Here is a 60,948-nt window from a genome sequence, read left to right as displayed (position 1 = left end):
CCACCGCAGGGGACCGGCAGGCGCCGGACTCGCCGCGGACGGGAGCGGAGCAGCTCCCGCCCAGCCCAAGCGCCGCCTCTGCGCCCTTCGGTCACCCCTTTGGCCCGGCTGGCGGCGGCCGGGGCCGAGCGGCCGCGGGGTCCTGGGCGCGGGTTTGTGCCAGCCCCGGCTCAGCCCCGGCCGCCATCGCCCCCGCCGCGGCCGCTCCCCCTCGCCGCCAGGGGGCAGCGCCGCTCCCGCCAGCCCCCGGCGCAGGCGCTCTGGCCCCGCCATGTCGGACAAAATGGCGGCGGCCGCAGCCTCCCCTCAGCCGCAGACGGTCCCCGGGCAGCAGGCAGCGGAGGCCGAGGGCAGCTGCCCCCGCAGCGGCGGCATGGACGGGGAGAACGAAGCGGAGGAGTTCGGGTGCCCGGCGCACTGCTCCGACCTGGCCTGGAGGCAGAACGAGCAGCGCCGCCACGGCCTCTACTGCGACATCACCCTGGCCTTCGGCGGCGGGCGGCCCGGGGCTGCCCGCGAGTACCGAGCGCACCGCTCCGTCCTGGCCGGCGCCACCGAGTACTTCACTCCGCTCTTCTCGGGCGGCTTCGCCGAGTCGCGCTTGGACCGCGTGGAGCTGCAGAAGTGGAGCTCGGAGGGCGGCCCCGACCCCGACACGGTGGAAGCCGTTATCGGCTTCATGTACACCGGCACCATCCGCGTCAGCCCCGGCAACGTGCACGAAGTGCTGGAGATGGCCGACAGGTGAGGGGGGTCCGGGGCGGGGGGCGGCTTCATGTACACCGGCACCATCCGCGTCAGCCCCGGCAACGTGCACGAAGTGCTGGAGATGGCCACAGGTGAGGGGGGTCCGGGGCGGGGGGCGGCTTCATGTACACCGGCACCATCCGCCTCGGCCCCGGCGGCGTGCGCGAAGTGCTGGAGATGGCCGACAGGGGAGGGGGGCGCGGGGGGGAGCCCGGGGGCTGGCGGCAGAGGGGAGGGGGCCGCAGCATCACCGCTGTGCCTCGGCCCCGCAGGTTCCTGCTGAGCCGCCTGAAGGAGTTCTGCGGAGAGTTCCTGAAGAAGAAGCTGAACCTCTCCAACTGCGTGGCCGTGCACAGCCTGGCGCACATGTACTCGCTCAGCCAGCTGGCGCTGCGGGCGCAGGACATGATCCGCAGGAACTTCCACAGAGTCATCCAGGATGAGGAGTTCTACACTCTGCCTTTCCACCTGGTCAGGGACTGGCTCTCGGACTCGGAGATCACGGTGGACTCGGAGGAGATCCTCTTCGAGACTGTTCTGAAGTGGGTCCAGAAGAACCCCGAGGAGAGGGAGAGGTACTTTGAGGATCTCTTTAAGCTGCTGAGGCTGTCCCAGATGAAGCCTACCTACCTCACCCGCCACGTCAAACCCGAGAGGCTGGTGGCCAGCAGCGAGGGCTGTGCCCAGCTGGTGTCGGAGGCCGTGGAGAGCCATGCCCTGCGCTCCGAGAACCTGCGGGCCGGCAACCTGCAGCCCTCCAGCTGCCCCCTGGCCCTGCTGCCGCGCTTCGGGCAGAACATGGATGTCATCATGGTGATCGGGGGCGTGTCGGAGGGGGGGGACTACCTGAGCGAGTGCGTGGGGTACTTCATCGAGGAGGATCGCTGGGTCAACCTGCCCCACATCCACAACCACCTGGATGGCCACGCCGTGGCTGTCACTGACTCCTACGTCTACGTGGCTGGCTCCATGGAGCCAGGCTTCGCCAAGACTGTGGAGAGATACAACCCCAGCAGGAACATCTGGGAGCAGGTCTCTAACCTGATCACCAGGAAGCACTCCTTCGGCCTCACCGAGGTCAGGGGCAACCTGTACAGCATCGGCGGGCACGGCAACTTCAGCCCCGGCTTCAAGGACGTGGCCATCTACAGCCCGGAGAAGGACAAGTGGCTGAGCCTGGAGTCGGCACCCAAGATCCTGCGCGACGTCAAGGCCGCCGCGGTCGAGGATCGCTTCGTCTACATCGCCGCCCGCACGCCCGTGGACAGCGACAGCGAGGACGGCCTCAGGGCAGTCTTCATCAGGTTCGATGCCGAGACTCGGCAGTGGCAGGACGTGGAGTCCCTGCCCCTCATCGACAACTACTGCTCCTTCCAGATGTCCGTGGCCAACACCAACTTCTACCACACTGCGTCCTGCTGCCCCAAGAGCTACCCCATAGACAATGAGGAGGCCAAGGCCAAGATCAGCGGCAGGGCCTCCGATGAGATCCTGGAGAGCTTGCCCCCGGAGGTGCTCAGCATCGAGGGGGCAGCCATCTGCTACTACAAGGACGATGTCTTCATCATCGGGGGGTGGAAGAACAGCGACGACATCGACAAGCAGTACCGGAAGGAGGCCTACCGCTACTGCGCCGAGAGGAAGCGCTGGATGCTGCTGCCCCCCATGCCGCAGCCCCGCTGCAGGGCCACCGCCTGCCACGTCAGGATCCCCTTCAGGTGCTTGCAGGGGACGCAGAGGTACCCCATGCCTCAGAACCTGATGTGGCAGAAGGACAGGATAAGGCAGATGCAGGAGAGGCAGATGCAGGAGATCCATCGGCACTCCGTGAGCCTGCGCCGCCTGCCGCGCTCCCAGATTGAGTGCTAGCGGCTGCCACCCTCCTGCTCGGGCTGAGGCACAAAGTGCTGAGCCCTTCTCTTGGGCTTCTCCTGCCTTTGTAAGAGCTGAGGGTGAGGATTGCATTGGATGCATCAAACCAGCATCTCTAGGGTGTTGGAAGTGAAGAAGCTCAGGAACTGAGTTCAGATGGGAACTGAGTGACGCCGTAGGTCCGACAGTGTTAGCGGTGCCCAGGGGCAGAGTGCAGCCTGGCAGGGACTGTGGAGCACCTCTGGGCATGTGAAGTCTGTTACTGCTCTCTTCAGGTCTTTGTTTTCAAGGGTTTGTGTGGAGCCAGTCTCTGGAGGTGCTGTGTGGAACATCAGAGGTCTGTGTCTCAGCCCCCAGAGGCTCCATTCCTGTGCTCGGGAGCACCTCTTTGATTTGCACTTCTCTTGACATTCCATGGAGCCTCCTGCTCAGTGGCAGCTCCACAGCTGCTTGGCGTGGGTGTGCTTGGCTTTCCCAGGCTGGGGGCAGGTGCAATAGTTGTGTATGGAAAGCAAAGCACAATCTTCCTTCACGGAGGTATTCTGGGATGTTTCTGTGTGTGTGAGACGTTTTGTGTGCTGGGGAGAGGCTGCAGAGTCTGGCTCTGGGTGGAGGCTTGGTTCAGCACCAGGCACTTGGCTCAAGCAGAGAACTTGAGGCAGTAGATTTGTTCCTTTTCAGGTGTATCTGAGGGTGCTTTGAGTTTGTCTTTGACCTGGGTCAGCTGGGTCAGTAGCAGCTGATAAAGGGAGTGAACATCTGAGAAGCTGCCCAGCAGCACTGCCTGGGCCCTCCTGGCTGTCAGCACTGTGAAGGAGGTCACAGCAGAAGACTGAAACCTGAGCTGCTTGCAGATCCCTCTCAGGTGCTGCGGACGTTTTATGCCAGTGAAGAAGTGCCCAGGAGAGCCCCTGGGAGCCTCTGCCAGCCTCCTTGACAATCAGCACCTCTGGCTGTGCTGCAGTGCTCCTCAGGCCAGCACTTGGTGTCCTCCTGCAGCTCTCAGGCTCTAACCACTGCACTCCCCCAGGTCCCGTGGCTGTGAGGCTGGAGCTCACTTAAACACTTTCAGGCCTTTTGAGGTGGGTTCTGCATGACCCTGGGCTCAGCTTTGCTGCTGTGCTCCTGAGGAGCAGAACGTGGGAGGTTTCCTGTGGAGTGTCACCACCTCAGGGAGTTGTCTTGCTGCAGGTTCAGTGAATCCTTCACCTCCCTCCCCCATGCCCTTCCCTGCCGTACAGACTGACCCAGGACCTTGGGGAGGGGAGGGAGAAGGACCCAGAGTGTCCCCCAGGCAGTTCAGGCAAGTGCTGGAGGACCTCTTCCTGCCTTTGGCCTTCTGGTGCTTTGCTGGTGGATTGCTCTGGGCAGCATCCCTGCAGAAGAGCTTTAACCAGCTTGGCTCTTTGTTTTGCAGAGGTTTCTCTGACACTTTCCCATCCTGCAGGCAGCCTAGGTCAGAGCTGAGAGCCTGGGTAAGTCCTCCAAGCACACGGTGTGAAGGCTTCCCTGCTGTGTCCATCCCTGGCAGATCACTTGGCACTCTGGATGTCAGGAGCTTGGCTTCTTGTAACAGTAACCCCACCTGGAAACTCCTAACAGCTTACTTTGCCCTTACTCACTCCTGGTAACCCTGCTGTGTTCTCTGCCTGCTGGAGTATTAGGGCAGATTGAGCTGTGCCAGGCTGGCCTGGAGCAAGAGAGGAACTGAGTCACAGGAGCTGCTCAGAGGAGCTGCCCCCCAGCAGCTGGTGCTGGCCTGCTGCAGAGTCTGGCCCAAGAGCAGAGGTGGCCTCACAAGCAGCTGAGGGGTGCTGGTACCAGGGCAGCAGAAAGGCCTCTGGCAGTTCAGGGAGAAGCTGCAGGGTTGCTGTGTCAGTGGGGGTGAGCCAGGGGTGCCTGGCAGCATGCAGCAGAGGTGCAGGAGCAGTTTGCTTTCTAAGCAGCTTTGATCTTGTACTCTGCATGAGAACCTTTGCCTGTGAGGTCTGCTGAGGACATTGCAGTGCAGGGCAGTGCCAGCCCAGCCTTGGTGCCTGCAGTGTGCAGCTCCTGAGCTCCAGCCACGATTCCACACTGAGGGATGGGCACTGACCAGTAGCTGCCTGCTCTGGCTCCTGCTCTGCCAGCTCCTGGAGCTTTGCATCGCTGGGATTTGGTTTGGCCTTGACTTCAGCTGCACTGGTCCTGGGCTGAAGGCTCCCTGTGTGCCATGGGGGTGCTGGGAGCAGGGGCACTCCTGCCTCTGGCTGGCATTTGTCCCACTAACCTGAATATTCCTTATGGCACTCAGCTGCTTGGCTCTGCTGCATGCCTGTGCCACAGGGCAGCAGCAGCAGCCTGGGAGGTGTGTGTGGCTGTGGCTGGTTCAGGGTCAGCCACTGCTGGGAGGCTGACTCCTGGCCTTCTTCATGGCACACCGGGTGTAGTTTTCCTCCTCTTCCTCGTGACACCCAACCCTGCACCAGGCATATGCCACACCATGCATGCTTCCCCTCCTGCCTTCCTGCTCCAGGTGCAAGTGGGGCAAAGCACCTCCTGCCTGGTCCTTGTGCACGATTCCAAGTGCCTGCTGTGCCCTCCCCAGCCTGCTGGCCCTGCATGTGTCTGATAAAACTCTTGCACCTAGCAGGAGCCCACTGCAGAGCTGAAGACAGCAGGGCAGCTTTCCAGCATGCCCCATGCCCAGCTGTGCCAGGCTCTGCTGCCCCACTGCAGCGTTTGCTTTTCTCCCTGCCAGTTCTGAAGGCCTGGCTCAGCTGGTGCCACAGAGTGCTCACTGGTGACAAAGCCAGTCACAAACTGCAGCTCTGGGTTGGTTTTATCACAGCCTTGTCATGGTTATCTGGTGCCATCCAACGGGCTGGCAAAAGTGGGTTTAAAGAGTTAATGGCTTGGGTTTACTGGCAGCTGTACCCATGCTCTGTGAGGGCACAAATCAGAGCTGCCCTGTGGCAATCTTGAGTGGGTCTGAGCAAAGAGCTGCTTTGGGAGCCCCAGTGTCATGTGAAGCTCTTTGGAGAGCACCCAAGGTCAGACACTCCTCAGGGGGCTGTGCCACTGTGCACCCTGCTGTTGGTGCTGGTGCAGCTGCGGGGGGCAGGGGAAGCAGCACTCCTGTGCCCACTGCAGCTGTGTGTGTGCTGGGGCTGGGGAGCAGCCCTGATGGGTGTCCTGTGATGCACTGTACTGAAGTCTCCTGTCAGAGGTGAACTAATGCAAATAAACCTTCTATTTCTGTACAGCCTGTGGAGCCTTTGCTGCCAGGGGTTGGGGCTGGCACACGCTGCCTGCTGCCTCCTCTCTGGGGTCGTTTCTTGGGTTCCTGTCAGTGCTCTTAGTGTAGCCCAGGGGGAGCAGAGCTGTGGACTCTGTTGGTGAGGCTCTGATGTGCGCAGAGATCTGTGATGGTTTCAGGTGTTTCAGATGGTGCTTTGGGGTTTGCCTTTGCCAACCTCAGGGGCAGGCTGGGGCAGCACTCAGCTGATAAAGCAGAGACAAACTGCCCGGGGGTTTGCCTCGCACCAGGGTTAGACCTGCGTGGCCTGAGGGCCAGCTGCAGTGCTGGCCAAAGGCTCGGCACTCTACTTGCCGAAGACTCAGTGCTCTGCTGGCCTCTCTTGATGGCTTCTAGTGCAAAGTGAGCGGAGGTATTCCCCTGCTGCCGGCAGCCTTCATTGAATGGAGCTGCAGTAAAAGCAGAGGGCTGTGGGGAAGGGAAAGTCCCAGCCCGGCCCCGCTCCCAGTCCTGCACTGCCTCTGGGTGCTCCCTGGACCCCACTGCGGAGCTGCTGCTGGGTACCAGGCTGCGGATGAGTTCTGGTGTCTAAGGAGGTGCCAGGACCGCGGGGAGCTGCACCTCTGGTGGTCTCGGAAGCAGGTTACGTGGCTAAAGCGTTTGGCACTGCCCCAAGCAAGATGCTTGCGGAGGGACGTGGGCTGGGTTGGACGGGCGGAGCGCTGGGTGGGGGAGGGACTGGCCGGGTGGGCAGGCACAGGCTGCCCATGGGGGCTGGGGTTCTCCGGAAGGAGCCTTCTGCTCTGCTCCTTCTTCCTGGCTCGGAGCAGGCTGCAGAGGAGACTCAAGAGGCCGCGGGAGCCTCCAGGCCCCCCAGGCAGCGCCGGGCACAGCCGAGAACCCTCCAGCACTGCTCGGGGAAGCTGCGGGCACCTCCGCTGCGGTCTGCAGCAGCTCCCAGCACGGCTTGGGACTCCTGCGGGCACCTCCGCTCCGGCCCCGGGCAGCTCCTGGCACCGCTTGGGGCTCCTGCGGGCACCTCCGCTCCGACCCCGGGCAGCTCCTGGCACCGCTTGGGGCTCCTGCGGGCACCTCCGCTCCGGCCCCGGGCAGCTCCTGGCACCGCCCCCGCGCAGGCTCCTCCCCGCGGCTGCGCGGCCTCGGCTCGGCCCTACCGGGAGCGGATCGAGATGGTGAGAGCGGGAGCGGGAGCGGGGCTTACGCCGAGCTTGTGCCGGGCTGGAGGGGGGAGGTTTGGGTAGGGCTGCTGCCGAGGGGGAAGGTTCTGGGGAGCAGGGTCCCGGAGAACAGAGCCAGGCCTGGGAGCAGCTCCTCGGCACAGGGATCCTTGGGAAGCGCTGCCAGGATGAGGGGCAGGGTCCTGGGCAGCACTGCGGGGGCTGGAGGGTGTTGGTCCCTCCGCGCCAGAAGCTCGGTGGGGTCCGGGGGGTGTCACCGAACCCCAGGGGGTGTCACCGAACCCCGGGGGGGCTGCCCGCAGGTGCCGGAGCTGCAGAACGCCACAGTCCGCATGCGGCGGCCGGAGCGGGTGCAGGCGATCCTGAGCGCCATGAAGGAGCAGGGCAGGGACAAGCTGCAGGTACCGGCGCGGTGTGCCCCGGGCTGGCAGCAGGTCCTGCGTCGCTGCCATGCTCAGCGCTCGCCTTCAGCTGTCCCTCACCTTCCTCATCCTCTCAGGGGCAGGGGCAGCGCTGCCCTGTCGCTGCCGCTCTCCCTGGCCGAGCCTTTCCCTTCTCAGTCATGCAAGCTACGAACGGGAGCCAATCCCCAGCACCCCCACTCCACCCGCGGCAGCAAGGCAGCAGGATGAAGCTGGGTGCTGATAAGAGTGGTGGGGTGGGAGGGGTGCTGGCCCTCAGATGGACTGGCAGCAGCCTTGCCTGAGAGGTGCCCATGCTGGCTCTGTTTCCTTGTGGGCAGCAGACCTGGGTATTGCTGGCAAGGGCAGAACCGAGTCACACAATCACAGCTGTGGGGATGGGAAGAGACTTCTGCAGGTCACTGGGTCCAAGCCTGGGCCCAGGCTTGCTTCTGTCTCTCCCTCCAGATCATTTCTGACTTCGACATGACTCTGAGCAGGTTCCTGTGCCACGGCCGCCGCTGCCCTACTTCACACAGTGAGTGCCAGCTGCTGGGGCTCTGCCTGCCACTTCCCTTTGCTTTCCTTGTTGGTGCTTTCAGCCCCTGGGGCTTCTCTCCTCTGTCCTTTGCCATGCCTGGACGCTCTCTCATGTTCTCTTCCATGCAATTCCAGGGCCCAGCTCCTTGCAACAGCAGCTGCTGGCCCCTGGACATCACCTGGCCTGCTGCTGGAGCTTCCCCCTTGGTGTGCAAGTTGCATCTAAGGGTCTGCAGTCGTTAGAGTTGTTAAAGTCGTTAGAGTTAGAGTCTGCAGGGGCTCCCTCCTGGTCTTGCTCTCTCCTTCAGCTCTCACATCCTGCAGCTTGCTGGCATTGCTGCTGCCCGCTGCCAGTGGGCAGTGCCCTGTTGCAGTGTGTGCTGTGCGTGGGTTTGCAGTGGGAGCTGCTGTGCTGTGACCTTGCAGTGAGCTGTGCCAGGGTCCGTGTGCCACACACAGCTTGTCCTGGGGCAGAGCTGCAGGACAGCTGCTGGGTGAAGGGCTGCCTGGGCTCTGGCACTGCTGCTCTGTTGTCTTTGCAGGCATCCTGGACAACAGCAGAGTCATCAGTGAGGATGGCAAGAAGAAGGTTGGTGCCGATCTGTGTAGCTCTGCTGCTTGACTGTGTTTGCCATCCCTGTCCCCCACAGTCAGGAGATTGTCCTGGCTCATGTGACAGCTCTCCCAGCTGACCAAGAGTGGGACAAGTGTCCAGGCTGCATCTCAGCCAGTGATGAGGGCAGGAGAAACTAAAAAGGGAATGGGATTTTGTGTGCTTCCCTGGGAGCTTCTCCATCCCTCAGGGCAGGGAGGGTAGAGCTGGCCCTGCAGCCTGGGGACAAGGTGAGGGTCAGCAGGCTGCTGGCTCCTGGGAGCTCCGGAGTGGCTCAGTGCTTGGTGTGCACTGGAGGTGTGAAGCTCTGCAGGGGTCAGAGGCTGGAGCTCGTTGGGTGCTCTCCTGGGATGCTTACTCCTGCTCTTCCTCCTGCCCCACGCTGCCACAGCTGCAGGAGCTGATGCACCATTACTACCCCATCGAGATCGATCCCAACCGCACCTTGGAGGAGAAACGACCTCTGATGGTGGAGTGGTGAGTGAGAGCTCCTCTGGTGGCCTTCAGTTTGTCCTGGCAGCTGCCTGCCCCCAGAGGCTGTAGGGCACAAGGCTTGAGCTGTCTCTCGACTTGGCAGTGGTGCCAGGAGGTTGTAGTTGCTGTTTTTCTGGCCACCCTGACCTTGCTGCCCAGGAAGATTTCACTCTGCTGCCTTCCCTAGGTGGACCAGGGCCCACGAGCTGCTGTCACAGCAGAAGATCCAGCAGGGTGACATTGCCCAGATCGTCAGGGAGTCGGGCGTGATGCTGAGGTAGGGCCCTGCCCTGCAGCCTCCACAGCCTGGCAGATGCCAGTCTCCTTCCTGGGGCTGGGCTCTAACCACGAGAGGGCTGAAAGTCAGCACCAGGAGCTGCACCCTCAGCTTGCTCCTGGCTGCTGCACTCAGCTGTCTCCTTCCTGCCCAGAAACCATTCCCACCTCCCCTGCTCTGGCAGGGAGCAACCACGAGGATGGGCAATGGGCAGAGGTCCCTGCATGCAGGGCAGGGTCGGGGGCAGCTCCTGCTTCAGGAGGGTTTCTCTCTGCAGGCACTGTAACTGCTGGGCCTTAGCCAGGTCCTTGGTTCAGCCCCAAACTGCACACATGGCATAGGAGTGTTGTGCTAAAACTTGCCCTTAAAGCTGCCCTTGGCAGAGATGGTCCTAAACCAGCTCAGGCAGCCTTGGTTTGAAGGTGCTGCCAGTCTCTGAGAGGAAATGGTGCCAACTCTCTGGGTCTTTGTGAGCCCAAGATCCCCTTCTGCACAGAAATGTAGTCCTGGCAGCCTGAGCCTGTTGTGTGGCATCCTCACCACCTCCTGCCCCACTGTCACCCCTCTAGCAGCCTGCAGCACCCACTGGCATGGGCACCGGTAGGCAGCACCCACTGGTGTGGGCAGGATGTACTTGGGAACTGCTGGGCAAGTCCCTGGTGTCCTGCATGTCCCTGTGCAGCTCCTGCTTGGTCCCTGCTGCCAGGAAGGCTCTGGGGTTATGCCCCATGCCCCTTGCATGCTTGGAACACCACAGAGGTGCTGGTGCCACCACGAGCTCATGCTTGTGTGGTCCTGCTTGGGAGGCAATGGGCAGGAACCCAAGCCTGGCAGCCTGTGTGACAGTGGGCACCTGGCTGCACCAGGAGCTGGTGGTGCCCAGCTCTCAGTGGAGTCTGCTGCCCTAGGGCTGGCTTCAGAGAGCTCTTTGAGCAGCTGCACCAGCACAGGGTCCCTCTCTGCATCTTCTCTGCGGGCGTCGGGGACGTGGTGGAGGAGGTCCTGTGCCAGGCTGGTGCCCTGCGCCCCAACGTCCGCGTGGTCTCCAACTACATGGACTTCGACGAGCAGGTGAGGGCTGCAGCTGGCTGCTGGGCATGGGAGGGGGTGACCCCACAGGCACTGCTGGGTCAGAAGCTGCCCCTGCCCAGCTTTCTGCTGCTCTGCTGGCTCAGAGGGAGGCTCCAGAGGCTGGTGGTGCCCTCCTGTGCCATCCTGCTCCATTTCCTCACCTTTCAAGTTTCCTTTTTGGTGCCATCCCTGTGTCCAGTGCTGTGTGCTGGTGCTGGGTGAGGATGGAGTTAAGAGTGGCTGCAGAGGTCTCCAGATGTCCTTTGAAGCAGCCTGAGGAAGTCCAGGGCATGCTGCAGAGCTGCTACAATGAGGCTCTGTTCCCATGGGGGTGTGGGCACAGGCAGTGCCCAGCAGCGTGGCACAGTCCTACCTCCTGCTCTGCTCTGCCTTGCCTGGGGTTCTGTGGCTGCAGCTTTTGGTGGCCCCTGACCAGCTCCAGGGCAGTGCAGAGCCCTGAGCAAGGTCTCCTTCAGCTCCATTCTTTGGGTCCTTAGCACCTGAGGAGGCCTTGCCCTGCAGAAGGGGACTTGGTGGGGGCAGTCCCCAGGCTGCTGTGTTCCCAGCTCCGTGGGGGTGTCTGAGATGGCAGCTGCTGCCCTGTGGGCATCGCCTTCCTTTGCCCCTTCCCAAAGGGGTGCTGAGGCCATGACTGCTGCAGGGTCACTTTGTGCTTGTTGCACAGGGAGTCCTGAGAGGCTTCAAGGGACCTCTCATCCACACCTACAACAAGAACAACAGCGTCCTGCAGGGCACAGCCTACTTCCAGCAGCTCAGCACCAGGACGAGCATCATCCTGCTGGGGGACTCCATGGGTGACCTGAGCATGGCAGATGGTGTGCCCACCGTGGAGCACATCCTCAAGATTGGCTTCCTCAATGACAAGGTGAGGTGAGGAGCAGTTGTCTTGCTCCCTGCCACCCTTCCTGAGGTGTGAGGCCTGGCAGGGGGCAGCTGCCCAAGCGAGTGAGGGGCTGCAGGAGATCCAGACCAGCTCCCGCGGGCTGCCTGCTGAGCTCCTGCTGCACCTGGGCAGTTGCCAGGGTGGTGCTGAGCCCTCTCTTTGGGTAGCATCAGGAGGTGCAGGGGCTGTGAGTGCAGCATCTTCACTCTCAGTGCCCTCCTCTCTCTCTCTGGCAATCTGTACCCGCTCCTGGTGGCCACGCACAGGTGGAGGAGCGCAGGGGGAGGTACTTGGAGGCCTTCGACATTGTGCTGGAGAGCGACGAGACCCTGGAGGTGGTCAATGGCATCCTGCAGTACCTCCTCTGCCAGACCTGAGCCCGAGGGCAGCCTCCAGCCCTGCCCTCTCAGCAGGACCTGCCCACTGAATGTCCTTCCCCTGGCAGAGCTGGAATGGACCCTGGGGTACCTGCTGGGCAGGTTTGCTGACCCCCTTTAGTCAGCCCTGGAGCAGGAGCTGAGGTGGAGGAAACTTCTTCCCTCCAGCACTGTTCTGGTTAACCAAGTTTCTGTCTTCAGCCTTTGGGGTTGGTCCTGGGCTCTCAGGGCAGCAGTAGGAGGAGACCTCTCCTGTTGTGTTGGGAGGGAAGCTCTGAGTGCCCAGAGCTGGCACAGGGCAGATTCAGGCCCTTCCAAGGAAACAGTTTTCACATCCCTGCTGCCAGCTCCCATGGCAGCAGGAGCTGGCACTGGTGCAGGGTGAGCTCCAGTGGGGCTCTTTGGGGGCTGCTGTGGTGTGGATCAGCACAGGGCTGCAGCCCCTGCCCTGCCACCCTTGGACAGGGTGGATGAGTCCAGGCTGGTGAGCTCTGGGCTGCTCTGGGCCTTTGCTTGGTGCCCTCCATGTTGTGGGAGCAATGAATGTGAATGGGGAGGGCTCAGGTCCTGTTAGGTTGGAATAAAACTGTTGGTTAGAGCTGGGCCAGGGCTGGTTTGTGCTGGCACTGAGGAGCTGAGGCTGGAGCTGTTTCTCTCCTGGGACTGGCACTGGCATCCAGCTCTGGGTCCCCCCAATCCCTGCTGGAGCCACCAGCCCACACCAGGCCTAGATGCTGGAGCTGAGCAGGACTCCTCTGTGCTGGAGGGTGCCAGGAGCAGAGTTTTGGTTTTGCCCTCTCCTGCCTGACCCAGCAGCTGCTGGAGCCTGGAATGCCCACGGGCACTGGGGCAGTCGAGGCTGAGGCTTGTCTGTGTGGCACTGCCTGGGCATGCAGGAGTGCTTGCTGGGAAAAGGAGCTGACAGGGAGGCAAAGCCTGGGAACCCATCAGGGATTCTTTATTTGGTGTGAAGTCAAAGTCGGGGGGGGGCTGCTCTGAGCCCTTGCCCTGCTCTTTGATCTGCACTACTGCAGTGCAGAAGCTCCCAGCACTGGTGGGAGGTGATGGAGCTGTGCTGGTCACAGCTGGCACATCTGAGGGCACAGCTGGTTCCTCACCTGCATTCAAGCAGCAAAACGGGGCTGGTGTCTGTGTCACTGGGTGCTGGTGCTGTGGGGGTGGGCAGGATTTTGCTCCCTGAGGGCCTGGGTGGGGAAGGTTTTCTGTTTTCCCTCTCCCAGCTGGCACGGAGGTTGGCCAGGTCTTGGATTTGCTGTCTCGAGGCTCCAGGCTGGCACAGTGGGGTGTTGGGGTTCTGCCCTGGGAACCTGAGCACCCCCCCAGCCTCCTGCCCCTGTAGAGGCTGTGCCAGCAGCAGGGATGGGCACAGAAGGCTTCCCTTTATCTCTCCTTGCTAAAGAATGTTCTGTGTGTACAAACCCCCCAACCTTGGTCTACAAAACCCTGGGCCGGGGGAGCTGCCCCCAGCCCTGGGAAGCAGCAGGAGGAGCCTGGAGAGGGCATGCAGTCACTGGCTGAGGATGAAGGGGCTGTGGGGGGGGATGCCATGGCCCCAGCCCTTCCATGGGGAGCTGAGAGCAGGGGGTCGAAGCAGGGTTTGGCAGCAGGGCAGGTGCCCAGGATCTGTCCCTGGCACCCTTGCTCTGGCTCGGTGGCAGGGGGGACAGGCAGCGTGGGGAAAGGGGGGTGCTGCTGTCCCCGCTGGGCATCAGGACTGCCAAGGACAGGGCTGTTCCCCACCTCCTTGCCTGGGTCTCTTAGCTGGGGGCTGCAGGAGGAACCAATCCAAGTGCCCTCAGTTAAATAACTGGGAGAGAAAAGCCAAATTGTGCCCCCAGCAGGGCCAGGGGCAGAGTCCAGGGGCAGGTGATGGGGCCAGGACATGGCCAGGTCGAGTCCTGTCTCTGGGGGACAGTTGGCTCTGCCCCTCAGAGCTCCTCATGGATCTTCTCCTGGTCCTCATCCGACTTCAGCTTCAGCTCCTCGGGGGTGATCTTCCCATCCTGGTTGCGGTCCTGGTTCCTGAACATGTCTGCGATGACTCTGCCCGGGTCGGAGCTGGGCATGAGGCGACCTTTGCCCTCTGCCACCTGGGCCTTGATGAAGGCGGAGAACTGCAGCAGGGAGAGGGGAGAAGCTGCTTTGCTCCCTGCAGCTGGTGCCAGGCACGGCCAGGAGCAGTACAGCCCCTGCTGAGGGCAGCAGAGGGGCATCGAGGGTGAGGAGGAGCTGGGGACCAGAGCAGAGGCTGCCCTTGGTGTCCTGCCCATGCCCAGCAGTGCACTGGGCTGGGCTTTTCCCTGCACAGCTCCACAGGCTTCTAAGTGCCAGCAGTGCCTACTGGGTGCTGCTCCCCGAGGTGAGGTCCCCTGCACCCCCATTTCCTCCACTCCACTCGGGGCCCTGCTCACCTCCTCAGCAGGGATCTCCCCATCCTTGTTGAGGTCCATCTGCTCGTAGAGGCTGGCAGGTGGGTCCCCGTGCCAGATGAAAAGGTAGCCCTCGGGCACCCCCTCCTCCATAGAGATCAGCTCCACTTCGAAGCGCAGCACAGCGCTGCCTGGCACCCCCCGGGCTGACAAAAGAAGCCAAAGCTGCTGCACTAGAGGGCACCCAGCACAGGGCTGCCACCCATGGGCAAACCCCTCCCAGCCCCAGCTGGGGAGAAGGGGTGAAGGGGCCTGGCACATGGGTAGTTTGTTGCCATGGTTTAGGGCTCAGCAAGGCAGAACTCCCGTGGCTGGCACTGCCACTGCTGCCCTACCTCCGCTCTCGCCGTGGCCCAGGTGAGGGGGGATGATGAGGACCCTCCTCTCCCCCACGCACATGTCCAGCAGGCCTCTGTTCAGGCCCTCGATCACTTTGTTGGTCCCCAGGGTCACCTCCTGCGGCTTCTCGTAGTCGTGGCTGCAGGAAGCACAGAGCAAACACCCGGTGGGCATCCCCGCGGGCATCCCCGCCGTGCCCTCTACTCCTGTGCCTTCCATCCCGCCGTGCCCCCAGCTCCCACACCCTCCCTCCCGCCATGCTCGGGAGTCCCACACCCTGCACGGGGGTGACAAACACCCCAAACCCCTGCACCTCCACCCTGCTCTGCCCCAGACGCTGCCCCCTCCGCCCTGCTGCCCCTCGGCCGTGCTGCTGCCCGTCCCGCTGCGAGAAGCGGCAGCTGCCGGTGCTGCTCCGGTGCCCGTCCCACAGCGCCTGTCCCTCGGAGCCTGCCAGGATGTGGCCCGGTGCGGGGAAGGTGTGCCCGGGGCACAGCCGAGGGCACGCACGAGGAGAAGAGCCTGGTGCCGTCCAGCAGCGAGCAGTTGTAGTGGTAGCGGACGAAGTCGCGGTGCCTGGAGGTGGCATTGCAGCCCTCGGGCCGGTACAGGGTCTCGATCTCCACCGGGTCCTCGGGGTTGTGGAAGTCGATGATGTGGACGTCAAAGACGAGCACGGCTGAGCCGGGAATGTTGTCCCCTGGAAGAGGAGGAGGAGGGGGAGAGCTGCTGGAGAGCTGCGGGGCCGGGGAAGCCTTTCTCTGCTTCTTCCCATGCTCTGTGAGGTGTCCACCCCTCGGGGGCCCTGGCTCTGCACAGGCTGGCATCGGCCATTCTCCTGCCCGCCGCATCCCTCTCGATGCCCTGAGCCCTGGGGGTGGCCCTGGTGGTGAGGAGCTGACCCTGCTTGGCCAGCGCTTAGCCAGTGCCAGCCCTGCCGTGTGCTGGTGCCAAGGCTGGAGGAAGGGATGCCCTGGGGCTATACCTTGTGGGCACGAAGGACCCCGCGGGCTGCTCTTTACCTGCTCCGTTCTCCCCGTAGGCCAGGTGAGGGGGGACGACCACCCGGAGCCTCTCTCCCATGCAGACCCCCTGCAGGCCCTGGTCCATGCCGGGGATGATGAAGCCCTTCCCGATGTAGGTGTTGTAGGTTTGGTTGCGAGAGTAGCTGCGGTGAGAGGAGCACCAGGGCCTGCTGCCTGGGAGGGTCCGGACCACCAGCCCACCCCTGCCTGCCAGCCTCTGCCCTGCCCCAGGCAGCCCTGTCTTTTCTAGCCCATTTCATGCCCATTGCCACCCTCTCTTCCACCCCTTCCCTGATTCTCCAGTTGGTCGCTGAGCATGGGGCAGGAGAGGACATCAGGGGAGCTCTCACTCCAACTTCAGCAACTTCCCTCCCCACACCTGGAGTCGAAGAGGGTGTGTCCCCCTCACCTGGAGTCGAAGAGGGTGTGTCCCCCTCACCTGGAGTCAAAGAGGGTCCTCCCCCACACTCACCTGGAGTCGAAAAGGGTCCCGTCCATCAGGCTGCCGTTGTAGTGGTACCGCAGGAAGTCCCCAGGCACAGCCCTGCGTCGGCAGGACGCTGGCACCTCCAGGTGCTCCAGGGAGATGCCATCCTTGGGGTTATGGAAGTCCACCAGCAGCACACTGAACACCAGTGATGCCTGGGGGGGGATCGCGGTCCCTGGATGGGGTGGAACATGAGGCAGCCTGGACATGGGTGCTGCCCAAAGCCAGGAGGGAAGGGGCTGGGCATGCTGAGGAGGTGCCTGACTCACCGTAGCCCTTCTCGCCATAGGCCAGGAACGGGGGGATGATGATGCTCCTCTTCTCCCCAGCACACATGCCCAGCAGCCCCTGGTCCATGCCCTTGATCAGCCACCCGGTGCCCACATAGGTGTCATAGGTACTGCCCTTGCTGTAGCTGGTGGGGGGCAATGATGGGGAGATGGCTCCAGGGCCACGCCAGCTGCCCTGGCCTGAAGGCTGCCATGGGAACTCTGGGCTGCAGCATGGGACCCCATATCCTGCCCCAGGCCAGTGTCCCCTGGTCCCTGCCAAGCCAGGTGCCCCAAGGCAGGGGGTGCATGCCAGTGCCCTGTACCTGGAGTCAAAGGGGGTGCCATCCAGCAGTGTGCCATTGTAGTGGTACCGCACAAAGTCTGAGCTCTGCACCGTGCGGTTGCAGGCTGCTGGCCGGGACAGGATGGTGACTTGCAGCTTGTCCTGCTTGTTCCAGATGTCCAGCATGACCACGTCGAAGTAGAGAGTGGCATCAGGGGGGATGAGCCCCGCTGGAGGTGGCAGCAAGCACAGAGCATCTCAGCTGCACCCAGCACAAACCTGCAGCTGCTCAGGGCTGCTGGCCCCACACAGCAGCAGAGCCCAGGTGGGGCAGGACACCTCATGCCCAGGCAGGTCCTGCTTAGGCACCTCTTGGCCTGGCAATGGAGCTGTCTTTTGCCAGTGCCTGCCAGCTGGACCCTGCAGCTCCATGCCTGCCGATGCCAGCCCTGAGGGCTTTGCCCCTTACCCACGCCGATGCTGCCGTAGCCCAGGTGAGGGGGCACGATGAGGTGGCGCCGCTCGTTCACGCACATGCCCTGCAGCCCCCGGTCCATGCCTGTGATCAGCCGCCCGACGCCCACCACGCCAGCCACTGTGGCCCCTCGGTCATAGCTGGGGGGAGGGACAGACCCATCAGCAGTGTGGCAAAGGGTGCTCAGTGCCAGCTGGTGCTCTGCTCGGGACCAAACCTATCAGCATCCCCAGACCTCACCCACTGAGCCAGGCTGGAGGATGGCAGCTCCTGGGCTTCCTGCTGCCCCCAAAGCATTTCACACACAGCCCCCTGGAGCTGTGCACGGCGAGGAGAGGACAGCTCTGCAGTTACCAGGACAGTCAATGTTCCCAGGCTGCCCTGAGCTGGGGACACACACATTCAACTGGAGCAGAACTGGGATAGGCTACCTGGAGAGGTTGTGGACACCTCATGCCTGGAGGTATTCAGGGCCAGGCTGGATGAGGCTTGGAGCACCCTGGGCTGATGGGAGGTATCCCAGCCCACGGCAGGGGGTTGGAATTGGCCGAGTGTGAAGGCCCCTTCCATCTCAGAACATTTCATGGCTCTGTGAAGAGTTCCTTTGCCTTCCAGGCCCCTGAAAAATCCCTTCTGGAAATTCTTTGTTCCTACATGGGGCTGGGGCTGAGTCCCAGCACAGCCCAGTTTGTTTCTGTCCTTTGTGCTGTGTCCCCAGTTCTCCCCCTGCTCTCTGTGCTGTAACTCGGGGGCTGCACCAGCACCCAGCCAGAGCAGGATCCGTGCACTGGCCGAGGGAAACCACAAGCTGCTGAGAGAAGCCTCCTCAGAGCTGAGCAGGCTCTGCTGCTGCCACGTTTCCAAGGGCTTTGTGCTCTCCTGCCTGTGCAGCTCAGGCCAACTCATCTTCCTGAGCCCCAGATGTCTCCCTTAGGGCAAATCCTGTCCCTGCCCGGGAAGAGGCTCCCTGCCACCCACAGCACCCCAGAGCCGAGGGCACGCAGGCATCTGCAGGCTCCCCAATGGTTTTGGGGGCAGCATGGGGTGCCCAGGCAGGGGCTGCAGCCTGGGGTGACAACGAGTACAGGGCCCCCCAACACCCACCAAAAGCTCTCCTCGGGGTCGAAGCTGCAGGGGCCAGGGGCTGGCCTGAGCAGGCAGCTGCCTGCTCCCCTCCGTGTTGCCTGCGGAGATGTCACGGTGGGGGGGGGGAGACACACACACACGCAGGCAGGGTGGGGAGGGAAGGAGGCATGCGGGGACCCCTCTGCAGCACAGGGCCGGCCGGGGCCGCATGCACTGGGGGCGAGCCGAGGGCTGTACCTGGAGTCAAACTTTTTGCCATCTTTAAAGGTCCCATTGTAGTGGTAGCGAATGAAATCCCCCATCTGGACTTCCCGCAGGCAGATTTTGGGGATGTAATATCTGTCTATCACCACATCTTCCAGGGGGCCGGGGTCACCCAGGCCAGCGGCCCCCAGGATGCTGAGGAGGAGGAGGACGATGCTGCCGGGGGCCATGGCGCTGGGAGCTGCAGCCGGCGGAAAGCTCGGAGAGGGAAGGCAGAGAGGTGGAGCCAGCTGAGAGCTCCAGCCCAGCCCGAGCAGGGATTTCTGTACACGTGTACTCGGCCCTGGGCCTCGCCAGCCATGCGCCCACCACCAGTCACCCCCTGGCATCACCAGGATGATTCCCCCGGGCCCGTGGGATGAGTTCGGCAGCAAAGTGCCACGTTGGGAAAGTTGCTGAGTTTTTTTTCCTCCCTCTTTCCCCCCCCGCCCTCCCCCTAATTTATTTATTTATTTTCCCTGGGCAGTTCCTTCTGCGAGGAGAAAGCTGCAGAGAGCTGTTGGGAAGCGAAGTCTGTGCAGCTGGAGGTCCTGTTCCGGCTCATCCCGGGTCCTAGCGCTGCCTGCACTCCTCCCAGCAGCCTCTGCCCTGCCAGGGCTGGGTTGTGGCTCCCCTGGCTCCGGATGCTGCTGCTCAGTCCCCAGCAGAGGAAACAGGAGGAATGGAGCTTTAATAATCTCTGCTGCTCCTCAGCCTGCTGCTGGCTGAGCTTTCACTGGACAGCCACCATTAGAAGTAGCCCTCTCACAGCCTTTCCCATGCAGGAGCAGCATCAGATGCTCACCTCTGTGTTGCCCACACATCCTTGCTCTCCCAAACCTGCTGGTGAGGGCCAGGCAAGAGCCCTTGGCACATCCAAGTGGGAATCCAAGAGCCATTCACCCAAATTGCCACCCAGGGCAGAGCCAGCGGTGAGGGCAAGAGCTTGAGCAAAGTGCTGCTGGCTCCCCTGAGCCCCCCAGTGGATCAGGGGTAGTCTGGGGGCACCCCATGGCATGGTGAGGTCAGAGCCTGACCCTGGGGTGTGTGAGCCCTTCCTCAGGGGCAATGCCATCCTCATGCATGTGCTACTGAGCTGCTCGTTGGCAGGGAGGTGCTGGGCACTAACAGCCTCTGCTCTGCAGGAAGAACCCTCAGCTGTATCCTGGCTCCTGTCCCATGCTGTGACATCCCAAAGCGCCACTGCCCAGCCAGCAGCAAAGCCCTGGGCTTGGGCCATGGCCACTGTGGCATGGCATAATGCATCCCTGGGATCTGGCACAGTGCAGGGGTGCAGGACATTTGGCCTCTGGCCTGGCACTGGCCTGCAGCAAAACCAGCTCTGGCCACAGTCAGGCTGAGGGGCCTGGCTGGCTGCCCAGGGCAGTGTGGGGTGGCACTGAGCACACCTCGCAGTGCCCAAGGGCTGCAGCACAGAGGTGCAGCCCAACGCCGGGCACATCCCTGCACGGGCCACATCCTGCTCTGAGACGTACAGCCCCGAGTGCGTCGCTGGCGCCCGTGGCACGGAGTCCGCTCTGAGTGGCTCCCCGCAGCGCAGGGCACCGAGCCCGCTGAGCGCAAGGCGCAGCACCGCGCACCTCCGGGATCGCGCCGGGGGCGCGCAGCACCGCACACGCCCCCGTCGGCAGATCCGCACTAAGACCCTGCTCTGCGGCCGCGCGCCGCCCCTTCCCCCTTCCCCGCCCCCTGCGCGGAGCCTTGCGCGGTTCGTTGCGCGGCGGCGGAGGCGGTGGCGGGGATGGGCGGCCGGGCGCTGCTGCTGCCGCTTCTGCTGTCGGGGCTGTGCGCGGCGCAGTACGAGGAGTACAGCGTGCGCGGGTTCCCCACGGCCGCGCTGGAACCGCTGCAGGCAGCTTACGCGCGGGCGCTGGCGCAATACGCGGACGCGCAGTGGGCAGAGAGCGCCCGGGAGCTTGAGGCCAGCCTGCGGCTGCACCGCCTGCTCCGCGACAGCGAGGCTCATTGCCACCGCCGCTGCTCCGCGCCCGCGGAAGGAGGAGGGAACCGCGAGGGAGAAGAAGGCGACCCCGCGGAAGCGGAGCCGGCGGTCTGGGAGTGGCAGAGGGAGATGCAGCTCTTCGGGCGGCTGCTGCGCAGAGCCGGCTGCCTGCGCGCCTGCAAGCGCGACCTGCCTGTCTTCCAGCTGCGCTACCCCCCGGCGCAGACCCTGCGCGACTTCCAGCGCCGCCTGCCCTACCAGTACCTGCACTACGCGCTCTTCAAGGTGAGGTGGCGGCGCAAATGCAGCGCAACGTGGCGGGGAGGGGAGTGGAGGGCACCACTCCGAGCCGAGCCCAGCCCCTTCCTCTACCCTCCGTCCTGTGCCCTTCCACTCTGCCCCCACCACCGGGCCCACCCCCATCCTGCACCCCTGTCCTGTGCCTTCATCTTGTGCCCCTTGTCCTATAGCTCCTGACACCAGCAGACTGCAACCCCGCAGCTTGCATCTCCATCCTGTGCCCCTACATCACCATCTGCACCTCTTGGTCTGCACCCCCTGAACCCCACTCCCCTTTATCCCGCACCCTGGTGCCATGTGGTGCCGTGTCCTGCACCCCTCCCATCCCCCACCACCCATCCTGTGCTCCCCTTCTCGCGTTGCCTCTCCATCGACTCCTCCATCCTGCCCCTGCCCCGTGGCACATCACCAGCATCTGGGATGTATCAGGCAGGACGTGAGGGGTGCACCTAGGAGTTGGAGGCCCTGTGGTGGTGTCTCTTTACCCTGCCTTGCCTTGTCCTGGTCCATGAAGGTCCCACTGTCTGGGCAGAGTACTGCCTAGGGTGGGCAATGCTGGAGGGGCCCATGCTGGCAGGTCTGGTGCCACCGTGGTGGCTGTGGGACACGTGTCTGGGTGCTCCTCATGGAGAGGAGCTTGCTCAGCTCATGGTGCAGACGTGGAAAGAAGTTTCATGAGGGATCACCCCGACGTGACCCTCCCTTGGCCAGAGTGGCTGTGGCAGGGAACATTGCTCTCTCCAGGCACTGGTGCTGTGCCACTGGCTGGCAGCGTGGATGCTGCTGTGGTGCTTAGCTTTGCTGCCCAGCTCACCTGGCAGCACTCAGGGAATGCCTGGCCCAGACCCTTAATGTCTTTTCCTCCTGCTTGCCCTGGCCAAAGCCCATCTCATGGATGGTTCCTTCAGCCTGGCTTCCCTGGAGCTGCAACTGGAGAGCTCACAAAGCAGCAGGGGCAGCTGGCAGCCGTGCCCAAGCACAGTGGCTCCTTGACTTAGATGCTGGCCGTGCAGATTGCTCCTGGCTGCACGCTGGTGTCTATGAAGTGCCACGCTCTGTGCCCACACCCACTGGGGGCATGGAGGGAGGAGCTTGCTGAGTCTGGATTTATGTGCCCTGTCTGTGGTTCCAGGTCACATCTACCTGTCGCTGCCAGTGGATGATAGGGCTTCAGGCTGGCACTGTGGGAGTTGGGCTGCTCCCCTTCAGGAACTAGCCTTGTGCCCTGTGGCCCCAGGGTCTTGCTGGGTGCTGAACACCCCCCCCAGCCCTGGCGGCCCCTGCAGCAGGCTGCTGCACCCATTCTTCCTCCCTCCCCAGTCAAATAAGCTGGAGAAAGCAGTGTCTGCTGCCCACACCTTCCTGCAGAAGAACCCCAAGCATGAGATGACCTTGAAGTACCTGAACTACTACAGGACAATGCTGGACGTGGATGAGTACTTGATTGACCTGGAGGCTCCTCCCTACGAGGTGAGGAGGGGAGGGACTGGGTTGCAGAGGGGCTCCCGGGGGCTCCGTGCATGCCTGGTCCTGCCAAAGCCCGAGGGGAGCAGCTCTGCCTTGCTCATCACCTGCCCCCACAAAGGCATCTCTGGGGCCCGTGCTGGGGATGGAGTCATCTCGGGGGCAGCAGGGCAGATTGATGCCGCTGGTGGGCAGAGCCGGGCCGTGGTGCCGGGCGGGGAGGTGAGCAGCTCCCGTGCGGTGCCTGGCAGCCGATCTTCGTGCGCTCGGTGAAGCTGTACAACAACGGCGACTTCCGAAGCAGTGCAGCTGGCATGGAGCAGGCACTGGCAGAGTACTTCCAGGCATACGAGGACTGCCTGGCAGGCTGCGAGGGCGCCTACGAGCTGCAGGACTTCAAGGACTTCTACCCTGCCATCGCAGGTGAGCAGGCAGGGCCCGGGGGCTGGCAGGCCCGCGGCAGGATGCGGGGACTGACAGGGTCTGACGCCTCTCCCCAGACCACTTTGTGAGTGTGCTGCAGTGCAAGGTGGACTGCGAGGCCGAGCTCACCCCCAACGTGGGCGGCTACCTCGTGGAGAAGTTCGTGGCCACCATGTACCACTACCTGCAGTTCGCCTACTACAAGCGTGAGTGCCAGGAGGGGAGGAGCTGTGCCACCAGGGCACCCCGGGGGTGCCGCGGGACCCTGGGTGAGGTGCCCGGCGCCGTCAGCGGGTGCCGCTGCCCGCAGTGAACGACGTGCGGGACGCGGTGCGTGCCGTGGCCAGCTACATGCTCTTCGACCCTGCCGACGCCGTCATGCAGCAGAACCTCGTCTATTACCGCTTCCACCGCCAGCGCTGGCGCCTGCAGGAGGAGGACTTCGAGCCCCGGCCGGTGAGGACCCCGACCCCCCTCACCCCGCGGCTCTGCCAGTGGCAGCAGGGCTGATGTGGGCTCTGCTCCCTGCCTGTGCCAGGAAGCTGTGAGCTACCACAGCCGGACGGCTGCCCAGAGGAAGATGCTGGACTTTGCCAGGCAGTACCTGCAGGCTGATGATGATGAGGTAATGATGGCCCCGGTGTGGGTGCCACTGGGTACTCTTTTGGGTGCCGGGGGGTGCGTTTGGGTGCTGTGGGTAGGGCCCTTCCTTCTCCAGCCATGGAGAAGAGGCTACAGATGAAGCCCCTGCTGCTGCCTCCTGCCCATCCTGTGCCACAGATGGAGGTGGGCGATGAGGGGCTGGAGGCACAGGACCTGCCCTCTGACAGCGAGTTCGAGGGTGAAGGTGACTACGAGGAGGACATCTTCGCAGAATGGTGGCAGGAGCCCAAGACCAAGGGAGACAAAGCTGACCAAGGTTCCTAATGCCATGGGCTTTGCTGTGGGGTGAGGGGTGGCTGCTGCCCACACCCCAGTGCCAACAAGCCCTCCTTGCTTGCAGAGACCCTGCAGTGAGCCAGGCAAAGGGACAGCCAGCCCCAGCAGAGCTGGGCAGTGATGTCTCTGGGATGCCATCCTGAGGACACCAGGCTTTGGGCTCCTGCCAGCTGCCGCACAGAAACTCGGACTCACAGCAAGGGCTGATCCTGTCCAGTCCCATGTGGCAGGGCTGCCTCTGCCTTCTGGACATCTGCTGCCCCAAGTACAGCCCCATTCCTGTTGGGGATCACTGGCACCAGCTGCCCAGGAGCCCCTCCTTGGGCCACCTCTGTCCCCAGTGTCTCCATGAGCTCTTGCCAGCAGGGGTGCCCCACAGCACTGGGGTTTACTCTGTCCCTCAGCTCCTGCCAGGAGCTGTTGATGGTGTGGCAGGACCAACCATATCTCTAGGGCATCAGGGAGGCTGCCCCTGCTCTGGGGGTAATGCTCAGTGCTGCTGGAGCCTGGCATGTGTGCCAGTCTTGCTCTTCCTTGAGGCTCCTACCCTGGTGCTCCTAGACCACCTGCCAGCCCCTGGTGCTCACAGGCCCTTCAGAGTCCAGGGCCTGGTGCTATAGTGGGGCTCCTGGTGTACCAGTGTCCCTGTGCCACTGCATGGCTGCAGCCGGGCAAGGTTGCATTGCCCATGCCCTGCATGTGCCTTGAATTTCCACCACCCCAGCCCTCTGTAGCCTTTAGGTCCATTAATTTAATACTTCCCAACTTACCCAGTTGCTGTTTTTTATTCTCTTTACTGGTGCTGGACTTCTAATAAAACCCAAACCAGTGTTTTGACAGCTGCCTCGGGGCTCCCTGGGGCTGGGGTGTGCTGCTGCTCCTGGGTGCTCCGGGTGGGAGAGGCTCTGCTGTGGAAGGGTGAGGAATGGGCTGGAGGTGGGAGGGGGAGTTGGATGATCCCACAGAGTTGGGGTGGGAGCCCAAAGAGAAGTTGGGAAACTCTGGGGGCCATGACAATAGCCAGGCTCTACTGGCCCCCTGTGACCATATGTGACATCCCCCTCCCACCTGCAGCAGGGTCTTTTGGAGCCCATTTTGGAGGCCACTGCCACTGCTGACAAGCTCCTGCCTGCCCTGGGCACGGGGTGTCGGGTGCCCTGCTCCTCCCTGCCACACCAGCGTGTGCCCTCTCCCTGCGAAGCTGGCGGCAGGGACTGAAACCAAGCGGCTGAATCACGGCGTTGGCCCCGGGGGAGGGAAGGGAATGAGGGAAGGAAGGGGGTGGCGAGGAGGCTGCCAGCGCCCCGCCCTGCCCTGCCCTGCAGCTCCCGTTTGCCAGGGCATTCCCAGCTCTGCCTTCCCTGCACGGGGCTGGGCACGGGGCTGAGGGACAAGGCTGAGCCCCCAGATACATAGACTGGGCTCAGGGCTCCCCAGGGCAGATCTCAAGGGAAGCAGCAGCGGAGGCAGAAGCAGCTCCCTGCACAGGGCAGTGCTGTCCTGTCCCCGGGGAGGAGGGGAGTTTGTCACCAGTGGGTCACTGCCACCATTGGGAGGGATGTGCCAGCCCAGTGGGGTGCAGCCAGTGGCACTCGTGCCTGGATCATCAGGAAGCACTCATCCCAGCACCTTGGCATCACTGCCGGGGGGAGCAAAGGCTTGTTTATCTTCCCAACAAGCTGGGTGAGGGTGGCACAGGGCCCATAGGGCCTCCACCCTGCTCTGACGCGTACCTGGGCATGGCATGCCCTTGCCAGCCCCAAACTCACGTTGATCACACAGCTGCTTGTTCCTGCTTCTCTGCCAGTGTCAGGCAAAGCCCCTTGTAGCCACGGGCCAGGGTCCTTGGATGCCCTTCCTGCTCCCACCGTTGCAACCAAGTTCAGAGGTATTGGCTGGATCTGGTACTCCTGGTAGTGCCAGGCACGAGCAGCAGCTCTGTGAACAGTGGTGTCACTCCAGGAGTGGCAGTGAGTGCGGCCACTGGCCCCTGAACTGGTAGAGCTGGGCACTGGGGAGGTGCCAGGGTGCAGAGGTGGGATGCAGGGGCACAAGTAGGGGTGCAGAGCTGGGATGTGGGGAGAACTCAGTGGGTTGGTAGCACAAAGCAGCACTGTGCTGGCCTGGCTGCTGTGACCTTGGCTAAAGAGGAACACAAAGGAGTTTTTTGGCAGCCATTCGATCTGTGCTGTGCCATGCCATGCCATGCCATGCCATGCTGTGCCATCTGCCCCTCTCCTCCTCGCTGTGGGAAAGCTCTCGCTGTGCTTTGAATCCCTCTGCTCCGCACCACGCTGGAACCTTCTGGCAGGGGTGGGGGAAGTTCTGTCCTTCACATCCCTCCAGAGCTGGGATTTCCCAGCTGAGCCAGCACCTGCAGCCAGGAGAGACTCAGGACTCTGCTAAGGGTGCTGGCAGGAGGTGTAGGATGCATCCCTTGCCCCCACACCTAAATCTGGGGAGCAGGAGGCCAGGGGATTCCCACCAGGGGCTGGGGTGTGCCCTGGCACTGGGAGATCATTGCTGACTTGAGTGCTGAGTGACAGAGATTTCGTCCAGGAACAGCGAGCTGGGCGAGCCGGGATGCGGCTGCAGCCCCTGGCTGGACCAGTCTGCCCAGGGCTGGGTGACACAGGCCTCTGTCAGCCGCCTGAGTCCCTCCCCAGCACCTCTTGCTGCCGGGGTCCTGCCTTGGCTTCCCCACTGTGGAGCCCCTTCTGGGGGCTGAGTGATGCCGCAGGGCCAGCCCCGGTCCTGCTGCTGCCACCGACCCCACAGTCCCGGGGGACCTGTCCCTGCACCCCGCCCCTCACAGGGTCCCACCGACCCCTTGCTCTCGGGGGTCTCCGCACCGCGGGCTGACCACGCCCTGCCCAGGTACCTCCTGCCCAGGCCAAGGCTTGCCTCCTGGCCCCGCCCCGGCCCCGCCCAGACCCCGCCCAGACCCCGCCCGCTTACGTCCCCAGGTGGTTCCCACTGCCGGCCGCGCCCTGCCCCGCCCTCCGACTTGCCCCGCCCACCCCTCTCGTCGACCAATCGCCTGCCGCCCAAGGGCGGGGTGACCGCGCCCCCGCCAATGGGCAGCGAATAAACACGTCCGGAGGGGGCGGTGCCCGCCGTTGACGGGCGCGTCGGCGGCCCAATAGCGTCCCGGCAGTGCGGGGGCGGGCCGTGCGTGGGGGCGCGGCGCGGCGCGGGGCGCTGCTCGCCTTTTGTTCGGCAGCAGCGGACGGGCGGCACCGAGCGCGGAACGAGCTCAGCGCAGGTGAGTGGGGCCGCGCCGAGGGGAGGCCGGAGTGGGGCTGTAGGGGAACCGAGCGGCCGGGGCTGGGCAGGGCAGGGGCTGCGAGAGGGGCTGGAAGGAAGAGTGTGTCCGCGCTGGGCAGCACCAGCTGTCCTGGGTCGGTCCCGCCGCCGCTTGGGGCAGAGCTTGCTGCCGGTGGCAGAGCCATGCGAGCGGGCTTGTGCCCTATAGAGCTGGGATGAGTGGAGCGGGTGTCGGTGGCCGAGCGCAGCCTGTGCGGATCCGGTCGGGCGGGTCCCTGGGGCGAGCCCCCTGGGTGGTTGCAACCGTCTCGGCTCCGCTCCCCGCCCCGTGCTTCGGGAGCTAGTTCGCAAGTTGTGGCCCCGCGCCCCGTTGCGAGGCGGAGGTAGCTCCGTCCTCCGGCACCACCCGGGTGTACTCCGAGTCGCTGTTCCACGGGCGAGGCCCTGGCATGCTCCTCGCCCAGGTGGCCTCGGGGCTCTTACGTAAAGCTGCTCGGTGCCACCGTGCCCTGAGTCACACCTGATGGCTGTGTGCTGCCGCCGCGCCCGCTCGAAGCTCCATCGGAGCCTCTGTGGTACCTCATGCCCACGGTGTCGCCAGGTGCCCCACACCCTCAGTGGGGACCACAGGCTATTTACCTAGGCTGAGGCTTGGAGGGAGCCGAGAAGGGGTCTGTGTGCCTTGATGACACCGCGGCAGCACTGCCATGGGATGGAGGAGCTCAGCAGCCCCGCTCTGCTTGGCCGAGGGCTGCCCGGCCGAGGGCTGCCCAGCCGAGCCCCCAAAGCGGCTGACAGCAGCTATCCGCAGGAGAAGAGCTGGGGGAGCGAAACTCGGCTGGCTTTTTGTCTGTGTTTGGAGAGGAGAGAGCACTCTAATTGCGCTAGCTGAGTGATTAGCTTAATTAATCAGGTTTGCAGTGCAGATGAAAGGATAATGCTGAAATGTTGCTGGGAGTTGCCCAGAGAAGGAAGCCGTAGGTTGTCATACGAACAACTTGGAGAGATGTTTGTGCTGCCAGAGGAGTGTGAATGGCAGCTGGGAGGGCACAGCTGCCTGCCAGGGGCTGTCCTGGGTAGTGACCCACGCTGCTGTTGTGCTCCTGCTCTTGCCAGGCTGCAGTGGCCCTACACCCCCTTGGCTTTCCTGTGATGCTGTTGGGGCGCCTGGGCGAGGACTGTGTCTGAGGTACTGCTCCGTGTCGTCTCCCTCGTGCTGGAAGGATGGTGGGGGCTGGGAACACCCTGTGACCCAGCTGGGTCTGGCCCCCACTGTCGCTGCACCTCCTGTTCCACCCACGCTGTGCTGGTTTTGGCGCTGGTGCCGCTTGCCAGCCTCGACACCCGGCGGTCTTGGGCCCATCTGCCATGGGGCTGGCAGGGAGCCGGGGGCGAAGCTTCTTCTTGCCAGCTGCCATGGGGATGGGGCTGGAACGGTGCCGGGGGGCTTTGCCCAGGGCTGTCATCCTCATCCCGGATGGGTGCAGTGCCTGCAGGGTCTCTTGGCCATGCTCTCAGGAGATGGGTGCCCAGCCTGGCTGGTAACGGGGCTGAGGAGGCTTTAAGGTCCCTTTCTGTGTCCTTGTCGAGGTCTTACCCGAGCCAGATGGGAGGGTGCTGGGCACTCGCCCCTGCCTGTAATCGCTTTGGAGCATTTCCACGAAGGGCCACGGCCCCCCTGTTTTACTGCTCCTTTGGCTGGAGGAAGTTGGCCATCAGGATGGGAACTGTGGAGCTCCTGGCATCGGCGGCCGAGGGGTGCTTTTTCCTCCAGGGCTGGCTCCCGGGCGGCTGTTGGTGCAGACGTGGGGCTCCAATCCTCGGGGGGCTCCTGGGGCACCGGGGGAAGGTGGGGCGGCTGCGGCGGGGCCCTGGCTGCCAGACAATGGCGTTTACAGTCTATTGTCTGGGCGATGTGGCGTGTCCTCGCAGGCTTCAGGAAGCGTGTCCGTCCCGGTGGGGCTGAGCTGGGCTCCTGCGGGGGGGTTGTCAGGACTGGGCACACGATCGGTGCACCGTGCCCCGATCCTTGCCCACCTCATCAATGTGGGCAGTTCGTGGCCTGGCTGCGGTAGGCACCTCGCAGAATTTGCCTGCTGTCCCACGCTGCCTCTCGGGGTAATGCTCAGCGCTGCCCTAATCCCATTAACTCTCCCCTTTGTTTCCCCCACCTGAAATCCTGAATCGGCTCCAGCAGCTGGGGCCGGGACTGCGGTGCAGCTGCAGGGCTTGGGCTGCCTTGCAGAGGCTGTTCCTGTGACACGATGGCTTCCCTTCAAGGCTGTGGTTTGGTGTGGGAACTCTTGATGGGATCTGCCTTTTTATCTCACTTCAGATCTTCAGGGTTTAAGACGAAGCTTCTGCCGGGCACAGATGGCAGAGCCTTGGGGAGCAGGGCTGCCCTTGGCCCCCTGCTCTGCATGCTGGGGAAGTGGTGAGGCTCTTTGCTGAGAACTTGGAAGACTTTAATTGCAGCATCTGCACTGAGGCTTGTGCTGGTCCTGAAGGTTTACATTAGGCTGGCTTCTAATTAACAGAAGTTAAAAAGAAATTGAATTTCCATTAAAACATTATGAGGTTACCTTGGACTTCAGCTTTTAGCTTGGTTTCAGCTGGTGCTTTTCCACCTAGACAGGGTGTGTGGGGCACAGAACTGGGGTATGGGTGGTGGCTCTCAGGCCTGTGGGACCATGGGCTGCTCCCAGTCATCTGGAAGCAGCTGGGACAGCAGGACAGCAGTGCTGCATCGGTGCTCACATCAGGAGGGTTGGGTTTGCCCCCACTTCCCCACGGGTACTGGAAGAGAGCAGAGGTGCGAAGGTCCAGGTGCTCCCTCTCCAGAGAAGTCTTAGAACTTGACCTAAGCTGCTCATCTTAAGCTGGTTGGCTTTGGAGCTGCAGGTGCCTCCTCACCCTCTCCACTTCCTGCCTCTGGCTCGGGAATGCCGCCTGGCTCGTCGATGGCTGCGGGGGAGACGAAGATGGTTTGAATTAGTCAAGAGGTTTGAAATACCCTTCTAAATATGCCTGCCCTGATGGGTTCTGCTGCAGCTGCTGGAGGCATTTCAGCACAGCTCAGTTGCTGTGCAGACAGGGCAGGAGCCTGGCACAGGCTGGTCGAGCACTCGTTTGAGCTGGGTTTGGGGGGGCTCCTGCTCAGTGTTTCCCCAGTGTCCCACGCCCGGGTGCTTAGACCTGGTGAGGATGGGCATGGTGCTGGAGGGTGGCGTAGACCCCAGGGTGTGGGACATACTGTGGTCCCACCTGGCTTTTGGGAGGGCCGGCTGGGTAAAGCTGGTGGGGGAGAGAGCTTTGGCTGTGTAAGGAGCGCTGCTGTAATCGCCGTGACGCGCGGGCAGAGCCCCGGTGACAAATCATTAACTTGCTCCGACAGGCCGGGTGCTGATGGGTGTTGGTGATAATTTCATGTGAAGCCTCTGAACTTTACAGCTGTGATGTGGTTGGATGGGGAAATTAAGCCGGGGTTCGGCAGCTCCCTGTCCCTCCCCTCTGCCGCGGCTCCTCTGGCAGCACACCGGGGCCGGGTGGCAACGTCCCCCTGTTTGTGGACACCCCGAGAGGAGCTGGGAACAGCCTGCGAACCTCCCAGCCTGAATGCAAAGCCTGCAATTGCGTGTTCCTGAGGGACAGTTTGTTCTTGGTGCTTCAGAAACAAAATAACAACTATTATGTGTTTTTTATCCAGATGGAGTCATTGTGATTAATTGCACCGTGCCAGTTCCCATGGACAAGTGGCAAGTTCCCATCTTTCCCAGCAGTGTTTCTAATGAGATCAGCAAACCTTAATTGAAGAGAGGATGTGCCCACAGAGGTCCTCCTGATCTTGGTGTCTGTGCCAGCAGCTGGGGTGAAGGGAAGGGAGATGCACTGACAGAGACCCTGCAGGAAGGGGGCTTCAGCATTGGAGCATCCTTAGGAAGATCCTTCCTGGGCTGGGGCCCTGCCATGGGGCTTAGTCTGTGTGGGCATAGGCAGCCTGTCATGGCACAAGAGCTGTGAGAAGGGGACCAAGGCTGCTGGATCCATGCCTGTGCATGTTGGGCAGGGCGGTGATGCTGGGTGAGCCAGGGCTGAGCAGGGCACAGCACGGGCAGCAAGACTCCCCAGGGGAAACCCAAGCTGTGGTGCAGCTTTGGCATGAGTCCTAGGCAGTCACCGTGGCTATGGTGCTCCATGCCAGGACTGGCAGCCCCACAGTGTGCTGTGGGAGGGGGTCATGCCCAGCATTGTTTGTGCTCTCACAAGAAGAGAGCCTTTGATGGGTAAAACCTTGACACTTTGTGATGGGAAGTGCCAAAATCCTGCAGCCTGCACTCGAGGCGTGCTGGAGCTGTCAGGAGCTGTTAGCTCAGGTGCAGGCTGGGGGGAACATGCTCAGCTTTGATGGGGAACATCAGCCAGGCAGGGCATGGCAGAGGTGTGGTGCTGCCAGGGTTGGCTCTGCTGCTGGGAGCACCTGGGGGGCATGTGGCACCTCCTGAGTAGCAGGAGCAGGGACTCTGCCACAGACAACTCAGACTTGGCCTCAGGAACAGCTGAAAAATCAGTGGGGTTTTGGAGAGAGGGAGCCCGAAGGAGAAGAGCAACTCTTGTTCTCCTCCTGCCCTTCTTGAGTGACCTGAAGCTGCCAGAGCTGGTGGGGTGGCTGGAGCAGCTCTGAGCAAGCAAAAGCCACCACCAACTCCTTTGTGTAGAGACTGGGGTCTGCCAGCCTTGCAACTTGCAGCCTGTTTCTGACTAGAATCTAAGCCCCCGTCGCTATCTCCTCATTAAACTTCAAGCTGCTCTTGTTCCCCTTTGAATTCTCCCACTTATCTTCCCTGGAAAGCCTCATTGAAAGGGCTCCTGGTGGTCGGGATCTGGTTCTAACGCTTCCCACTGAGGTCTTGAAAAGCTTTCTCTGCTGCTGCGAAGGCTCTTCTGAGCCACTGAGGCTTCGCTGGCCCCTGCCCGGGCTTTGCTAGTCCCTGCCCCGCAGTGGTGCCGCTTCTGGATACATCTGGGCAGGAGGCACGCAGATGCTGAGGGACTTGGGGGTGCAGCTCTCTGAAGTACCCCGGGCCCTGGACCGCCTCGCTTCAGGAGAGCTCCAAGTGCTGTGGCTGTCGATGCTGCTCCCCCCCACATCGCTGTCATGCTCCGGCAGGGTGGGGAGGGCTGGAGATGGCTTGTGTGTGGCGTAAGTGCTTCAGAAATAGAGGCACCGCTCGGGTTGCAGTTATTGAGTTGCCTTCACCGCCTCTTTCCGTTTCTCAAAAGCCTTAAGTGACTCTAATTGCAGCCGCTCGCACGAGTCGACAGCTGAGCTCAGCCCCCGGCGCTGCAGCCCTGAGCGGGGGCACCTCCCACGCTGCTGCCGGACAGGATCCGGTACAGGGCCGGGCTGTGGCACCCCCTTGTCGGCATTGGGTAGCACAGGCGAAGTGAAGGTCTCCTGGTGGGCTCGAGTTGTCTCTTGCACCCACTGACCACAGCTTCTGGTGCCCATGCCTGTGTAGCCCCAGTCTGACATGTGAGGTGCTCTGTGCCCCACACTTGCTTGATTAGGGGTGACCCCGTGGCTCCTGACCCCACGGTCCTGGTGATCAACAGGTCACCAGGGAAGACCTGTCTCTGCATGAGGATGTGCTCATGGCTGCCCTGCTGCTGGGCAGCTCAGCTCTGTCCTGCCTGTGTGAGGACGAAGGGAAGGGCTGGGCAGGCCTAGGGCTGTGTGTTTGCCGGAGACTTCCTCCCAGACAGTGTCCCGGGGGGGTGATGCTGCCTGGACGCTGATCAGATGGCTCTGGGGGCGGATGAGCTGCTGGCTGGTGCCTTGCAGCCGCGGGAGCTTCCTCTGCCTGCCCCGGGTTCCTGACTGTGGGAAATGGTGGGAGAGTGATTAACCTTCTCCTGACTCTCCCCTGTGTGGGGGTGGTTGAAGTCTCTGCCTGCCCCACATCTTGCAGATTAAGTCCCCTCTGTGTAGCTCAACTCATTCCCTATTGTGATGCTGCAGGTCCCTTTCTCCCTCCTCAAAACCTGCTGTCCCCCCCGGGCAGGTATTTTGCCGTGCCCCAGATCCAGCCAACCCCTGCTCTCCTCCCTCCTGTGTAAACCACTGGGTCCTGGGGATGGTGGAGGTCCTGGCCCACTGCAGCCATTCCCTGGTGAGCTGGAGTCAGCATCCCCTGCCTCAGGGACTGCTGTCTCACTGATCCTGCTGAGGAGGAGGGAGGACATCTGAGGACAGAGCTGGCTGAGGGAGGAGCTCGTGTCAGGCGTCTGGCCCTTGCTGAGTGATGAGCAGAGGACACTTGACACAGGGTTCAGAAAATGTCACTGCTTGCTGCTGGGGTGTCTGACATTTGCTCTGCTGCCCCTGCCACCTCAGCTGCTGCTGGCCTGGCTGCCTGCCCATGGTGAGGAGCAAACCCCACAGGGGCTGCTGGTGGGGTGATGATGCTCCAGGGTCCTGCGTTTAACAAGATGCTCATGAGCCCTTCTGGGGGGCTCCTGGAGCTCCCCAAGCCATGTAACAGCCATACTCATGGCCCCTCTCCCTTGCTGCAGGGCAGCAGGCTCAGACAGGTCTAACATGGTACTGCACTCCTGCTTGAAGCTTGTCTGGGCTCTGAGGAGCTTTGCTGGCTTTTGATGTCCCTGGGGTGCCAGTGGTGCAGATGAAGGGGATGGCAGGGACGGTGGCTCATGCATAATGCAGGCTTTAAGAAGCCACTGTCTGAGCTGAACTCGAGGAGGTTGAAGAATTAAGTGGCCTGTCAAAGGCCTGTAAATTGCAGAGCAGACGTTGCTGGTCAACCAACGGTGCAGGCAGCTCCGGCTCCCTGCTCTCTCATGGTCCCTGCCCCACCTGAGTGGGTTCTCAGGGTTTTTGCAGCCACTCCACCGGAGCTTTCCCGAGGGCCTGCTGTCCTCTTGTCCATCCCCATCCAGGTGCCGTTGGCCTTCTGGCCATGGTCCTGATGCTGGGGCTCTGCACACCAGCTGCTGTGTTTCCTTGGGCACGGCCTGGCACTGCTTTCCTTGTGTTTCCCAACTCACTTGGAGGCTGCGTGGCCCTGGTGCCCCAGCTGGACGGACTTGCTCCCTCGCAGCTCACACGCAGCGGGTGTGCGGCACGGTGGCACTCCCAGTTCGGCATGGGCTGTCCTGGCCAAACCCCGCTCTGGTACGGGTGGGGAGCGGGGCTGGGCTCGCCCCCGGTGCCGTGCATCACGCACGGTACTGCTGCGCTGCACGGAAGCGGCGGCGGCCGTCTGCGCCCCGCCGTGGGAGCGAGCTGCCCGCACCGGGCTCCATTAGCGGGCCCCGCGCTGCCTGCCTCCGGAGCATGCATTATGCAGGAGCCATCAGCTCCGAGCCGCAGCACTTAGGCTGAAGATTGCTGCTCGACAGCTCCTAACAGGTCGAATTGACCGGAGCGGTGCCCTGCAGTGCTTCCGGGAAGGTGGCTTGAGAGGGGACGCACGGGGACATGGTGGGATGCAGGGGGATGGGGACATGGTGTGGCTCCTGCCCACCCGCTGCTCCCCGGCAGTGTTCAGCCGTGCCCGGGCTGAGATTCTTCCCTGCGAGCTCCATCCCGTGCCGCGCCTTGGGAAGAGCTGGCAGCGCTGGGGCGAGCCGTGCCAAGCCTGTGCGCGCTGTGCCCTGCTGGGGCACCCCACGCAAGCCGCGTCCTCAGCCACCACCCGACGCCCTGACTCAGCCGCCGGCCAGCTGCGGGGGACTGAGGCTGGTGGGGGGCTTACCCCTCCTCTGCCCCTCGCTCTCCGAGGAGGGTTCTGGGGCCCAAGGCTGCCGCACCAGCCCGGCCGGTGCCTGTGAGCCCCGAGCCGTGCTGGTGGTTGGAGCGCTGTTAGGGATGTGTGGCCACCCTGGTCCGGCTTGCTGCGTGAATCAGTGCTGGCGGAGGTGGTAATTAGGGTCTGTCGGGAAGCGCAGTTGCTGCTGCACCCAGCTGCTGCTTTGCCTCTTATCGCCGCTGAAACTCTGACTCATCCTCATCCTCGCTCCTGTGCGGCTGGAGGAAGGGGCAGGCAGCCCAGCGGGTGCCTGGGTGATGGGTCAGCGGCGGTGGGGCTGGCTCGGTGCTGTTTCCATTCCTCCATCCCAACCCTCTCCTCCTGGCCGTGCTGTGGGGCTGGTGACTCACAGCCCCGCGGCGTTAATCCGTGAGGCTCCCTCCCTCCCCGGCCCCAAATTAAAGGCAAGGGAAACCCAGTCCTGCTCCAAGCAGCCTCAGCTGGTTTGTCCTGTGTCTGGGATGTGCTGGACTGCCCCTGTCCTGGCACCATGCAGCCGCGGCGTGGAGCTCGGCACGGCGTGGAGAGCACCCAGCCCGTGCCATGAACACCCACAGTAGATCCTGGCTGGTGGCTTCTGGTTGTTTTTAAGTGCTTTAGGAGTGTCCCAGAGGACTTCCGAAGACGTTCGTTTAGCTCTTGGAGCTCCGGCCTGTGGCTGTTCCCAGCTCTTTGTCCTGTCTCTGCTCTTTACAAAGCCCCTGGACAGCAGGATGGGTCTGGAGCGGGCTTGGGGGGGTCGTCTGTCTGAGGGGTCCCTGCTCACACCTTGGCTGCCGAGGCGATGAGACACCGCTGGGGAGACTCCGGCAGCCGCGGTTCGTGTCTGAACAGGAGCAGCAAAGTGCTGAGCTGTGGGTTCGTCATCCCGGTGCCGCCTTTCATCTGGCGTGGGGGAGGAGGGCAGATAGGGATCGGCTCCAGCTGCGCCTGGGCTGTGCAGGGGCCAACTGCGTGCCGGGGGCTGACCTACGGATCGGTGCAGGAGAGGGGCAAGTGAGTTCTGCCGCAGCTGGGCTGTGCCAGAGGCATAACTTCTGCCTCCTGTGCCCCACAGAGCAGCCATGGAGGTGATGAACATGATGGAGCAGCCGATTAAGGTGACGGAGTGGCAGCAAACCTACACCTACGACTCGGGGATCCACTCCGGCGTCAACACCCAGGTGCCCTCGGTCAGCAGCAAGTGCCATGGAGACGAGGACGAGGTCTATGGGAAGCAATACACCATCAAGAAGACAACCACCACGAGCTATTGCCAGGGAGGAGGCCAGGCCCAGAGCCAAGTGCAAGGTAGGGGCCGTGGGGCTGCACACAGCCATGAGCTCAGCTGCTCGACTCCTGCCTTCCTCCTCCTCCATGAGCTGTGATCATTCTGGGCTCTCCTCCACACCACCTTCCACACCCTGGGAGCTGTTGCTGCCTAAAATCTGCTCCCTGCTGTCCTCCTTCCCCATACCAAGAGGCTTTTGTGTGGGGGTGGCACACAGCCAGCCCGCACTGGTGCTGAGCCGGGCACACATCTGAGTGTGCCGGTGTGGGTTGGCTCGGGACGGGAACAGCTGATCCCAGCCCACGGATCTGCTCCCTGCCTGTCTGCCTGCCCAGGAGCCTGTCTCGGTGTGGCTGGCAGCGCTGCTGCTGTGTGCCATGAAGCTTGCCCAGCTGGGTGAGGGCAAAGCAGAGGCACAGCCCCAGAGCCAGGGAGATGCTTTGCCTTGGCAGAGGCCTGGTTTGCTCCACTTCCCTTTGTGCCTCCCCTTCAGTGATGGGCTGGGGGAGGTTCAGACACTGGATCCTTGGCAGGGAAGAGCCCTGTGGAGAGGGCTGAGCCCCGTGTGGTCTCTGTGCCACAAAGGTGGGCATGATGGGGACACAACATTGCTGTCCCTCAGGTTGTGCTCATCCTGCTATCCCTGGTGGGGGACCCTTCTGTGTCCTTCTCCTAATCCCCAGTGCCAGCTGGTCCCAAGTTGCAGATATCCTTAATTGTTTAATTAATGGGTCCTGCATGTCAGCTGCCTCATCAGGCTGCTAATTGGCTGCTGTCCTCTCTGGGCACTGCCCTGGCTGGCTACACTTTGAAGCAGCAGCTCTGCACTGGAACTGCTGACACTGCCCTCCTCAGCTCGTGCTCAGCTGATTGACCCTGCAGAGCAGGGCTGGGAGGATGCTCCGGGGGGAGAGCCGAGTCTAATGCTGCCCCCTCTGTGTCCCACAGCAGCAGACATGGAGGCTCAGCTGGCCATGACCCGTGCCCAGCGTGTCCGGGCTGCCATGTACCCCGAGACGGTGGAGGATCGCTCGCTGCTGCTCAGCACGCAGCTGGAGGGGCAGCAGACCAACGTGCAGCGCCTGGCAGAGCCCTCGCAGATGCTGAAGTCTGCCATTGTGCACCTCATCAACTACCAGGACGACGCTGAGCTGGCCACCCGTGCCATCCCCGAGCTCACCAAGCTGCTCAACGATGAGGACCCGGTGAGGGAGTCTGGTTTGCTTGTGCCTGGCTCTGGGCTTTCAGCTGCTGGGCTTGTGGGGCACATAGCTGAGCTGCCAGCCTTGCTGGGCTCCATGGCTGCCATCTGCCTCTTTCACAGAATCACAGAGTCAGTCAGGCTTGGAAAGGACCACAAGGATTGGCCAGTTCCAACCTCCCTGCCATGCCCAGGGACACCCTACCCTAGAGCAGGCTGCCCACAGCCTCAGCCAGCCTGGCCTCAAACACCTCCAGCCATGGGGCCTCAACCACCTCCCTGGGCAACCCATTCCAGCCTCTCACCACTCTCCTGCTCAACAGCTTCCTCCTCACCTCCAGGCTGACTCTCCCCACCTCCAGCTTTGCTCCATCCCCCCCAGTCCTGGCACTCCCTCACAGCCTCAAAAGTCTCTCCTCAGCTTTTTGTAGCCCACTTCAGATGCTGGCAGGCCACAAGAAGGTCACCTGGGAGCCTCCTCTGCTCCAGCCTGCACAGCCCCAACTCTTTCAGTGTGTGCTCACAGCAGAGCTGCTGCTGCCCTCTGAGCATCCTCCTGGCCCTGCTCTGGACACATTCCAGCATCTCCACATCCCTCTTGTCATAGGGGCTCCAGAGCTGGATGCAGTACTCCAGGAGGGGTCTCACAAGAATGGAGCAGAGGGGGAGAATCACCTCCCTGGCCCTGCTGGCCACACTTCTCCTCCTGCAGCCCAGGCCCTGGTTGGCTTTCTAGGCTGCAGGTGTACACTGCTGGCTCCTGTTGAGCTTCTTGTCCTCTTCTGTTGAGCGTCTTCTTCCTCTTCACAGCAGCTCTGTGGTTGCCTCCATTCTGCCACCAGACTGTGCCCACCTCTGCCCACCCACAGCCTGTCATCTCTGCTGGGGCATGGCTCTCCCGCCCTGGCCTTACTCACATGCTGGGTGCTTCTTGCCAGCTCTCAGTCTCCTGCTCACTCCTGCCCTTCTGCTGCCCATTCCTGCAGCCCAACCATGTGCCCACGTACTGCCCCTCAAGCATGGCAGATGAGGGCTGTTGAACACACCCATCCCTGCTGGTGCTGCTGTGCCAGCTCTGCCTGGCATGATGTCCAACACCTCCAGGCTAGCTCTTGCCAGGCAGAGTGGGATCCCTCCTGCCCCTTCTGTGCCGGGCAGCAGCAGGACCTCCTGCCCCTGACCAGCTCCTGCCCACAGGTGGTTGTCAGCAAAGCAGCCATGATCGTGAACCAGCTTTCCAAGAAGGAGGCGTCGCGCCGGGCGCTGATGCAGTCGCCGCAGGTGGTGGCGGCTGTGGTGCGCACCATGCAGAGCACCAGCGACCTGGACACCGCCCGCTGCACCACCAGCATCCTGCACAACCTCTCCCACCACCGCGAGGGGCTGCTCTCCATCTTCAAATCCGGGGGCATCCCAGCCCTCGTCAGGATGCTGAGGTAGGAGGATCATAGAATCAGCCAGGTTGGAAGAGATCTCGAAGATCATCCAGTCCAGCCTAGCACCCAGCCCTGTCCAGGAGCCTGATAGAGGCACCCCCGAGAGGGTGGCACAGCCTGGTGATCCCTGCAGGGCTGGGAGCAGAGAAGGAAAGGGCTCCTGCTGCTCCTGGACCTGACCTGGGTTGACCTGGGTCCTCCTGGTGCTCACACCAGAACAAGGCAATGGGAGACCTTGGGTCCTCCAGCCTGGCACAGCCCCAGGGCTTTGCTGCCTTTGCAGCCCGGGTAGGGCAGTAGTGGGGGGAGCAGTTCCCCCTGTCCTTGCCCACAGAGATAGGGCTCAGCCTCTGCTCCCTCCTGAGGGGCAGGTGTCCCCTCCTGCAGAGCCACACAAGAGGGTGACCTCAGCCCAGTTCCTGGGGAAGGCTGCTGGGTGGGAGCTGGGCTGGGGGCAGCCTGCAGCCCGGTGAGCCGGGGGCAGCTGCCCGCGCTGAGGTGGCTCTGTGCCGCCTGCCTGCAGCTCGCCGGTCGAGTCTGTCCTCTTCTATGCCATCACCACCCTGCACAACCTGCTGCTGTACCAGGAGGGGGCCAAGATGGCAGTGCGCCTGGCTGACGGGCTGCAGAAGATGGTTCCCCTGCTGAACAAGAACAACCCCAAGTTCTTGGCCATCACCACCGACTGCCTCCAGCTCCTTGCCTACGGCAACCAGGAGAGCAAGGTGGGCCAGGGGGCTGGGGTTGCCCCACGGGGCCCTGCTGGAGGGAGGGCAGGAGCTGGGTGGTTGCTCAACCTTGCTCCTCACAGATAGAATCCCTGGAGGCAGGGGTGGAGGCTCCTACCATGTCAGCCCAGCAGCGGGGCAGCTGTGCCCATCTGCACCCCTGCCAGGTGGCATGTGCCCAGCAGCAGTGACCAAGCTGGGCTGGTAGATCAGCTCCTGCTGCTGCTCCAGGCACTGCCTCTGTCCTTTTGCTGCTCCTCTCCTGCACGTGAAGACTCAGCCTGGCCTCACATGGAGGTCTCTGGACCTGCTGTGACAGTGGCTGGGCAGGAGGCTGCTGCTTGTCCCACTGCAGTGCAGGGTGCAGGACCTGGGGAGCCTGCAGCAGTGCATGACCCCAGCAGGGGTGACCTGAAGCACTTCTGTGTGCCAAGGGCTTGGACCTTCTGCCTGCCCAGTGTCCTGGCACAAGCTGAGGGAACCAGGGTGGTGATGCCTGCAGCCCAGACCTGCCACATATCCATCCCTGGCCCTTCTGTCCTGCAGCTGATTATTCTGGCCAACGGAGGACCCCAGGCCCTGGTGCAGATCATGCGCAGCTACAACTACGAGAAGCTGCTCTGGACCACGAGCCGGGTGCTGAAGGTGCTGTCCGTGTGCCCCAGCAACAAGCCTGCCATCGTGGAGGCTGGTGAGAGGGGCTGGGGGCTGTGGCAGAGCTGCTGGCAATGGGAGGAGGGCAGTGGGGTCAGGATGGTGCAGCTGAGGGTCCCCACTTGCAGCAGATGTAGCGGACAGGCAGGAGCCTTCTGCAGCCAGGGGACACCACCTGTGTGTGGCCTGGTTTCTGGCTCTGAAGGGCTGCTGAGCTGCTTTCCTGGCACTGTATGTAGGCAAGATCTGGTCTGGCTGGCCAGGAGCTGTCTGCCCACACCACGTTTGGCCATTGCTAAGCCCTGAGGCTGCATCATGACTGGTGACATTGCCCAGGTGGTGCCCAGCCCCTGCTCACCACGCAGACCTCCTGTCCCTCCTTTCTTCTTAGTGCTGGGGCAGCTTTGGGCATTCTCAGATGGTGTCTCCTTCCCTTGCAGGTGGCATGCAGGCATTGGGCAAGCATCTGACCAGCTCCAGCCCCAGGCTCGTCCAGAACTGTCTCTGGACCCTGCGAAACCTCTCTGATGTGGCTACCAAACAGGTGAGTCTGCAGCACCCTGAGCTGTGCTTCAGCTCAGCACTCGCCAGCTGCCCTCCAGCTACATGCCAGTGACACTTCCAACCCGTGGGAACTGTGGCTGTGTGTGCCTGGCAGAGCGAGAGGATGCCCAGCTGTGCCCAAGCCCTGCTGCAGCAGGGGTTTGCCTGGTGTCACAGGAAGCTCTGTGCTGCCCACAGCCCTTCCACTACCAGCTGGCTGCCAGGGCATGTGCTGTGTCCCTGGCAGGGACCAAGGCCACACGCCCCGTGGGGCATCGCTGAGAGCTTGCCCTGACCTGGGCAGCGCTTGGCAGTGTGCCCGGGTGCTGGCTGCCCGCTTGGCTCCATGCCCACTGAGGAAGCTGCCATCAGAGCTGCTGTGGAGGTACCGTGCCCTTGGGGCTGCATGGCAGCTGCTGCCAGGTGACCTCCAGCTCGGCTCTCTGGAGTTGCTGTCCCCAGCCTTTTGCTGCCTCCTGACACATTCCCCAGCTGCTGCAGATCGGTGCCTGATGCAGCCTGGAAAGTATTCGGGCTGGCGTGGAACCATCCCTGCCTCTGCCGATGGAGGGGAGGACGCGGCCATGGCGACGTTAACTCCTTCCTGCCCTGCTGCTGGCTGCCTGCCTGCCAGTGTGGCCGGGATGGGGTCACCCCGGGACTGCTCAGGGAGCAGCAGCAGCTGCTTTGTTTGCCCTTCCCAGCAGAGGAAGCTGCTGGAGACGCTGAATTCCCAGGGGAGCTGTGTTAGGAGCTGCTGCGGGGCTCTGGAGAAGCAGCTGAGGCAGCAGGGGGATGGGAAGGGCTCAGTGGGGAGGGACACAGATGTTGCTTCTCCCACCAGTGCTACAGGCCTGGCCCCTGCAGAGCCAGGGGGTGCGTGGGGCTGGGATCTGCATCTGGGGCCGTGCGAGCAGCCACACCAGCCTGGGTCTTGAGGGGAGCAGGTGCCAGGTCTGGGAGGAAGGGCACAGCTGGGGCTGGATCCTCTGCCATAGCCACACAAAACACGAAGAGACAGATGTGGGCACTGCAGCCCAGCCCCAGCTGAGCTCAGACCTGGCTGGGACTGGTCTAGGCTGATCTCCTGCCCCTGCTCCCGCAGGAGGGCCTGGATGGTGTCCTCAAGATCCTGGTGAACCAGCTGAGCTCCGACGACGTGAACGTGCTGACCTGTGCCACCGGCACCCTCTCCAACCTGACCTGCAACAACAGCAAGAACAAGACGCTGGTGACGCAGTCCAACGGGGTGGAGGCTCTGATCCACACCATCCTGCGGGCGGGCGACAAGGAGGACATCACCGAGCCCGCGGTCTGCGCCCTGCGGCACCTCACCAGCCGCCACCCCGAGGCCGAGATGGCACAGAACTCCGTGCGGCTCAACTACGGCATCCCTGCCATCGTCAAGCTCCTCAACCAGCCCAACCAGTGGCCACTGGTCAAGGTGAGAGGCCGAGGGGACGCCAGGAGGTGGAGTGAGACAGTGGCTGGGCTCCAGCGAGGCATCAGCTGCTGATCTGTGCTGCTGAGGGGCCTGCAGCCCTTCTTGGAGCCATGGCAAGTCCTGACCCCACCAGGACACCTCCTTGATGGCAGCTGATGGAGGAAGCAGCTTCTGCGGCTGCTGGCTGGGATTGGTGCTCCTGGCAGCCTCCCCTGTGGGGCCGGATCTGGTGTGGGAGGAAGCTGAAGTCAGGCTGGCCATGGGGGATGGGGTGGGACAGGGACACAGACTGGGCCCAGCTGGCAGGTCCCGTGGGGAGCACAGGCTGCTGTGATCTGTGCTCCAGACAAATCTCTCCTCCCTCCCCTTCTCCTCTCCCCAAGGCTACCATAGGTCTGATCCGCAACCTGGCGCTGTGCCCGGCCAACCATGCCCCGCTCCAGGAGGCTGCCGTCATCCCCCGCCTGGTCCAGCTGCTGGTCAAGGCTCACCAGGATGCCCAGCGGCATGCAGCAGCTGGCACACAGCAGCCCTACACAGTGAGTCCCTGTGTCAGGCTCTGCCAGGGGTTCCCCTTCACCCAAGCCAACCTGTCCCTGGAGGATGGCCTGTGACCATGTGCAGGGTTGTTGTAGCCTGGCATGGGACACACCCTGGCTGCAGCAGGGCACCAGCTGAGTGTTTGTGCCCTGGCAGGACGGAGTGAAGATGGAGGAGATTGTGGAGGGCTGCACAGGGGCACTGCACATCCTGGCCCGGGACCCCATGAACCGCATGGAGATCTTCCGCCTCAACACCATCCCTCTCTTCGTGCAGGTCAGGGGCTGGGGGCACTCAGAGGGCTGCACTTTGCCACCTCCCACCTGGCTGGCACAGCCTGGTGATGTCGTGGTGCAGGGCAGGTGGCAGTGCCTGTGCCAGGCCGCGCCAGGGGCAGGGCAGCTCCTCGCCGGCTGCCTGACACCCCCGCGCTGTGCCCGCAGCTCCTCTACTCGCCCGTGGAGAACATCCAGCGTGTGGCCGCCGGCGTCCTGTGCGAGCTGGCCCAGGACAAGGAGGCTGCCGACGCCATTGACGCCGAGGGGGCCTCCGCCCCGCTGATGGAGCTGCTGCACTCCAGGAACGAGGGCACAGGTGAGTGCCGCCGCGCCAGGCCCCGTGCCAGGGGCTCTCTGCCGCCTGGCGTCGCCACGGCTGCAGCTGGTCCGGGGTCTGTGGCGCTTCGGTGCCGCTCGGCCGCGGGAGCTGAGGGTGCCCTGCCCCTGCCCTGCAGCTACCTACGCTGCCGCTGTGCTCTTCCGCATCTCGGAGGACAAGAACCCAGACTACCGCAAGCGAGTCTCCGTCGAGCTCACCAACTCCCTCTTCAAGCACGACCCCGCAGCCTGGGAGGCGGTGAGCACCCTGCTGGGCACCCCACCGGGCACCCACACCGGCCCCTTCCCCTAGGGTGGCCCCATCCTGCCTCTGAAAACTGCTGCTGCTGCCTCCAGCCACGGCGTCGATGGGAGCAACCAGCAAGTGTGGGCAGGTGGGGGGTGGGAGGGCTGTGGGTGCAGTTCTGCAGGGCTTGGTACCTGCTGCCCAGGGTGGGGCTGGGCATCTTGTCACCCCTGAGTGTGAGTGCCATACGTGAACACGACCCCCTCTTCAGTTGTGCCAACTTCTTCCCTAGGCCCAGAGCATGATTCCCATCAACGAGCCCTACTCAGATGGTGAGTGTGACACCTGGGTGCCCCCTCGGGCGGGGCTCTGGTGGGGCACATGCCTCATGTCACCAGAACCCTGAAAAACCTTTCATGGGTGGCTGCAGCTGAGTGCCAGCCTGGCCTGGCTGGGGATGCTCAGCTGCCCTGTGTGCCTGGGCTGGCCCAGGGGCTTGGAGTGGGTGGATGGTGGGTTGCCTTCAGGTGAGCACATGGCACAGTGGCATGCCACGTGCTGCCACAGGCTGGGGGGCCTGGGAGGAGGGTAGCTGAGGTCTGGAGAAGGCTTTCAGAGCAGGAGCTGAAGCTGCCACATCCCTTCCTGCAGAGCTGGACCCCGGCTACCGCCCCATGTACTCGGGTGACATCCCCCTGGACCCCATCGACATGCACATGGACATGGACGGGGACTACCCCATGGACGCCTACAGCGACGGCGTCCGAGCGCCCTTCGCCGACCACATGCTGGCCTAACCCCCCTGCCCCGCACCAGGTAGGGGCTGGCAGGTACCTGGGGTGCAGGCTGCACCCGGGCCTGGAGTGGCGTGGAGGGCTGGGGGAGGCAGGGCTGGCTGCTAGCACCTGGCATGTCGTGGGGCCCCTGGTGCTGCCATGGTGTCCTTGGTACCACCACAGGGCCTCTGGTGCTGCCACGGGGTCCCTGGTGCCATCACGGGGCCCCTGGTGCTGCCACGGTGTCCCTGGTGCCATCACCTGGCCCCTGGTATTGCCGCAGAGTTCCTGGTGCTGCCACGGGGTTCTTTGTGCTGCCACAGGGCCCTTGGTGCCATCACGGGTCCCCTGGTGCTGCCGTAGAGTCCCTGGTGCTGCCACGGGGCCCCTGATGCTGCAATGGAGTCTCTGGTGCCATCACAGGGTCCCTGGTGCTGCCGTAGAGTCCCTGGTGCTGCCGTAGAGTCCCTGGTGCTGCCACGGGGTTCTTTGTGCTGCCACAGGGCCCCTGGTGCTGCTCTGGGCCATCAGCCACATTGCCCCTTGGGCTCAGGGGCCCTGGGCCCTGTTCTCCTCCGCAGTGCCCCCTCCCCACCCAGTGCTAACTGCTGCCCCCTGCCCCGCGCAGGTGTTTCCTCCGTACAGCAGAGGGTGGCCCAGAGCTGAGCGTTCACAAGAAGGACTTTGGGAGACAGAAGTGCCTGAGAAGACCAAACTTTGCCATTCCCACCAGAGGGTTTATTTTTCCATTCTTTCTTTTTCCTCCGCTGCGGAGCTGTGGGCAGAGTCCTTCCTGCTGGGACTGCTCCCAGCACCTCCTGCTGCCTCCAGCAGCCAAGAGGCTGTTTCTGAAGCTTTAAGACCCCATCCCCCCAGCCCTGCCCTGCTCGCCCCTGGCACTGGGGCAGCCTTTTCTATGGATGTTTTTTCTCCCCTTTATTTTAATGTTGACTGCGGTGCCAACTTCATCACCTTTCAGTCTGTGCTTTCTAACCTCCCCCCAGCCCTGTTCCACCTGTCAGTGTTCTAGGAGAGGGATCTAGCACGGGAGAGCCTTTTGCTTTTGGTGAGCTCTAACTCAGCCAGCCCAGCTCAGAGCTTGCTGGAGCCCAAGGGTGCCATGCCCAGGACCTTGGCTGTCGCCTTCGGGGTGCCCACAGACTCATTCTTTGCGATCAGCCCTCGGGGGAGCTGACTTTGTGTCTCTGCCTATCCTCCCAGTACCTGTAGAGGAGTGACTCCAGCGTTAGGAACCGTGTCCTTGTACTTGCTCTCTGTTGCACATTTTAAGTCCTTTCCCCTCTTTTTGGTGAGTGGTGTTCCCCTGCCTGCCCTCCCCCCTCCCCAACCCCCTAACACACCTTTTGAAGAGGCTCCGGACCCGACGGGGGTTGGACACTTCCTGGAGCGTGGGTCAGGAGTGGAAGATTTTATGATTTCTGCGAGTTGTTTTTGTATAGACCAAAGCAAAGAATAAAATAACTCCTCCCAGCCCCGCGGTGCTCTGAGCCTCTTCTGTGGCCCGGGGGAGGTGCAGGCTGGGACTGCAGCTTGGGGTGGTGGTGTTGATGGCTGTCACCCGCCCCAGGCCAGGCGCCGGCAGTTCCCTCCCTTGCGGCTCAGCTCAGCCCCTGCTCTGCCCTCGCTTTGCCTGGCTGAGGGCTGAGGTGGTGGCCAGAAGGGACAAGCAGGCTGGGTCCATCTGATGGTTGGCAAGGCACAAGCCGCCTGCTCTCAGCCCGGTGGTACCAGCAGCCAGCCCTGCACCCAGACAAGACAGCAGCCCCTCACTCACTGGGTCATTACCTTGCCAGCTCCCTCCAGGGCTGGCTGCTCTGCCAGAAGGTAAACCCTGCCAGTGGTGAAGGTGTTTGTTCGTTGGGCAGCAGCAGCACCTCCTGTCTACTGCTGTGCAGGGCTCACTGTAAGGAGCTCTGGGGGATGCCTGCACAAGTCGGGAGCGAGGTCCCCAATGGATGGAACAGAGCTGGGATGGAGCAGAGGTGGGATGGAGATGCCAGAGGCCAGGCCACAGAAGTGATTTCCTCAGCCCAACTTGGCTGCTTCCTCCTGTATCCCAGCCCCGTGCTGGCAGCAGACGGCAGAGGAAATATTCTTAGCTGAAACACTGACTCCAGCAGCTGCGCCCAGGAGGGCGATTTGGGGTCGTGCTGGGAGGAGGGAACTGCCTGCTCACAGTGTTCCCCACCAACCTCAGGGCTACCCATCTGCTCAGTGGCCTCCTTGGCATGGGGTCGGGGCCAGGGACAGACACTGCAGTCACTCAGGCTTTCTCTTGGAACATTTTTTTGCCAAGGTTGCACAGGCTGAGCCTGGAGACAGAAGGTTGCAAGACAGCTCCACAGAAGGCTGTGGGAAGGGGCAGGGCTGTAGGTTTTGTCTGCCAGGGAAGGAGAGAAGGGTGAAACTGGTAGCCCAGGGATGCTCACATCCTTGTCCCTGTCAGGTTTTCACTCTGCCCTGTGCATCCCTCCTGCAGGGACAGATGAAGTATGGGGGCTTCTTGGGCAGAGGGGCTCCTGGAGAGAGCAGTTGGGTCACAGTGATGCCTACTCTCTGCCAGAAGCTCTGAGTGCTGTGTTGGTTTGTCGAGTTGCCCACCACTGTGACACGAGGATGGCAGCTGGAGAGCCAGGATACATCCCTGCCTGTGGCTCTGTGCTCTGCCTGCTGCAGCCCAGCTCCCGTGCAGCTGCTGGCATGACACCGATCGGGGACCTGAGCCAGGGCAGCTGGAGGCAGCGGTGGCTGCGCCTGCTCCCTGTCCGCATCAACCCCTCCTGTCCCCAGTCCTTCACCCGGATCTGCTGCTGGCGAACAGGGAGAAGGGTCTGGAGAACTTCGGAGGAGCAACTGAAGGACGTTCAGCCTGGAGAACGAGAGGCTGAGGAGAGACCTCTGGAGCTCCCCTGGGGGGGAGGCTGTGGGACTGGCAGATGGGTGCCCAGCAGGCACAGGGCTTCTGCGCCGCTGCAGAGCGCAGCAGGACGTGGAGGTTCACAGGCGGTGTCCGCTGGCGTGCGGCGGTCGGTCCCGGGCTGAGGCAGGAGCAGGCTGGAGACAAAGGAGCGGGGCTGGGAAGCTGCCCTGAGAAGCGGGGCTGGCTCCGGCGCTGTCCCGCCTGTTCCAGGGAACATCCTGCGCTGAGCTCAGCGCCACGGCCGCGGCCAAGCCCCGCTGCGGGGCCGGGGCTGCACTTCCTGCTGCGGCCGTGCCAGGAGCAAGGAGAAGCAAAACAAGAGCTGCTTTCCGGGCAGGGCTTCCGCAGGGCGGCTCAGAGGACGAGGCTGGGGGTCAGGCACTCCTCTGCCTGCTGCAGCCGCTGCTAGAGCAATGGATGGGTCAGTGACGGGCAGTGGAAATAACCCCCCCGGCTACCCAGCTGCCCAGCTGTGTGGGATGGGAGAGCGTTTGTGTCCCTAAACCTGCCCCTCCATGGGTGCTGCAGGCCTTGCTGCCCTGCTGGGTGGGTGCCCAGGAGTGATGAGTCGGGCTGCAAGTCCCAGTGTGCCCACTCGGGCTCTGCACCTGCCCTGGCAGCGGCTGCTGCTGCCAGCAAAGCTGCAGCTGTGAGGCTCAAGGATCCTACTGCCCACTCTGCACCAAGAGCAGTGCCCGAGGCTGAGTGTACCCCGACTGTGGCACTGCCCAGAAGAGTCTCCTGCTCTGCGGGAAGAAGCCAATGCTGCCAAAGATGTTTCTGAAGGGAGAAGGGAGCAGAGGGCATGAGGGTGGCATGGGTGTGGCACAAGGGTGGCCAGCCCTGGCATGGTCTGTGGCAGGAACACAGCACTGTGTGTTGGGGATGACAACAGAGCAAAGGTGATAGAGCTGAGCTCCAGGCTGGGGAGCCCATACCAGCTGGGGAGCCTATGCCGGCTGGGGAGCCAGGTGGAGCAGGATCAGCTGGCAGGGCAAGAGTCCATCCCTGGTAGCCTTGAGTGCAGCAAGAGACTGTCACCAGAGCACTTCAGGCAGAAACTGCCTGCCTGGGCCACCCGAGCATTCAAGTGGGATCCAGCAGCCTGTAGGAGCTGCAGCCTGGCCATGGCCATACCTTTCCCTGCATGGCAGCAGCAATGTTCCCATCCCAGAGGTGCTCTATAGGGATCCTGGGTTGGGGCACGGCAGGACAGCAGCTACCCCCCCCCTAGCAGTGGAACTGAGCCACCATTTTGCTCTCACCCTGCACTTTGGCCTTGCTGCTTTGCAGCCCCTGGCCCACAGGCACTTTTGGAGGGTCCCAGCCCCTTGCAGCCTCCCCAGCCCCAGGCTCCTGCCACAGCAGCTGAAGGAAAAAAATAGCCCAGAGCGAGCCCAGCCAGCCCTGAGCCCCTCAGCTGCTGCTGAGCCTTGAGTGACACCCGGGCCAGGGTGGGAAAGGGTCTTCAGGTCGAGCCGAGCCGGGCCCCGCTGCGAGGCTGCGCAGGCGGGAGGTGCCTGGGCAAGAGCTGTGTGACGGCAGCGGGCAGGGCAGAGAGCAGCCGGTGCAGGTCTGAACGTGCACCTGGGTGCCAGCCGAGCCAGGGCCTCGCTTCTCCCGGACACCAGCGCTGGACGGCGCCCTGAGCTCCACCATCCTCCTGCCCTCACCCAGCTCTTTGCCATCCTCTTCAGGTCACCTGGCAGCTGAACCCTGGTGCCAGGGGCACAGTGGGGTCCGGGGGAGATGGGAGCTGCTCGCACGTGTCTGAACAAGATCGCCCCCGGGCAGAGTTGATGTGCAGGAGCTGGGCCAAAAGGAGACGCAGGGTCCTGGCAGCCCCGGCTCAGCGCTGACTCAGCGGCAGGGCTCCCTCCCCGGAGCCAGCGGCAGCGCAGGGAGCAGGGCAGCGGCAGCCTGGCACCTCGGCACGGTGGGTTTCCTTCCTTCTCTGGGGAGAAGTGGGGAGGGAGAGGGGTTAGAGGTGTGGGGCTGGGGAGCTGTTCTCTGGACAACACAGTGCAGGATTGGGCTGCTTGGGTCTGGTGGTCCTGGGGCTGTGGGTGTGATATGGGGTGTCCGTGCTGCTCTTCCCTGTCCCTTGTGCCAGGTAGGACCTGGCCTCGCCAGAGGGAGGTGCAGGGTGGCTTGGCCTGTTTACTGCAGACGTGACAACAGCCAGGAGCACGTGCCAGGAGGAAGGGCAGCAATGCCCTGGCATGAACTTGCTGCCAGGGACTAGGGGCAGCTGATGCCACAGATCCCCCCGAAGGCAAAGTTGGGAGCAGGAGTGGAGATGAGGCATGGGGCTTGTGCAGGAGGGTCCTGCCCACAGGGCAGAGGGCAGCAGTGCCAGCAGTGTCTGCAGCCTGATCCAGGGGCTCTGAAGGTGGCAGGAGAGCAGGAATATGCTGGATTTATAGACTGTCTCATGATACGTTTATGGCTGGGACGGGACAGCCATGGGTGCTGCCCAGCCCTGCCCTGGGCACCGTGACAAGCCCCTGCTCCACTTTCTGGTGCTGAGGATAGCAGCCGAACTTTGCTCTTTGAGGTGGGGCTCCCTCTGGCCCGCCGGCTGCCGAGCACCTTCACATCTACTTCACCTTCCTGCTTCCACAGGTGGTGAGACCAGCGGCAGCCTCAACCCCGCGGAGCAGCCTCTGCCCTGCCTGGCACGCCACCAGGTGTTTGCTTTGGTGCTGAGCCCCCCATGCCATGCCGCAGAGGCGGTGCTGAGCAGGTACGGTGACCCTGTGCCATCCCTGAAAGTGCCCCGCATTCAGCAGAAGGTGGGGGCCAAGCTGAGGGGACGCCTGAGCTTAGGGGGCCAGGAAGTGTCCCTGGTCCCTAAAGCATCACCCATCCTAACAGTTCCTTCTCCCCAGAGAACAGATCCTGCTGCCCGCTGGCACACCTGCAGGGAGCCAGGGAGGGAGGTGCCTCTCCCCATGGCAGCTGCCCCCTCCATGTAACGCCAGCCAAACTGGACACCACGGTCCAGCAAGAAGCCACCCCTGGCCAGTGCCCACCTGCCTACCACCTCCAGCCCAGCCCGGACTCACTCTTCATTGACCTGCCCCACACCAGCCCCACGTCCCACGGGTCGGCCACAGGCAGGTGCCGTGATGCTGTGACCATCACCGGTGGGTAGAGCTGGGCAGTGCTGATGGTTGGCCCTGGGGGCAGAGGTGAGGGGGGGTGAGAATCTGGGACAGCTTCGGTCTGGACTTTTGTCCTATGCTCTTCGCGTGGCTGGAGCTGAGCCACTGTCCCTGTGTCCTTGGTCCTACACCGACATCCTTTGTCCCACGTCAGCATCCCTTGGCCCGTGCCATCATCCCTGGCTTTGCTGCTCCTAGTGCCATCCGGTCAGGCAGTGCGTCGCCAGGAGATGGCAGCAGGACCCTGCCCGCAGGAAGCTGGGGGGCGAGGGGGAGCCAGAGAGAGCTGGGGCGGGGGTCCCTGTGTGCCACCTTGCAGGGAGACCTCCACACCCCACAGGTGTGGCTTTGGGGACAGCACCGTCTGGTGGCACCACCAAAAACCCTGAAGGGACACACTAGGTGTGAGGGGTGCAGGAAGCACTCCCAACCCCCAGCTCTGCCTGCATCCCGCTCCTCCCGGGTGCCCCCCACCCCCAGGTGACGCCGTGCCGCGCTGTCCCCAGAGCTGTGCAGCGGCGATGTGCCCGAGGTGGAGATCGTCAGCCTGCTGGCCGAGCAGCTGCCCCGCTACACGCTGCGTGCTGACACCGTCTTCGGCTACGACCACGACGACTGGCTGCGAGCCCGCCCTGGCCCCTCGGAGCCCGTGGGTCCCCTCACCCCCCAGCAGATCGAGGAGACCCTGCAGTACTTCCGTGAGTGTCTCGTCCCGTACCAGGGGGCTGGCGGGGGCGGCGGGGTGCCGGCAGCGCTGTCCGGGCCGGCTCGGAGCCACGAGGGCAGCACCGGGGCTAATCGGCCCTAATGGGATCGGCGGGGCTGGATTTCCTCGCCTGGAACATCCCGGGCTAATTCTAGGAGCAGCTTCTGCTGAGCCGAGCCGGATGCTTGGAGAGAGCTCCTGTCACTTCCCGGGACCCTGGGACAGGCACCCCCAGTCCCTGTGTTGGGGTGATGGTCCCTGGTGGGGCAGTGAAGCCTGTTCCTGACATGGGGTTGGGGTTCAGTGTACAGAAGGGTTAGCTCTACTTCACTTCTGGCCCACGTGTGGTGGAGATGGGATTAGAGATGGGAGATGGATGTGGGGCAGCGGGAGACAGATGGGGCTGAGGGCCTGGCCCTACTGCTGGTCTCACTCCCACACCCCTGCCTGTGACAGGCTGGGCAGGGGACAAAGCCCTGCCTGTGCTTGCTGCCTCCTCTGCCCAGCTGTCACCTCCCAGCTCAGCATGCAGTGGGGTCCAGCCCCCCCAGGCTATCAGCACCTCTCTACCCTGCAGCCACAGTGTGAGGGGTTCAGTCCCAGACCCTATTTGTGTGCCACTGGGCCTGTCTGGCTCAGCAAGACCCTGGGCATCCCCACCCCACCCCGTGGGGACAGCAGTGTTCGGCCACAGCAGCTCCACGGGTCACGTCGCATGCCTCTGGAGCCACCTGCCTGTGGCGGCATGGAGGGGGCTGGCACTGCCTCACCCCTTCACCCAAACCCTTAAGCTGCCGTCAGAAATAGCCCCCCCTGTAATCTGCTTGTGCAGCAGTGCAGGGATCTGCCCGGGGGAGCAAATCCCCAGTGAGGGGATTAGGAAGAAGCAGCTCCTGCCTGTCTGTGGCAGGACCCACACTGGTGCCCTTGGGGTCCCTGCCCTCACACTGCTGTCCCTCGTGCAAGGAGAAGGAAGAGGCTGGATCGAGGGCACCTGGCTCTGACTCCAGCTCCAGGAGAGTCCCAGCAGTTACAGCAGGAGCTGAGCTGGGTCAAGGTCCTGCGGGTGGGCATCCTGCAGCCAAACACAGGCAGTGAGGGATGGTGGGGGACAGTTCCAGCCCCAGCCTTGATGGTTCTGTGCTAGGGCAGGCTCTGGGGGCAGGCAGTAGAGCATTGGCATTACCAGTTTTGTGCTCACCATGGTGTGGGGTCCTTGGCATTACCAGCGTCGTGCTCACCATGGTGTGGGGTCCTGGCAGCCCTGCTGCCCTCCTGCCCGCCAGGCCCGTGCTACGTGCCAGCCAGCTCCTCCATAATTCAGCACAGCATCATTTATTCAGCTCTCCTCCTTCACTGCTGCCTCTGCACAAGTGTGGCTGGGGGGACCTGGGTGTATGTGGGGCATGGTGGAGCCAGGTTCATCGCAGCCCCTGCTCAGAGTAGGGGGGAGATGACAGGGAGAGGTTGAAGTGGGATGGAAAAGCCCTTTTCTGGCTCAAGGACCCAACAGAACCCAGCACTGCACTGGGCACCCGTGGGTGCAGGGTTTGGGATGAGCTTTAAGTGATGGTGGGGACCCAGGGAGCAAGACTGGCCAGGCAAAGGGCTGTGCTGTGCCATAATCCCTGACCATAGGCTGGGATTAGGCCAAAGGACCCCAACCCCCTTTTTGTCCCTCCCGAAGGGCAGAAGCCAGGTCTGTGTGTGGCTCATGGGCTCAATCCTGTAAAGCTGCTGCTGGGGGACCAGCAACCCCTCAGTTAGCCCCATCCGTGGAGACCTCTGTGCCCAGACCCCTCTCTGTGCCCACAGCCTGGGGGGTGGGATACAGAGCCCAGCTACACCATTCCCCCAGGACGGAATGTCCTGAGCGGTCCCCAGGTTGCCCCAGCGATGAGCCTGGTCCTAGGGTGTCTGGAACATTCCTCCAGGATGCTCTGATGGGGACCACGTCTCCACGGTGCTCCGGGGAGCCGTGCAGCTGCAGCGAGTGGGCAGCCTTCGCCCCCCCCCACCCTCAGTCCCACCGCCTCCGCCCCCGCCCGGTCCCGCCCCCAGCCCCCGGTCCCGGCCCCGGTGGGACGCGCCCGGGCAGGTGCTGGCAGACCGGGCGACCCTATAAATAGGGGCGGGAGCGATCGGCTGGGCTGGGCGTAGCAAGCACGACTCGGTGCGGCTCCGGTGGGCTCGCTACGATGGAGATCTGGAGCAGCCCTGCCGCTTATGATGAGCTGAACGGGAACGCGGAGCGGGGCGGCGGCGCCGACCCCATCGCCCGGGAGCTGGAGGAAGGTGAGGGCGGCCCGATCCTGCTTGGTGCTGGACCGGGAAACGCGACTGCGGAGGGTCGGGGTGCGCAGAGACGGGCTGGAACGGAGCGGGTTGGGGGGAGCCGGAGTCTGTCCCACGCAGTACCCGCAGCCTCCCCCCTGGCCCATTCTGGACCAGCCTTAGCCCCTACCTGCAGTGCACCATCCCAGGGGAGCTGCTCCTTGGCTCTCTTGGGGACCCTCAAGGTCACCCTGACCCCAGGGAGGCTTGTCCCTGCTGAGTGGTGGTGGGGAGCAGCAGGAGGGGGTGGAAGACCCCCCCTCATATTGCCTCCTACGTCTGCACGTACCCATGGGGCTGGTGAGCTGCCCCCCCTCCCCCCCTAGAAATCTGTCCTCTCACCCCCCGTGTCGGATCTGGCCGTTGTGGGGGGGAGGTTGTTTACATGTTTGCCAGTGCCGCAGCCCCCAGTGTCTCCCGGGCCTGCCTCGCTCCAGCCGTAACGGTGCTCATGCTCTAATTATTTCCAATTAACAGCTCAAGGGGCTGACAAGGTCCAGTTGGGAACCCCTGCAGGGAGCAGGTCCTGTTGAGGCATAGGGAGCAGCTTGGGGCTGGGCTTGGACCCTCTGCCCTCGGACGTGCCCATTGGGCTACGTGCCTGTTGGGTGCAGGTCCAGGACCCAGGGCAGAAGGGACTGGATGGGGTTTAGGGTGGTGAGTGGGGGCATCACCATGACAACCCTCCCCCCATTACACAACCCCAGCTGGGCACTAATGGGATTTGTGTGGCTGAGCCTTTCCCATTAACCCACTTTGTCTGCCCGGCGTGAGCACAGCTGGGGGGCACAGGTCAAGACTCTGAGCCAGCAGAGCTCTGCCAGGGGAAACTGAGGCAGCCACCCGTGGGGCAGCTGAACGTTGGGCAGGGGCACTGGGAGCAGCTGTGTAGTGCAGGCAGGGCTGGGGGTGAGGGCAGGGCATGGGGCTTCACGATCGCTGCGTGGCTTCTGTGCTGCCATCTGGGTGCTTGCCCAGTGCTGTCTGGCAGCTTCTGCAGTTGGCAGGATGGGTGCTGGGGGGACAGACATCCCCGTCCTCGGGCCACCTCTCTCTGCCACAGACCCAGATAGCGGCGGGGAGGAGGCAGGGCCGGTGCCCAGCCCGATGCGCAGCGTTGAGTGGCGTTGGCGTTGGTAGCTGCCTGTTACTGAGGCAACCTGCCCGCAGCGAGCTCTGCCCTGCTGCGCTGAGCGTGGGTCGCTGCTGCAGCTGGAGGGGCATCGGGGCGGGTGCAGGGAGCAGCATTCGGGGAGGATGCGCTGGGCTCTGCCTTGGCCGGTGTCTCCGGGCAGAAACTAGGGCAAGGCTGGCGTCTTGGGGGGGGGGGGGGGGGGGGGGGGGATCTGGAGGAGGGGGCTGGGGACAGATTGGAGGGGACGCCGCCTGCGTGCCCGGCGCAGCATGGTGCCACCCACCGCTATTTACACTGGAGCTCCAGTCTGCTTCCTGCTGGAGATGTCACCTCCCATCCCATCTCTGCTGCCTGACTTGCCCCATCCCTCCTTCCTATCTGTGCCCTGTGCTGGGACTGGTACCACGTCTAGGCTGGGTTGGTTAGAGCAGCGAGGGGAGGACCTCCACATCTTTTGTGCTGCCCCAAGGTGTGGGCAGAGTCAGAGGTGAGGTGGGAGCACCCAGTTTCCTGTGCTGCTGTTGTGGCTGTCAGCATCCCGGCCCTGCACCACAGCTGGTGCTGCCAAGCAGATCAAAAGTCCTTTTTGGTGACCAGAGTGCAGCAGCTTTGTGCCACCCACAGCAATCACATTCCTTCTGCCATGCAGCTCTGGGGAATGTTGAAGAGAAGCAGTGATAAGGGATAAGAGACTGAGAGGGGAGAGTGCAGAGCCCCCCACGCTGGTGCCTCTGCAGTGTGGGGATGACCCTTCACCTTTCCCCTCCCCCAGTTCTCTGTGCTGAGCGTGTGGTCAGGATCACCAAGACCTACCATGACATCGATGCTGTCACCAACCTGCTGGATGAGGTATGCTGGTGCCCTCTGCACATGTGAGCCCGAGCTGCTGCAAGGGCTGGACTAGGGGCCAGTGGGACCCTGGTGATGCAGCAGTGGGTGAGGGCTGGGGCAGGTAGGGACAGAGCAGGGGACTGTCCCCAGCTGAGGCAGACCTGCCCCTTACAGAAGGAGCGAGACCTGGAGCTGGCAGCACGCATTGGGCAGTCCCTGCTGAAGCAGAATCGGAGTCTGACCGAGCGCAACGAGCTCCTGGAGGAGCAGCTGGAGCTGGCCAAGGAGGAGGTAATGGCCCCTGGGTTACAGAGTCCTAGCCTTGCCCCCTTGCATCCCTGGCTCAGGGGCTGTGGGTGTCTGTGGTGCCCCTTGGCTGTGCCCTGATGCCCCTTCTCCCAGATCGCGCAGCTGCGCCATGAGGTCTCCATGCGGGACGACCTGCTGCACTTCTACACCACCACGACGGAGGAGAACGAGCCCACCTCCACCACCTCCACCCCGTGAGTGGGGGTCCCTCCTTCCTGGGAGCTGGGGGGATTGGGCAGGGGACAAGCCCCATCCTGCCCACACTGGTACCTGGACATGGTACCCCAGCCCCTGCTCAGCACCCTCCCTGCTGTCCCCAGGCTGCCTCGGCAGGAGTCGTCGCTGTCCTTGCAGCAGTACTTCCAGTATGACACCTTGCAGCAGAAGCTCAAGTGCTTGGAGGAGGAGAATCAGAAGCTTCGCATGGAGGTGAGCAGAGCTGACTGGCAGGACACCCCCCACGTGGCCCACTTCTGCCTTGCTTGCTGCCAGGAGGCCTGAGCTGCCCCCCTGGGAGGTTGGAGTGCCTGCCAATGTGCTCAGTCCCCCAACACTCTCCTCTAGGCCACCAGCATCGCAACCAAGACCTCTCAGTACGAGGACCAGGAGCAGCAGCTGATGATTGACTGTGTGGAGCAGTTCTGTACGTGGGGCTGGGGTGGTGGTGGGGTGACTGCAGGGGCTGGGGTACCATGTCCTGGCACTGACTGACTTTGCCTTCCCTCAGCTGAAGCAAGCCAGCAGGTGGTTTACCTGTCCGACGAGCTGGCACGCAAGGCAGAGGACATGGGGCGGCAGCAGGAGGAGATCAGCCAGCTCCTGGCGCAGGTTGTGGAGCTGCAACAGAAGTGCCGTGCGGTGAGTGTGCCCTGCCCGTGCCAGGGAGTCGTGGGGTGTGGGGCACAGCCCCCTGACCTGCCCGCTCCTGCCCGCAGTACGGCTCGGAGGTGGAGGAGCTCCAGCAGCACCTGGCCGTGGCGAAGGAGGTGCAGCAGCAGCTCCGGATGGAGGTGAGCCCAGGGCGGGCCTGGCCATGGGTGCCACTGTGTGTGTGTGTGGGGGGGGGGTCCTGGCCTGCTGCTGGGGGCCGTACCCGAGCTGTGCCTGTGCCCGCAGCTGCGGGACCTGCAGGAGAAGTATGCGGAGTGCGGTGGAATGCTGCAGGAGGCCCGGGAGGAGGTCAAGAGCCTGCGCAGCCGCAGCCTGCCCAACAGCACCGTCAGCCGCTACGGCTCGCCCAGCATCCTGCCCGTGGTGAGCAGCGGTGGGCAGTGCCGGGGTGGGGGTGGGGGGGCTCTGCTCTTCCCTCTGCTGACACTGAGTCTCCCTGCACCTCCAGGACTCGCTGGCGGCTGAAATCAAGGGCATGATGAGGAAGAGGGCAGACAGCTCCTCCTCAGACTACAAGTGAGTGCCGGCGTCGGTGTCTTGTGCTGGGCGTCGAGAGGAGCCCGGGGGCTGGCTCGAGGGCCCACCCCTGCCTGCTTCCTGCCCGCAGGAGCTACAGGAAAGTCTTCGAGACCGTGAAAGCTGTGAACCAGGCGGCCAAAGCCAGGTCCTGCTCTCAGTCTCCCCAGGGCACGCTGAGCTCCAAGCAGCTGTCAGCAGCTCCCTCCGAAGGCGCCAGCACCCCCCAGACCACCTGCTCCGGCTCGGAGGGCGCCCAGTGAGTGCTGCGGGAGGGGCTGCGGCCGGGTGGGACAGAGCCGCGCAGGAGCTCTTGGTGAGGTGTTGGTCACCTCGGGGCGAACCGATGGGGCAGGAGGGTGCAGGTGTGGCTGGAGCCTGCTGCTGGCTGGGGTCTGTCTCGGCATGCGAGGGTCTGCTGCAGGACCATGGCCCCAGCACCCTAACGCTGCGATGTTGGCAGGGGCGAGGGGGACAGAGAGCAGCCCCGGGCGGCCCCCGGCAGGCAGGACCTGGAGGCGGCGGTGCAGCGGCTGTCGGTGCGGCAGCAGAGCCATGCCGAGGAGCACGGCCCCGGCTCCTTCTTCGAGGCCGAGCGGGAGCGCAAACTCTGGCGGCTGGGGGACGGGGACGGGGAGGGCTCCAGCGGCGTCCTCACCCCCAGCGACAGCGTCGTCTCCACCGGCACCAACTACTCAGCGGGCTCGGAGCTCACCACCGGCTCCGGCTTCTCCCTCGGCTCCCTCACCTACCTGCCTGACAAGCTGCAGATCGTGAAGCCCCTGGAAGGTGAGGGCTGGAGGGGGCTGCCTGGTGGACAGAGCCGGAGGTGCCAGGAGGGTACCGTGGCACCATCTGAGTCCCTCTGGCTGTGTCTCCCTGCTCAGGCTCTGTGACACTCCACCACTGGCAGCAGCTGGCACAGCCCAACCTGGGTGGGATCCTGGTGCCCCGTCCTGGGGTGCTCACCAAAGACTTCAGGCAATTGGACATTGACCTGGAGGAGGTCTACAGCCTCAATGACCTGGAGGAGGACGATGTGGAGGCCAGCTCCTTCCAGCTGCTGCCTACCTCAACACCTGCCAAAGCCAAGGAGCGCCCCGGGGGTGAGCGCGGGGGGAGGGGACGGAGGGGACATGCCCCTCAGGACGCCTCTGCCTTCCTGCCCCGGCTGCCCCTCGCACCCTCCTGTGCTCTCTCCTCTTGCAGCAGCTTGTCCCTGCCACCCATCCACCCCCGTGGGAATGCTTCATCTGCAGCAGTGCAGAGGCTGTTCTGCAGCCCTCACCCCCTTGATGCTGTGCCCCCACTGCAGCCCAGGCCTGTGCAAGGGGCAGCTCTGGGAGAAGCATCAGCTTCTGTCTCTGCTTGTGCTTGCAGCCCCCTCCTCTGAGCAAGCCCCAGATCCAAATGCTGCTGGAGATGTGCCCCTTGCACTCAGCTTTCTGCTGGGGGGGGGGCAGCTAACAGCCTAGCTTTGGCTCTCCTGCCTGCCCAGGGCCCTACTCTCTGCCTGTGTCATGCTCCCCCCTCCCCATTAACCCAGTGTCTCCTGTCCCTTCCAGTGTTCCTCTCTGTTAACAACCTTCCCCAGACCCTGTCTACCTACACCTTCACTACCTGCCACATCCTCCACCCTACCTCTGAGATCACCATGGTGACACCCAGGTAAGGTGTGTGGCCCTCCCCACTGCCTGCACCACTACCCCAGCCCCTCCAGCCCCCCCCAACCCTCCTCACCTGAGAACTGCATCGGACTCTTGAGATGTCCCCAAAATTGTTCCCGGGATTGTGCATCCCCCTGGGAGGCTGGGACCAGTCCCTGCCTTCTGCAGCACCCTGAGGGGGTGAGAAGCTTGCCTGGGGTGGGGGTAAGGTTGGGGCCATCTTGGAAGGCAACAGATTCCAGGGGACAGCAGCACTTGGTCCTGGCAGCAGCACGGATGTGACTTTTTCCTTCTCCCTGGGCTTTTGTGCATCAGCCAGGACCTGACCCTGGCTGCCAGGACCCCTTAATTAACAAGCAACTGCTGCTACCCCTAATGAGCCCCTCGGAGGCTGTGGAGGGTTGGTGTGAGCTGGAGTTCACTGTGCACTGTTAGACAAAACCCTGCATGTCTGCAAAAGCTTCTGCAGCAGCAGCTACTTCCTGCCTGCCTGCAAGCTGTGGGGGGCATGGCTGCACCTCCCCCACCACCCCCCAGCACCATGCCATGAGTTTTGGAGCAGGCAGTTGAGGGTCTCCTGTGCCTTGAGGCTCGTTAGGTGAATGTGTAGGAAGGAGGAACGGGGACCTGCTCTGCCTGAGGACCAGCCCCTGCAGCTGAAACCCCTCTCTGCTCTCTCCCTCCAGTCTGTCTAACGCCGCCGTGCCTTCTTGTGGGCCCTTTGCGGGGCTGAGCCTTGGCAGCCTCTCACCAGAGTCGTCTTCCCCCGTGCTGGCACCTGGCCCCGGACCCCCCATCACCCCCATGGGACTCATCAGGCTTCTGCTGCTGCGGGACATCACCGCCTCGGTGCCAGGGACTGAGTCATGGTGGGCTCCCCTGCTCCCCCCCCAGCACTCCCAGCATGCTGACACCCAGCCCTTCCCTGAGCCCGGGGGGCAAGATCCACCCCCACCCAGGAGCAGCATCTTCAGCTTGAACCTGGTGGAGAAGCTGCGGCGCCTGGGGCTGGACAAGGTGGTGGCCAGAGGGGAGGCGTCCTACAGCCGGGGGCAGCGCAGGGCAGCACCGACCTGATAGGGCTGCAGAGGACACAAGCTCGGGATGAGACACAACCTCTTCATTGCCCGGCCACGGGGAAATGAAGACGGGCCAGGCCTTCAGCCTCGGCTCCCGATGGGGCCCCAGGACCTGACCGCATCCTCAACGTGCAAGGACACAACCCTGGAGTGCCACAGGCACCCAGCGTGCTGCTCAATGTGCAGGGACCAGCGTGGGGTGACAGCCGGGGCTCCAGGGAACCAGCTGGGGGCTGCTGCTCCTCGGCTGTGGACCCCTCCCAGGAGCCGTCTGCTGGCAATAAAAACTGTTCCTGCTTCTGCTGAGCCTGGCTGAAGAGCAGCTTGGCCCTTCAGGGCGTTGCAGGCTGCTGCAGCAATAGGTGGTGCTGAGGCCAGGGGAGGGGACAGACACCAGGATGAGCCCTCCCCTGCCCCAGGCTGGAGCCCTGCGAGGGCATCTGGGCTGTTTTTAGAAGGGATGATGGCTTTAGACTCTTTCCTTCCCACTTAATAGCAGTAGTAGCAGCACCTGTGGCTCGGAGCACGTCTGCAGGGGGTGCTCCTTGGGGTGCAGATGTTGCTCCTGGGCTGTCCCACTCCCCCCAGGCCATGCCCTGTCTCCTGTCAAATAAATGTGAAGTCACAAAGCAGCTCCTGTGCCATGTCTGCCTCTGCTCGCTGGGTTGGGCACTGCTGAGTCTTTGCCCTGCACTCCATGGTGGGGCTGGGGGCAAATCCCACCTGCCTGCTTCCCCCCCTGCCCCAGCAAAGAGCGAGCAGCAGCAGCCGTAGTGCCCAAGCTTTATTGCAGGAGGAGCCATGCCCCGAGCGTGCTGCCTGCCAGCCCAGAGCCTACGCAGCATCCCCGGAGTCCTCCGCGCTGCGGCGGCCGAAGTCCATCCAGGCAGGGTAGTAGTGGTCGTACAGGGCCTCTGTCCTCTCGTCCCCGTAGCCCTTGTGGTCACCCAGCTCTGGCGGGACAAGGGCAGAAGGTCAGCGCTGCCCCGGGCTGGGGGCTGGCACAGGCTGTGCCCTATGGAGCCCCCCGAGGCCGCCCACCCGGCGCCTCTCGGTACCTGTGAAGATGTGGGGCTGGAATCGATGCTTCTGCGACAGGACCTGGGACCAGTCGCGTCGGACCAGGCTGGGGGGGGGCTGGCGAGGGTCCCCCGCTGCAGCTGGTGCCTCAGCCGCGGGCCGGCACAGGCAAGTGGTTGCCAGCAGGGCAAGGAGGAGGCCGAAGCACATCTTCATCTTCATGGCTGCAGAGAGTGAGTGGGGAAGGGAGTGGAGGGGCTGTGGGCACCCAACCTGGGACACACAGCCTGTGCCAGCCAGCAGTGACCCGCGTGGGCAGCAGGGTGATTGTCCCCAGGGCATGGCCACTCCTCAGGTCC

At 63.3% G+C, this 60,948-nt stretch overlaps 7 protein-coding genes across 9 annotated transcripts in view; 5 read left to right on the top strand and 2 right to left on the bottom strand.

Annotated features, from left to right (window-relative positions):
* The first annotated feature begins 266 nt into the window (after nt 1-266).
* KLHL11 (kelch like family member 11) lies at nt 267-5,861 on the top strand. The gene is made up of 2 exons (XM_064174302.1): nt 267-744; nt 1,020-5,861. Exons 1-2 carry the CDS (start codon nt 272-274, stop codon nt 2,614-2,616), a joined length of 2,070 nt encoding a protein of 689 aa, XP_064030372.1. The 5' UTR covers nt 267-271; the 3' UTR covers nt 2,617-5,861.
* Nucleotides 5,862-6,602: 741 nt separating this feature from the next.
* NT5C3B (5'-nucleotidase, cytosolic IIIB) lies at nt 6,603-12,316 on the top strand. Its single transcript, XM_064174363.1, has 9 exons — nt 6,603-7,050; nt 7,359-7,457; nt 7,926-7,995; nt 8,540-8,586; nt 9,002-9,087; nt 9,272-9,361; nt 10,270-10,432; nt 11,118-11,318; nt 11,603-12,316. Exons 1-9 carry the CDS (start codon nt 6,625-6,627, stop codon nt 11,711-11,713), a joined length of 1,293 nt encoding a protein of 430 aa, XP_064030433.1. The 5' UTR covers nt 6,603-6,624; the 3' UTR covers nt 11,714-12,316.
* A 951-nt stretch (nt 12,317-13,267) lies between these two features.
* On the bottom strand, nt 13,268-18,565 carry FKBP10 (FKBP prolyl isomerase 10). The gene is made up of 10 exons (XM_064174405.1): nt 18,368-18,565; nt 17,039-17,184; nt 16,610-16,799; nt 16,284-16,429; nt 16,000-16,189; nt 15,525-15,670; nt 15,013-15,202; nt 14,499-14,641; nt 14,146-14,309; nt 13,268-13,848 (listed from the first exon to the last, which is right to left on the bottom strand). The coding sequence occupies exons 1-10, from the start codon at nt 18,562-18,564 to the stop codon at nt 13,663-13,665; spliced, it is 1,698 nt and encodes a 565-aa protein (XP_064030475.1). The 5' UTR covers nt 18,565; the 3' UTR covers nt 13,268-13,662.
* Nucleotides 18,566-20,098: 1,533 nt separating this feature from the next.
* P3H4 (prolyl 3-hydroxylase family member 4 (inactive)) lies at nt 20,099-25,042 on the top strand. 2 transcript variants are annotated; one of them, XM_064174355.1, is made up of 8 exons: nt 20,107-20,621; nt 21,957-22,106; nt 22,352-22,523; nt 22,601-22,729; nt 22,834-22,979; nt 23,062-23,148; nt 23,304-23,442; nt 23,527-24,299. In XM_064174355.1, the coding sequence occupies exons 1-8, from the start codon at nt 20,136-20,138 to the stop codon at nt 23,538-23,540; spliced, it is 1,323 nt and encodes a 440-aa protein (XP_064030425.1). In that variant the 5' UTR covers nt 20,107-20,135; the 3' UTR covers nt 23,541-24,299. The 2 variants fall into 2 exon arrangements, with proteins under 2 accessions (XP_064030426.1, XP_064030425.1); XM_064174356.1 differs by lacking the exons at nt 23,304-23,442; nt 23,527-24,299 and adding an exon at nt 24,537-25,042 and having other exon boundaries at nt 20,099-20,621.
* Nucleotides 25,043-26,636: 1,594 nt separating this feature from the next.
* On the top strand, nt 26,637-45,486 carry JUP (junction plakoglobin). The gene is made up of 15 exons (XM_064174290.1): nt 26,637-26,727; nt 35,616-35,848; nt 36,777-37,033; nt 38,227-38,465; nt 38,989-39,190; nt 39,740-39,884; nt 40,288-40,391; nt 41,496-41,834; nt 42,218-42,373; nt 42,531-42,650; nt 42,818-42,968; nt 43,108-43,229; nt 43,510-43,549; nt 43,869-44,033; nt 44,622-45,486. The coding sequence occupies exons 2-14, from the start codon at nt 35,623-35,625 to the stop codon at nt 44,012-44,014; spliced, it is 2,247 nt and encodes a 748-aa protein (XP_064030360.1). The 5' UTR covers nt 26,637-26,727; nt 35,616-35,622; the 3' UTR covers nt 44,015-44,033; nt 44,622-45,486.
* A 7,405-nt stretch (nt 45,487-52,891) lies between these two features.
* Nucleotides 52,892-60,201, top strand: HAP1 (huntingtin associated protein 1). 2 transcript variants are annotated; one of them, XM_064174291.1, is made up of 15 exons: nt 52,894-53,102; nt 55,049-55,125; nt 55,282-55,398; nt 55,510-55,610; nt 55,737-55,845; nt 55,981-56,059; nt 56,144-56,274; nt 56,352-56,426; nt 56,533-56,670; nt 56,756-56,823; nt 56,915-57,082; nt 57,287-57,612; nt 57,711-57,929; nt 58,389-58,491; nt 59,177-60,201. In XM_064174291.1, exons 1-15 carry the CDS (start codon nt 53,006-53,008, stop codon nt 59,565-59,567), a joined length of 2,199 nt encoding a protein of 732 aa, XP_064030361.1. In that variant the 5' UTR covers nt 52,894-53,005; the 3' UTR covers nt 59,568-60,201. The 2 variants fall into 2 exon arrangements, with proteins under 2 accessions (XP_064030362.1, XP_064030361.1); XM_064174292.1 differs by lacking the exon at nt 58,389-58,491 and having other exon boundaries at nt 52,892-53,102; nt 59,177-59,422.
* Nucleotides 60,202-60,228: 27 nt separating this feature from the next.
* Nucleotides 60,229-60,948, bottom strand: part of LOC135191802 (gastrin/cholecystokinin-like peptide) — a 1,028-nt gene continuing 308 nt past the window's right edge. Inside the window, exons 2-3 of the mRNA XM_064174401.1 lie at nt 60,628-60,813; nt 60,229-60,522 (exon numbers count right to left, since the gene is read on the bottom strand). Of these exons, the coding sequence (XP_064030471.1) occupies nt 60,404-60,522; nt 60,628-60,811 (303 nt within the window). The 5' untranslated portion in view covers nt 60,812-60,813 and the 3' untranslated portion in view covers nt 60,229-60,403. The remainder of the gene's footprint in view (nt 60,523-60,627; nt 60,814-60,948) is intronic.

Source organism: Pogoniulus pusillus, chromosome 40 (assembly GCF_015220805.1).
Source record: "Pogoniulus pusillus isolate bPogPus1 chromosome 40, bPogPus1.pri, whole genome shotgun sequence".
NCBI classification, from domain to species: domain Eukaryota; kingdom Metazoa; phylum Chordata; class Aves; order Piciformes; family Lybiidae; genus Pogoniulus; species Pogoniulus pusillus.
Note: the sequence above shows the minus strand (reverse complement) of the source record. Positions and strands in the feature narration are given on the sequence as shown.

Excerpts from the sequence above, each read along its gene's own strand:
- KLHL11 (XM_064174302.1), top strand. The coding sequence starts at position 272 with ATGTCGGACAAAATGGCGGCGGCCGCAGCCTCCCCTCAGCCGCAGACG. Across the intron at positions 745-1,019 it reads GTGCTGGAGATGGCCGACAG|GTTCCTGCTGAGCCGCCTGA; the intron begins GTGAGGGGGGTC and ends TCGGCCCCGCAG.
- NT5C3B (XM_064174363.1), top strand. The coding sequence starts at position 6,625 with ATGGGGGCTGGGGTTCTCCGGAAGGAGCCTTCTGCTCTGCTCCTTCTT. Across the intron at positions 7,458-7,925 it reads AGGGCAGGGACAAGCTGCAG|ATCATTTCTGACTTCGACAT; the intron begins GTACCGGCGCGG and ends CTCTCCCTCCAG. Across the intron at positions 10,433-11,117 it reads ACATGGACTTCGACGAGCAG|GGAGTCCTGAGAGGCTTCAA; the intron begins GTGAGGGCTGCA and ends CTTGTTGCACAG.
- FKBP10 (XM_064174405.1), bottom strand. The coding sequence starts at position 18,564 with ATGGCCCCCGGCAGCATCGTCCTCCTCCTCCTCAGCATCCTGGGGGCC. Across the intron at positions 16,430-16,609 it reads GGCACCCCCTTTGACTCCAG|CTACAGCAAGGGCAGTACCT; the intron begins GTACAGGGCACT and ends GCCCCCCACCAG. Across the intron at positions 13,849-14,145 it reads GGGAGATCCCTGCTGAGGAG|TTCTCCGCCTTCATCAAGGC; the intron begins GTGAGCAGGGCC and ends TCCCTGCTGCAG.
- JUP (XM_064174290.1), top strand. The coding sequence starts at position 35,623 with ATGGAGGTGATGAACATGATGGAGCAGCCGATTAAGGTGACGGAGTGG. Across the intron at positions 40,392-41,495 it reads CTGATGTGGCTACCAAACAG|GAGGGCCTGGATGGTGTCCT; the intron begins GTGAGTCTGCAG and ends CTGCTCCCGCAG. Across the intron at positions 43,230-43,509 it reads ACCCCGCAGCCTGGGAGGCG|GCCCAGAGCATGATTCCCAT; the intron begins GTGAGCACCCTG and ends CTTCTTCCCTAG.
- HAP1 (XM_064174291.1), top strand. The coding sequence starts at position 53,006 with ATGGAGATCTGGAGCAGCCCTGCCGCTTATGATGAGCTGAACGGGAAC. Across the intron at positions 55,126-55,281 it reads TCACCAACCTGCTGGATGAG|AAGGAGCGAGACCTGGAGCT; the intron begins GTATGCTGGTGC and ends TGCCCCTTACAG. Across the intron at positions 55,846-55,980 it reads ATCAGAAGCTTCGCATGGAG|GCCACCAGCATCGCAACCAA; the intron begins GTGAGCAGAGCT and ends ACTCTCCTCTAG.
- P3H4 (XM_064174355.1), top strand. The coding sequence starts at position 20,136 with ATGGGCGGCCGGGCGCTGCTGCTGCCGCTTCTGCTGTCGGGGCTGTGC. Across the intron at positions 22,730-22,833 it reads GCAGTTCGCCTACTACAAGC|TGAACGACGTGCGGGACGCG; the intron begins GTGAGTGCCAGG and ends CGCTGCCCGCAG. Across the intron at positions 22,980-23,061 it reads AGGACTTCGAGCCCCGGCCG|GAAGCTGTGAGCTACCACAG; the intron begins GTGAGGACCCCG and ends TGCCTGTGCCAG.